Genomic DNA, 72,089 nt, shown 5'->3' on the forward strand with positions numbered 1-72,089 from the left:
TTTTAAACAGGATTGCTTCAATTACAAGTTGGAAAAACATACTATTTGAAAACATACATATGAAAACATCATCACGGCCAATCAGGTAAAATATACAACAATTCACAAAATACGACAGACTTAATTAACGATTAAGCAATTGTAACATGCAAACAACCGGAAGTGAGTTTTAAAGGATATTTCAGCGGGTTTATCTAGCCAAAAAACAGTTCGAACCCAATATTTTTTCTTTCTGAAAATGTCCTGTTCAACGTCAGTAATATGTTATCACATAATTAATTTCTGTGTATTGTGACGAATGTTTTTATTGCAATTTTGTGTCTCTGTTGTTCTTGAAAGTTATCTTACTCATAAATTTTGAAATCAATGTGACTTGAAGCATAAGTTGAAATCTTATCTTTATTATCAATATCAGTATATAAAATGTCTGAATTAATCAAGTTCAAATTCGATACATACAGACATCGGTATCCCAGACATCAATTCAATATTTAAATGACCATTATTATAAGTGCAAAATCATTTATTTGTTCAAGGTTTATATCATCAATATTTTATATGATATCGACGATTTTGATTCTTTATCGACAATTCAAAATTATTTATCTGTTTAAATGTACGATAAGTTTCAATCGTCCTTAAACATTCGTTTGTTTTAAATTATACAGTTGTGTAGTTGTTAACTCTATCAATTATATATGTAAACTGTGGATATATTATTATCCGTTGGATACCAATTTCTGTGGATTTTGTGGTACAGGTAAATCACGAAATTAACTTTTCAGCTATTTTCAATTTTTCTACAGACTTGTATGTAGACCACGGCAAAACCACTAAATAAAATATCCATGAACATACACATTTTCCTTTATCCACGAAAATTTGTACCCCCGAAAATCAATGAATCCAGAGTACATAGCATATGAATAAGAAGATGTCATATAGGTGCCAATGATACCGCTCTCTATCCAAGTCACAATGTATAGAAAGTTAACTTTAAAAGTATACTCTGAAATGATCATAAACAGTTAGGGACTAAATTCAGAGGAAATTTGATTTTGAAAATATGCTAATTTAAAACTCACTTGTTACCTAAATTTCAAATAATGAACTTGATTTAAAATTAAATTATCAAACGGGAAACCGAAATCGTTTTATAAAATTAATCACCTCTTGGTCATTTTAAGCAAGTGAAAACACAACCATTTTTTTTGACAGCTAAACATTGCATTATAAAGGTTTTAATTTGTATTTAAAAAATAAAATAGTTAAAAAAAAAAAAACAAAAAAACAACAGATATCCTAGGTATTTCAAAAACGGGAAGTCTCTAATCATATGACAAAAATAAAAATCTCAAATACATCAAACGAATGTGTTTCAACTGACATATTTGTGACTTGGTGAAGGTGTTTTGTAATTTAGAAAATGGAGTATTAAATCAAATTAAACTTGGCTTCAATGCAAGGCAAATCTCTCATTTGTTTGACAGTTGCATAACATTCAATTATTTTGACATTAATTTAGAACAAGACACACAGATATATTTCGTTGCCCATTTTGCTTACAGAAATGTATTTTAATGATGACGATAAACAATTAAATCGATATCATTTTGTACATTGGTTATGTAAGCTTGAGTTTACAAAATGTATGTAATAATCTTTATGAAATGATATATGTACCGTTTAAAAAGAATTGTTTTTAAAATGTACATTCGTCGATATGTAAATTTTCATACTAGGGAATTTTTTCAAAGCATTTGTAATGCGTCCTTGTTGATTATTTTTTTTTTATTATCTGTAATCCAATTCAGTGATACAGCTTAAATCAATGTATTCAATAAAGAAGAAAAAAAAACAAAGAATAGGATTTATTATTCGTTGGAATAAATTTTAAGTATGAACCAATAATTAAAAATGTAGTGTACCTAAAATCTGAATATATATTTTCCCTTACATTTGTTGGATAATAGGCCTATGTACACATTTTTGACACTGTTTCCCTTCTTTTCAAAGTTGCATGTTGCGATACCTTGTTTTTGTGTTTATTTAGTTGAACGATTACATAAGTGTGTGTTTGAGTAAATGAACATTAGTGATATCACCTTTTGAAATAACTTAAAATGAAATGCATAGATTTTTTAATGTTTTCTTATGTTTTTATCTCTGGATATTTTGTAACCAAATGTAGATTTGATATAACAATAACTTTTGCAATGTTAACCAAATTGATATATTAGAAAAGTTAATTGCATTGGTGAAATACAGTTGATAGAAAAAACATGAACTTACTTCTTGTTTACATATAAATATACAACGATTACACTCTTGTTAATTTAATTGGCCATGCATTTAATTGATGAAATGGTATCGTATAAGTGTTTAATGCATATATGATTGTTTTTGACACAAACACACACACACACACACATACACACATCAACACCAACACACACACACACACACACGCACAACAGGAGAGAGAGAGAGAGAGAGAGAATACAATCACCGTATGAAATGAATACCACCTGAATGAATTATACATACCTAATATATATATAAAATATATGAATTCGTAAGATTTGACGAATTAGCAAATCTTTTCTGCATCTAATAATGTTAGGAACGAAAAGTGGACATTTCATCCAAGTTATGAAATATTGACAGAACATGAAATCATGTTCCTGACCGCCCAAAACAAAAAAAAACTGATTATTATCCCATTGATAATCATGTTTTCTGACTTTTTTTTAATTAATTTTTTTTGTGAGTTAAACTTTTTAAATAAAAATTTTTTTTTCTGATAACTCTTATATGCAATGTGCACTCATTCAACGTGTTCAACATAAGATAAATACAAATTTCAATTGTATGTCTGTCATACAGTGCATATTTCTTGTATTTGAACTAAGTTGTTTAAAGTGTTTTCAATTCGAACACATATAAATCTAAATGTGTTTGTATCGTGGTAACACAGGATTTTATCTAACTTGTTAAAAAATGTGTACTTCAAATTTATGCTGATACATGCGATACTGGATGTAATCGACTTATTTGAAAATATCCCTTATCTTAAAGGATAAACTTCAGTATTATCATGCGACATCGCTAGGTATACAAGCAAAATACATAGTACACATCATCATAGTTTAGACGATGAAGTTTCGTGGTAGTAGTATCGCTATTTTTTCTCTTATCCTACCAAACATTTTGCATGCAAAATATTGTGTCAATATACCACCATTTTTGAGTCGCTTGAGAGATGGAGTTGATATTACAAAACTCGACCTTTTACCGCTAGATTGGGGTACTGATGATGGATTTAAGAACCCTGTCATTGATTTTACTTGTGATGGTGGACAAATGAGAAATATTAATAATGTAAGAATATAATAGTACGATTAGAAAAACAATATTTAAAAAACACAACTCATTATCTCCATTCTTCAGTTTCTGGATTTTTTATATACATTATATTTGTGTTTTTATCAAACATTTTCTCGTGGATAGATTATGTGGTCGATTATTATTTTAGTGTTTGTAACATGTGTAAGGTTTGATGATATTGAACAATATTTTGTGTCTTTATTTCACTTTTTATTATTTCCTATATTCAATCATCGCATACACAACGTAGGGAATAAGTAACAAGCTTACTTGAGAATTTATGTCACACTCTTACCATAAATTTCAAAAAATAATAATAACAGGCATTCTATTAAACCATATACTTTTGAAGATTTTCGATCATGTGTAATTTCATTTTTTGTGTTTCTTTAGTTCTTATACCATTGTATAACGTGACTCATTACTTTAAAATATTCCATCAATATGATATTGTTTTATTATATGTCATAATGTTATATTTCTATTATGAATAAGAAAACACGCTGAACCACAAACTTTAAAATTATTCACTCGCATAGTGGAATGAACTATTTGTGGATTCTTATAAATTCTATATACATTTTGGACTATTTTAAATCTCGGTCTACTTCTGAAATTAATTCAAACATAACCCTTTATGCTAAAATTGCACATGTTAATCTTTAAATTAGATTTTCCTCTGAGTTCAGTGTTTTGTTAATTTACTTTTTCCTAGAACATAGAGACGTCAGTCATAAATTGATTTAGAATTATAGTAAAACATGCCGATGTTATAAATTTATCTGTAATTTACTTTTTTAAATACATTTATAAATCCCCTTTTTATCTGGTCAAAAATCCTATTATAGTTATATGCTGGCTTTTAAGAATTTTTTCAAAACCTGTATTGTGTCGTAATACTTCAAGTAAGAGGGAGTAATAAATACTACCGATTTCAGCAAAGTTATATGTTGTGCCATATTTTACGTGTTTTGTAAACTGGTTACAAAACACACACAACTCGATAAATTCCATACGTCTATATCACTTTTCTTGGGTAATTGTCACAGAGAACACTCATGGCCGAAAATTTAAAATCTAAAGAAGTATAAGAACCGAAACAATTGCACAGCTATATAAGCCAATAGGTAAAAGCCGAGATAGATCAATTTTGCCGGAGGCATGCTTAAGATTTCTTAATTGATAAATGCAATATTGAACACAGTCTTTCTTAAATCCTTACAGCAGTGTTGGCTATTGCTAATGATAACATATCGGTCCGATAGTTCACATAAATCAATATTCACTAAATAACAACATTTTATAAATTTCACACATTCGCAGGACTATTCTGGATGTATGTTTATCAGAAACAATGAGGAAATATTTAAAAGCGAAGAGGCTCAGAACTGAAATTGACGAATAGCTGTATGGTTAAAAGGTCTTCAACATAATAGCCAAATTTATCAATGATAAACTCTTCAGTTTAATTCTTAGTTTCTTTATAATTTCTTATTACGGTTTTTAAAAAAAAAAACGTTTCTCAATTACCTATTTTCTAACTTAAGGTAAAAATTTGTTATAAAACCAGATTTAATCCACAACTTTCTACATACGGAAATGTTGTACCAACCAATTATTATTCGTTGAAATAATTCGAACTTAAGCATTAATCGTAGGTGCGATTTTTTTATTCGTTCAATACTGCCGGGTCTTCTTGATCTATACCCATGACATTATGATATTATGAATAGATATTGTTACGATACTGTTGTCAGACTATTAAGGATTGCATAGTCATATTGATTCACTCATAGGGTGCATCAGTAATAGGCATACTTATTCTAAAACCAGGTGTTGACAAAATACGGGTTATGTTTTTCTGATATATTTTTCTAATGATATAATACTTAACTTCTTACAGGAGTTGTTGAACTTAATTTTTTTTTATCTTTATTAAGTATTGAACTTAATTTTCATATGATGAAAACATAATCTTTCAATCAGTCGCGGTGGTATGGGTGTGTTTAGCCATCTTGGATTGGAAATAAACAAATGTGCAGATTTTCAATCAAGTAAGCAACATGTTATACAGGAATGCAAACAACAAATGAAAATTTTCATTTATTAGAACAAATAAATACTATAATAACTTTTAAATATTGATGTTCTTTACAAATATAGATTTTATTTGCTTGATTTTTTAAGTTTTACAATTGGAATTTTCAGGGGAAGTTACTCTAAAATAGTGTATTTTTTAAAGGAATCTAAATTGAATTTTGCTATTTGCATTTCAGCCGGTAACAACGCTACAAACCACCTTCAGTTGCGGGATTTTCTCGCTGTGTTGAAGACTCATTAGGTTCCTTTGATTCTTGTCTACTTTTTAGTCAGATTGTTGTCTCTTTTAAATATTCCCCTTTCCAATTCTCAATTTTACCATAATTTACTACTGTATAGTTTAAAGATAATATGCAGTTATTTTACATTTTATTTTCAAACAATCTCTGAGTTTGTATTAATCAAACAAATTGATATGTCACACATTGCAACTGTTTCAAAGTGACTAGCAGTCAGACTAAATCGTCGATCGTATGACATAATTTGATATAAACCCATTTCAGTTCATATTTTAGCCATTTCTTGCAAAGAAAATACAAGAAGCTTCAATGTAGATATATTTTTAATCGCTTAGAAAAAATAATTTTAATAACTGTAAATATGAATTATTATATCTTTTTAGAAGCAGTATGATATACCAGATCAGGTTTGGAGCGTCATTAATATTCCAAATGGATTACTGTCGTCAAAAACCGAAATCCAGAAAACAAGCCGTGGTGTGAAACAATCTATGGGGATAAAAGTGGATGTTGGTTACGGGGAGGGAATATTTTCTTCGAGTGGGTCATACAAGACAATACAAAATTATATTACAAACTCATCAAGGTATATAGAGGACGTGACATCATATACATCTGGATATAAGATAATATTGAAGCCATATTGGGCATTGGAATTTGGTCAAATTGCACAAATGTACATTAACAAACGCCTCCCTAAAACTTTTAATGACAGCACGTGTTTGCAATATATGGAATTCATTAAAACATTTGGAACCCATGTCTTCAACCATGGAAAATTCGGAGGTCTTCTGAGGTTGGTTCTAGCTACAGATGAAAGCTACTATCTGGACAAAAAGGACAGTCAAGTTGAGGCACAGGCAAAAGCTACATTTTTTAATACTATAAAACTAGGCGGCGGTGGTTCGTCAGGTACACAGACAGTTGACGAGGCGTTCACAAGAGCGACTAGAAAAGATGTCAGGTAATCATGTAGGTCATCACTACATATAGATAACCAAACAATTTTAGAATGCTCTTGGCAAATGCTAATTTCTTTTTGGAAGATTATCTGCAGGAAAATGTCTTTAAACTTATTTGTTATTTCTGATTAGGCATTTCGCTTCTGTATTTCCTGCATCTTTTTTTATCCAACATCAAATATATTTCGTAGGTGCTATAGAACCAAAAGGACATAAATATAGATAACAAAATAAAAGTTCAACTTTGCCTGAGAAGGTAAAACCCTTAGATACTTTCAATTTAATCAACACACAATTTTAGAAAAGTTTGTTATAAATCATGTCTATTTAGTCATACTGTAGCATATTAATCTATTGCAATAAAAATTCATAATTTCAAATAAAATTTGTAGATTTAGCTAACTAATTCCTTATATTAGTATAAAATAACATTCGTTTATAGTGGAACATTGTTTTAACAATGTATTAGCTAAAATTAAAATTTGCTTGCTAGTCCCTCTCTGCGATCACTAAAAATAGCTCTGGCTCATTTCTCAATCAATCTATCATGAAGGGAAGTAACTTCATGCAATTCTCATTCATAGTCTATTTCAAAAATGATTAAAAGTTCTTTATATTGGTATGTAAAAATTTTAAACGTTTCAAATTTATGAAATTATATTCGTACATCAATTGTTTTGATACATCAATAACAAAAACTGAAATATATTGCATTGATTCATTTTGTTATTATTCAAAATTATATCAGAAACCTAAACATATTTATAAAAAAATAAACCATTTAAGGGGAGACAATTCTCGTATAATTTTTTTTTGCAATTGGCACATACTACCATGGAATGTCACTCATCATACAAATGGCACATCCATATAATTAATTAACTGCGCAATCGTGCTCCACCTTCAATGATGATTCTGAATTATAAATATAACCAAAAGTTGTTAATCTATAGATTACTTACTTACAACTCCCGTTAGCGCCATGTGTCGCATAGGGCGCGAATGGAAGCCTTCCATCTGAGTCTGTCTGCTGCTGCTTGTTGTGCTTCTCCCCATGTTCTCCATCCAAACTCTGTTCTTTCCTTATCTACCATTCGTCTCCAAGTTTCTTTTGGTCTTCCTACATTTCTCTTTCCTGGTGGTGTCCATGTCAAGGCGATTCTACAATCATTCCATGGGTCCATCCTCAGGATGTGACCTATCCAACTCCATCTCCTGATCTTAATGGTGTTGGTTATGCTGCACATGTTGGCTTTTTGTAGCAGTTCTGTGTTGGATATCGTAGTTGGCCAAAATATCTTAAAGATTCTACGCAAGTTCCTGGTGTTGTAGGTGTTAAGTCTATCTCCATCTCTCTTGCTTATCTTCCAACATTCTGCCCCATATAGCAACACTGATATAACATTGCTTTTATAAATTTTCATTTTGGTGTTTCTACTGTATTGGTTTGATGTCCATATTTTTCTTAGCTTATAGTATGCTGCTCTTGCTTTTTTAATTCTATTCCTTATGTCGGCTGTTGCATTGTCGTTGGTATCTATGACCGATCCAAGGTATGTGAAGCTGTCTACTATCTCTATTTCTTCGTTGTTCAATGTAATAGGCTGGATGTTGTTTGCCTTTACACACATTATTTTACTCTTTTTCTTGTTTATTTCTAAGCCAGTTGTTTTAGCTATCTTTTGTATATCATCTGTTTTAGCTTGCAGCTGTGTTCTTGTTGCTGATAGGAGAGCAATATCATCTGCAAAATCAAGATCTTCTAATACCTGTAGTCTTCCCCAGTTGATACCACGCTTTTTCTGTGTTGTTTGCTTCATTGTCCAATCTATAACCAGTAAGAAAAGGAATCCAGACATTACACAACCTTGTCTGACTCCTGATTTAATGTGGAACCATTCCGAATGTTTACCCTCATGTTCTACTACACAACTGAAGTTATCATAAAATGCTTGTACCATCCTGATTATTTTACCTGGGATTCCATAGTTTGCCATGATCTTTTTTAAGGTTTCTCGATGGATAGTGTCAAATGCTCTTCTGAAGTCGATGAAGTTGATAAATAGGGGGCTGTTCCATTCAATGCATTGTTCTATAATATTTCTAAGGATGAATATTTGGTTGATACAGCCTCGACCTCTTCGGAACCCAGCTTGTTCTTTACGTAGTATGTTGTCAATAGCATCTTTAATTCTGTTGATGATGATTCTGCAGAGGACCTTCCCAGGTACAGATAGTAAGGTTATTCCTCTCCAGTTTTCACACTCTTCTAAATTTCCTTTTTTTGAGAGTTTGATTATAATTCCTTTTTGCCAGTCTGTTGGTATTTCTTCCCTGTTCCAAATTTTGGTAAATAAATGGCAAAAGACTTTTGCTATTGTGCCTACATCAGTTTTCAATAGTTCAGCTTGTATGTTGTCAATACCTGGAGCCTTACCATTACTGAGTGCCTTTATGCTCTTTATTATCTCTTCTATGGTTGGTGGTTCAATATTCATATCGACAACATCTGAAGGATGAATATCGGCTAGTACTGGTGGATCTTTCGCATTTAAAATCTCTTCAAAGTGTTCTTTCCATCTCTCTAACTGTTCCTTCTCGCTGGTTATAACATGTCCCTCTTTTGACTTTACAGGTCTGTTCCCTCTCATGCTGCTGTTGGAAATTTTCTTACTCAGCATATATAGCTTGTTCTGCTCTCCTCTATTTGCTGCCTCTTCTGCACTTTTTGCAATATTATCAATATATTTTCTCTTATCATCTCTGGTACTAAACTTTACCTCCTTGTTCTTATCCTTATAATCTTTCTCAAGCTTTTCTTTCTGTCTTTGTGATCTTGTAGCATTAATTTTTTGTTTTATCTGTTTACGTTCTTGTATTTTGTGGATACTGTTGGTAGTAATCCATTCTGGTTGTTTTCTGTCTTTAAATCCCAATGTTTGCTCACCAACCTCACATATTGCTTGTTTAATATCTATCCACTGTTCTTCTATGCCTTCTGTTTCTCCCAATACCTGGAATCTGTTCCTTAACTCAAGAACGGAGAACTATTTCGGGATTATTGTCAGACTAACAACATTGTAATTTGCTCCAGCATATTCCAACATAAAGATATTCATAAATATACATGGACGTCACCAGACGGAAACATCAAGAATCAGATTGATCACATCACTATTGACAAAAGGTTTAGAGGATCTATGGAAGATGTACGGTCATATAGAGGTGCTGATGTTGGTAGTGACCATGAACTACTTATATCCAGAGTTAAGCTTAAACTTTGTAGACAGAGAGTAAATCAGGGACAGAAGAAAAGATATGACACAGATAAGCTAAAGATACCAAAAGTTGCACAAGAGTTCAAACTTGAGTTAATCTATAGATAGTGAAGAATAATGAAATCTAACTCACTGTAAAAATATTTGTTTGCACTTTTTCAGAAAAATTCTCGAGCAACTTTACTTTCATAGCTCAAAATTAACGTTTTTACAGAATATTTGAATAGAGTAGTTACAGATTATTCGCTTCTCAAAGTGTAAGACGCAATAAAAATCGTATGCTTGCACAATCTTACCGAAATACGGATTTAATTAAGTCCTAAACGTTTTGACATTTGTTCGTATATTGTTATCGAAAACCGGTTTAAACAAATCACAAATAGGTGTTAAGATCCGACTAAATACCTATTTCCCGATATGGTCTGTAAAATTGCTACATACTGACCGACTTAGGTGATGATACTCAACTGCTTATGCATTATCCGAAGATTAGATATTTCATAGAAATGAATAGAATAGTTTTACCTGTAAGAGTAATGATATGCATTATGCCATGATTCTATGGTTATACATGTACAAATGTATGTTCTTTTTCGTATTCATATTATGCCTTACCATGGAATAAAACAAAAAATATTTCTATAATTTGAATCATATGTCTATACTTACTTATGCTTTGTTACTATTGTAGATACTATGGAGGTACTACCAATTTGATTGACACTAAAGGAATAACAGCATGGCAACCAACAGTAGAAAGGAACCCTTGGTTATTTGGCGGGAGTTTGACGGAAATATCTGAAATGATTGCTGACATTAGTAAACAGCAGTCAATGAAAAGAGCAGTACAGGTACTAGTTTTCAATCTATTAATTATATTTTGTTAGTACTTATTGCTAAGGAATTGATTCCTATTCATTAATTTGTATGACAGTTTTATAAGTTTCCATGATCTAAAGAAACATTATGTTTGTTACAGGTTTATATGGATAAAGCATATTTGAAAGAACTACTCAGAATTGTTGCACGGTATTACACAAGTCGGGAATGGGACCAGCATAGAAGCCTTTTAAGAAACTACAGTGAACAAGTGAATGCAATGTTACAACAGAATTTACCAACCCACAATGCAATAGTGACTCTTTCAAAAACCATAGAGAATGCAACAGTAATTCCTAGCTGGTTTCGTGGTTCACGTTTATGCTATGATTGGAAAGCTGATGGTGACAACAGACAATGTAGTAAAAATGGTGAATCGACAGGCTCACTATGTGCAAATGTCAACCAGTGGACAGGTTACTACAGGGATGATACCGATGCACGTAGTGGAGGATGTCTCATGAAATGGGGTATTAAGTCTAGTGGGTACGACGATTGGTTTAGAAATGTTAGTATATGTTATAAATGGAGGCCTGAATCTGACGGCGGTCAGTGTGGAAGTGGTACATCGGGAGTCACCTGCGCAAATGTGAACTCTTACACCGATTATTATAAAGATGATACAGACAGAAGAGGTGGTGGATGTTTCATGCAGTGGAAGTTATCGGTTCCGACAAGTGCTCCAATGTGGATACAGAATGCTGAAATTTGTTATAAGTGGGATTCAGACGGTGACGGAGAACAATGTGGAAGGGGTGTATCAAAGATTTTGTGCGCAAGAGCAAACTCATACACTGAGGCTTATCGTGATGATTCTGATAGACGTAATGGAGGATGCTCCATGAGCTGGCGCATAAAAGTTATCCCTTGAATTTAAGAACTTTTTATTTTATAAAATCAGTTATGATTATGAAATAATTTAAACACGGATGAGGTTTTTTTCTAATTCATCACCGGTTAATACATGTAATACGTCTTTCTTAGTTATTTCGTTATAAGTGTTCTAAAATATATTTTTCCTTAGTCCTCCAAATACATTGAAAGGGATCCGGGACAGTATTTTATTGCTTTAATAAAACATTACATTCAGTATAATTAAAGTGATCCCAGATCCTTCCTTTCAGAGTTGAGGTAGTATAAGAGCATTTGAACACCACCAAAGGCCTTTTTTTATTACTATCAACAATGCGACAATAAAAAGAAAGGAAGGCAGTTCATTCGTAAAAGATTATACTAAAAAAATCAAGACAATAAAAAGTAAAATAACAAAAATACTGAACTTCGAGGACAATTCAAAACGGAATGTCCCTTAAAAAAAGCCAAAATTAAAAGTTAAAACACACCAAACGATTGGATAAGAACTGTCTATTCCTGACTTGGTTGCACGAATTTTAGTTTGCCGAAAAGGGTGAATTAAAACCTGGTATGACAGACGCATCAAAATCCATCATATAGACAACGATGTGTAAACAAAACAAACAGACATAAAAAGTAAAAATGCCAAAAAAAAGAAGTACAGCAATCAACAATTATGTAACAAAGAAACACAAAATGAAGGACAAGGATACAAAAATTCACCAAAGTACAATAAAGAAACAAACACAAAATCAAGAGTTAAAAGATAAAATGACGGTGTGTATAAGCACATAGTAACGTCAAATGTAACAAAGAAACAAAACAAGGCATATAGATAAAGCACATAAGCAAAAATGAACAGAATGTTTAACCAAATAACAATAACAGAATGACAACGAAGCGTTAACAAAACAAGCAGACATAATAAGTAAAAATGCCAAAAAATACAGTACAGCAATTATGTAACAAAGACACACAAAAGGCATAGATGCAAAGCACAAATTCAAAGACAAGGATACAAACATTCACCATAGTACAATAACGCAAAAGAGGTATGTATAAGTACAGAGCCACGTCAAATAGCTAGATATAATACAAACAGACTAACCAGTAACAGCAATAGTCATAAAGACAAAGAAAAGAGTACTACACATGACAAATTCGACAACTTCGTTGTTAACAGGAAAATACATCTTTTTTTTAAATGGAATGAATTCGATAACATAAAATATTTTAGTTTGTCTAAGAAACACAACAACGCATATAAAAAAAACTTGCAAAAATAAAAGGAAAAAACACAAAAACTCAAAAACAAACGGACACTTCTCATCATGGGCTACGAGAGCAGAAATTATAGCAGTATTGCATAAAATTTAGAAAGGAAATGGTGAATATGTCAAAGCGACAACCACCCGATCATAGAGCAGACAACAGCCGAAGGCAACCAATGGGTCTTCAATGTAGCGAGAATTCCCGCACCCGTAGGTGTCCTTCAGCTGGCCCCTAAAAATATGCATAATAGTACAGTGATAATGGACGTCATACTAAACTCCGAATTATACACAAGAAACTAAAATTTAAAATCATACAAGACTAAAAAAGGCCAGAGGCTCCTGACTTGGGACAGGCGCAAAATTGCGGCGGGGTTAAACATGTTTATGAGATCTGAACCCTCCCCCTATACATCTAGCCAATGTAGAAAAGTAAAAGAATAACAATACGCACATTAAAATTCAGTTCAAGAGAAGTCAGAGTCTGATGTCAAAAGATGAAACATACAATGTTGATCTTTTTTATTAAAATAAAATTCCGTCTCAAATTTAAATGGAATCAATTTTCAAGAAATAAACATTGCAACCAGTGCATGCCGTATATTACAATACTACATGAAATCAATAATTTTTCGGTTGTTCAAATTATCCCTGTACCGTGCACATGCAATCCTAGTGGCAAACATAATTTGGCAAAAGAAACAAATACAAAATCAAGAGACGAAGCAAAAGAACCAAAAGATAAAATAGATATACCAAATCGCGACCAAAATGTGAAGTCATAAAAAAATCATCAACAGAACTAACGACCGCTCAAAGAACATTATTGTTTCAAGTTTGTGCCGACTTAAAGAAAGACTTGGAAAACTTATAGCCGATCTGAAAACATGGGAAGGAAGAATGTGTCTTTGCGAATATGATTTTGAAGAAAACGAAGAAAAAGAAAATGGCCAAAAAAAGTATTTTTCAATTTTTTTAATTTAACAAAACAATTACGTTCACGCCATAAGCAGAGAACAATGGTTAGACGAGAATATTCAGAACGTTAGAAAAACGTGAGATGGAAGCAAAGGTTAAACCTAGAACGTTAAATTTACCTATGACCTTTACCTTAATTCCAAGGTCATAAAACAAGGGCTTCAAATCGAAAGACCATAGGTCTTAATTACATATGGTTAATGAGTTATATCACTTAATGCCAAAATTTAAATTTAAGAGGGGAGAAAACTCCAATTTAATATAAGCGTACCCTTTCAGCCAAAATTTATGTGTAACGATATGTCGCAACTTATTACAGTTTAGTAATGATATGGTGTCGATATTTTATACGGTTTTTAATGAATTGAAAATAAGCCGAAATCAAAATTTAAAAAACAGCCTCAACCTTTGACCTTGACCTTATTTTCTTATTTTTTTTTTACCAAGGACCTCAAATAAAAAGATCAGCACTTGTGGTTTACAAGATTGAAATGCAAATCACTTAAATTAAATGCAAGTAAAGAAATAACTCAGTATTCAGCACTTCTGTGTTGACTGCAGTTATCATTGATATGTTCATATTTAATAAAATTAGAAGACCATATTATTTACCTCAGTTTAGGATAGATCTTGAATATATATTATATCCCATCATCCCGATGTCGATATACATGTATATCGTGTCAAGATAACACGATATACGATTCGGGATTTAAACATAAATAAAGAGTTAAAGTGCATATATATTGTTGTAAACATGGCTTACAGTTATGCTATATATATATACAATGATGTTATGCAAAAGAGAAGCGGGAGCCAAGTATGCCTTGTATACCACAGGGACAAATACACCCATTGGTTCGAAAAAATAATGGAAAAAAACAAATAAAAAGACAAATATTAAACAGTGTACAAACACACCATTAAAAGCTTAAAATTGAGCAAACATAACTTGCAAAACAATTAAGATGATGTCACGAGAAGAATAAAAAGGACGTGCTCATCATAAGGTCCCTGTTTCGATGCTTATGACAAGTTAGAATTTGTATATTGTTTTATTTGTGTCAAGGAAAGGGGACGGAGTTATTGCTACCATAAATATAGCATACATTTAATTAAATGTAACACAGATATTAATTAATAACGGTCTCCCTAATGATGATGTCGTCAGTAAACTATAAAAAGCATGACTTTCAACTGCCTAAGGTAAATAAGTTGACCCTATATCATTTTGATATTTTTAGATATTTTTTTTGTCATATAGCTCTTCAATATTTTTGGTATTCAAACATGTTTGGATTATAAAACATTCTTGCTAAAGGTAAATCCACAAAATATGCTTAGGATGAATGGAACATATAAAGAGTTAAAACAGAGGCTGTTAAGAACTCTTTGAATTCAAATTGTGCTTCTACAATGTAATTATCAGTAACTCATTATATAAGTCAATATAACCTAATGAATGAAGATAGCCGTAAAATTAATATTTGAGACGACCCCTTTCATTTTACCTGTCAACGCCGGTGCCAACAGCTAGTACAAAGAATTTCTGTAAATCTCTATAACTAGTTGCTAAACATAGCTCATTAACACAGGTAGGCTGCGGGGAATGGATTCAAACCAAAATATTGAATCTCATCACAGATAAAACTGAATACTTTATGATAATGACTGCGTATCTTTACATCATAGTTTATTTTTTAAACACACTATTAAGACATAACAGTGAAGAAGCGACAATACAAAAGTGTTAACCGGTGACCATAGGGAGTGTTTCGTCACTTAAATATTACACTGACGGTTACTTACTTCTGGCTTGGTATTTATGTTTGAAACAGTGTCATATTATTATAATTTATCTTGCAGCAGTTCGTACATCAATCCTCTCATTCCTGTCGATCCTGTGTTTCATTAAATTGTAAGCGACTATATAAATATACACGTAAAAAACACAATATACACTCCCAGTGCAGGATGATGCCTAACATTAAAAATACATGAAATATAACAACCAAATACAGATATCCGACTTTTAATTCACAAATGTCTCCAAACATTTGCCAGTGAATGAACTCTTCATAAGAGACCTAATGAAATATAAATTAACAATTATAGGCCATCGTACGACCTTCAACATTGTACAAAACTTCAGAAAGAGACAAACAATAAATCAATTATGAAATTTAAAAGCAATTATTCAGAGGACAATTGAAGGTGCCTTCACCCTTGAATTTGAAAATTATTATTGCGAGCTCACTTTTGGAATATAAAATAACCGTTTCACAAATGATATCGGATATATATTCCTTACGTCGTAACTACAATCCCCTTCCCTTTCATGAATGTGAACTACCGAATTTGACTATTTACCGGATTTGTTATAACATGAACAACACAATGGGTGTCACATGTGGAGCAGGATCTGCTTACCATTCCGGAGCACCTGAGATCACCCCTAGTTTTTGGGTGGGTTCGTGTTGCATATTCTTTCGTTTACTCTGTTGTGTTCTATTGATTTTCTGTTTGTGTTCCTTCATTTTTAGCCATGGTGTTGTCAGTTTATTTTCGATTTATGAGTTTGACTGTCCTTCTCGTATCTTTCGTCCCTCTTTTCGATTAACTTAAAGTTATTACTTTTAAAAACAATTAGGACTTCATATAAACTTCTAAAATATGTCATTATTATGTTCTTTAGCATAATATAAGTGATATAGTTTGGTACTTCTGGTAACGCGTTATTTTCGATATCTGTTTTATACATTATATTGTTCTGATATAGTTTTGATTAAAATAAGAGAGATAATCTGCTGCAAGTACTACTGATTTATAGAAGGTCATACTGGTCTCACATTTTAGAAGGTTTTAGTATGCAGATCAGAAATATATGGTTCTATGAAGTTTTCCATAAAAGAAGTGCAAAAATTACTATTTCCGATTGACATATTTCAAGGTTAGAAGTCTCCAAACTTAAAGCATAGAATCGTATGCATTTAACATTAACATGTATGAATTTAAAGCATTGATCGAAATCTAGAACGAAAATTTTCATTTTAACCTTAATTGAAATCCTATTACACTGTACTTTTTATTACTAAATCTTAAAGTTGCGACTTGTCAATACGAACAATTGTGTTTAACACAAAGTAATTATTTAAAGTGATCTGTGTGAAAAGGCACAATCAAGGTTCAAAATTGAGATCATGATGCCTACTTCAAATTTCTAATGGTGAACTAAGAACATGAAAGCAAAATGCCGTTGATCTGTACAACTTACAGATAGTTCACGAATGAACATATTACATTCAAATCACTGCAGGTTGGACTTGAAAAATTTACTGCTCATATAATGTTATCATTGTAACCGTATGACATTTTAGAACCTATATAAAAACAAAAAGGGTGATGTAGTATAATTTCCAACTCGACAACTATTCACGAGTTAAAATTAAAGGATATAAACATTTATAGGCAACTTTAATGACATCAACAAAGAAATAAGCGTATACCGTTTAGTTCCCTATTTCCCTTATACAGTGCTTCTCCATCAGTTCGGAAAGGTACACTAAATATAGGGCTATTAGTATATGGTAATGTAATACCACATGATGCTTACTTAAATAAACAGGAAAAGGTTTCAGTTGTTATAATAATAGAAGATTTTTATTCTATGACTGATATCGATTGATCTTTACATAGAATGTTTATCAAGTTTCGACAACAATGAAAATTCACCCCTATGAAATTCAAAACGGACAGTCACTAATCAAGATGCATAATTCAAGACTCAAACACATCAAACGAATGTATAACACCTGTCATATTCCTGACTTAGTACAAGCATTTCTTGGTGTAGACCATAGTGGATTGAATCTCCTTTGATAATATAGCCCTAACTTGTATGACAATCGCATAAAATTCCATGATTATGCGTGAAAAAAACTTATTGGTAAACATGTAAAATATTGGGTACAGCAGGTCTGAGTACACAGTTGTCGTCCCTTGATTTTCGTTGTCCACGAATATAGTCTCTAGTGTGGATAGTGGGTTACTTGTCAATCTTTTTTATACCCCTTTCAAATTTATTTCTTTATGTTTTATGCCTCAAGTAGCAAGAAGGGGGATAAAATTACATTGTAACAAAAACTGATTCATGAATTATAATGTAAAGAAGGGATTTGGTCAAGTTGAAAAAAGGTCAAAAATTAACATTTCGCAAGCTGTCAAAAGATTTCAAGACCCCCTTTACATACAATTGTCCATATTTTGAGGAAGAGCTAATGAATTTTTCTATAATTTTGATATAATTTGTCCCAAAAGTAGTACTACACACTGTAAACATATAATGGAGAAAGCGCAGGTGGGATTTTTCTATTTCCATTTATTGTCGGAAAGAAATGCACTACGAAATAACTGTGTACTCGGACCAGCAGTCAACATTTTGTTTTATTATATGACTACAAATGTTCTGTGTTCACGTAGGAAATCCTCATTGATAAAACGGTTTATTCACCGCGCCAAATATCCAAGAGGTTTATCAAAGAGTAGGAACAGCGTCTGCGTACCTAAATATAGATATTTCAACATGTTCAAGGCAAAATCAATGCCGAATGATCAGGACGTCAAGTAAATTCCCTTTTTTTTTTTTTATTGCGGTGTATTTTTCTCTACTCTTTTTTTTTGTTAGTTTTTTTTTTAAGTTTACTTAGTTTTAGCTTAGCAACTGCAATATGATACATTTACTAAAAAAAAAACAGGAATCAGTTTCAAGAGTATCTTGAACAAATACTAGAAAATTGGAGAAGGATAAAAAGTGATATCATAAATCAATTGTTAACTTTAATTTCAATTGATACAATAATTTACTAATGCCAGATATATTAAAGCCACACTCAGCCGTTGGCCTCGATGAATATCATATATCTGCGTTCGATACATCATTGAATCAACCTGATCAAAAGTAAACAAATGTTTTATTATATGACTATGTATCCTTTTTCAAATTTCTAACAATTGTATAATATAATAAGCGTGAAAATTACATCCACTAGTTTAAAGGCAAATCTTGGCTGAAGCAAGCTACACAATTCATGCTGCTATTTTAATACATCTTTGAGTCTTTTTTAATCAAAAGCTTTCTCAGTCGCGAGTACGCGAGAGAATAATCTCTTCATCTTTTAAGTCATAACTTTCAATAGAAACTCGTTTGTCATCCTTTTAAAATTTCAACTCTTCCCCGACGTGTCTGGTTAAAGTCTGTTGTTGATCGTGGAACCATTGAAATGCCTATATATAGATATGTTATCACATTCTTATATTTCAAGCTTCTGACTCAGAATTACAAGAAATTACTGATTTGCAATGTATAATATTTCCAGGTAATTGTCAGAAAACTATGAAAATCTATATCCGTGTGTTATTGATTAAAAGATATCTCTTGGAATTTTCACAATTTTCGGGTAAAAAGAAACCAGGCTGACATTGACCGTTTGAGAAATATGGTAAGTATTAGTATATTTATGAAGGTTCAACCAATGTAAAATATTGAATATACTTTCAAAAATAAACAATAAATATTTGTCAACTGATAAAAGAAGGTTTTTTCAATGTTTTGAATGCATTTTGCATTTATATTCTGCGCAAGTAAACATAGATTATTTATTTATTTGTAACGCAAAATTAAATTAAAAAAGAAGGCTACACCAATGTTATTCATTGTTCGACTGACCCGCCCAAGTTTTTGTTTTTCTAAACGTAAAAAAAGAGTTTAATTTTCATACTGCCCGCATTCGGAAAGATTATAACGTCTATTTCCTGCGCCATTTTTTTGAAAACATTTAAAAGATGAATAGGGATAGTCCAAGTGTTTATTCAACGTCAAATCGCGACCCTTTTTTGTTTCCAGCATTTACGCAGACGATTTCATATCAAAGAGTCGTGGGTGATTTCAACAAAATAATGCCCATTTCTGTTGTTAGAAAAACGTTATCAGAAGGATAATTGTTGCCCTCCACTACACTATGTTTTGCCGGCGAAACAGCTATATCCACACTTGCTGCATTTGTATTGGCCTGTCCTGAGTAAGGAGCCTGTTATTCAGTAGTTGTTGTTTGTTGGTATTTGGTGTGATTCATACATAGGTTTTTCTCCGTTTGTATATAGATTTTATCGTTGGTATTCCTGTTTAAGTTGTTTTACACAAGTCATTTTGTGTTTTTGCTAGCCTGCCACATCTTTATTGATGTAAACAATATTTTTATTATGAATAATTAGTCCGGCCGATCGGTGAAAAAATTGCTCAAAGAATGAGGAAAGCACCATTTTTTGCATGATGATACATTTTTGTGTACTGAGCATATTTAGCTATGGATCCACCCTCAAAATTCAAAATGGCGGCTTATTTCAAGATGGCTGCCGTAAAATATTTTCCAATATTGCACAAATCACAGTGGACTTGTTCCTTGAAGCACAAACATCAACATATTTGAATGACTTGGTGTACTTAGCAAGATATTGTTTTGATCTATCTTTGAAATACAAAATGTCGGCTATTTTCAAAATGGCCGCTTTGAAAAATAAGCAAATATTCATTATTGAGAATTGACCTGAATATAAGCATTTTATTGATGTAAAGTGTCATTTAAAGTATCGGTCCCAGTTCTGTCCTTTTTGATTTTGCCTTCCTTGTCATTGCATACACAAAGTAGTTGCTTTCATAAAAAACTGCAGTAGTAGTTTTCATTAAAAGCTGCACTGTTTGTTGTCTTGGGTCACACATAAAAGCTGTGGTTTGGGATTTATCTACCTTAAGATATTATTCAGTGCGTATCTTATTTCTTGGGTCGCAATAATTTACTATTTGAGATATTAAACTGTGAATTGAGAATCATATCAGTGAAATGGCAGAAATTGAGGACAACACGGACAAAAACATTAAAATGGCAGAAACTGCATCACTCAGGGATATGGAGAAACCCACAGCTGCAGACGTTTTAACAGAGGACAGATCAGAAATGACTATTAAACTATTTTACCAGAAATTTTAGCAGATAGAAAATCTAATGCTCAAAGAACAGTTGAAATTTACCGCAATATAAAACAGAGCAAAGCGCGAATTGATAAAATATGTGTTGATCTCATCGAACAGGTGAGAACAATATCTCGGCAACTTCAGCAGTCTGAAGACATGATGAACCACAAGGCTAGTAATAATTGCTTGACGGAATTGATGGTAAGACCAATACGAATTTAATGTTGTGGTGAGATGAATGGACAAGCTGACAACAACTGAGGAAGGAGACACAGTTCAATTTAAAAGTGCATTTGAACAGCAGGGTACCTTCCAACAACTGGCATCTGTTGTAAATGAATTATTGGACAATCGAAATAAAGAAGTTAAAATTTCTGCAATGGACACATCATCTAAGCCAAAATGTGACCTTAGCCAGTACAACGCAAGTTTACCAAAAGTACACAACAAGATCCATGCCTTGGGTTTTTCCCCAATTGTAATTGCACCAACTATGTTGAAGGTATCTTCACCATAAGTCAAAAGTCCTATGTCAGGGCCCTTGGCCCTGCATGAGACAGTTCAAATTATTCAACAACAATCTCTATTTAAGAAAATACTCTAAACCTCTAGTACTAATCAAGGATACCAGCAAAAAGGCTTATGTGTCTTCTTACGCACACTTACCATCTACTATGAGTCAATAATATTTAGTTAAGAGCAGTACACCATTACAAAAACAATTGGCTGCAAGTGGATTCTATCAAGCTTCTCAAATGCTGAATGCAGTGCCTATACTTACGGTATCATCCCCGTCGAGTCAATGGTAAATCCCACATTTATCACTCGAATTATGACAACATCGTCAGCTCCTGGAGCTCTAATAGGATTCTCATAACAGCAAGCTGACTCCACTGACAGATCCAGGAAAGGGCAGAGGAAACCAAAAGAGTGTGACAACACCTCTTCTTCCGGCTCCTCATTGGAGAGAGAATATACCCGATGGCAAGAAAATCTTGGTGCAAGGGACCGGAGCCGAAGCCCACCTCCCTAAATTGCAAAAACTCAATTGAAGAGGATCCATCACTTGGGCGGCGTTCATTTACCAATGTGAACGAACTGTCGGTAGATGATAATGGTTAAACAGGAAAAAATGTGTGTAGGCCCCGGATTGCTAGGCTGATGTTGGCTTTGAGTACGCTCGCAAAGTTAACACAGATGATGATTCCAAGGCCTTAAAAAAAGCATTCATTTGGAGCAGCGCTTCAGCAAGAAAGATCAAACCAGATTGGAACTGAAGCAATCCGTCGAAGATGTAAAGACAAAAATTCTATAAGACATGTTATATAGAAGAATCTAAAAACATTCAACAAGGCGTTAAAACAATTACCATTATGGGTCTTCAGTGTAGCGAGAAACTCCTGCACCCGTAGGCGTGCTCAACTGGCCCCTTAAAAATATGTATACTAGTACAGTGATAATGGACGTCATATATATTTTATAAACACATTCACAATTATTATTCATCTTATTTATATACAAAATGAATAGGAAAAAAACAAATATGAGAACTTCAAAACGACGAGTAACCGAAATATCACACACAAAAACCAAATATACACACATCAACGAACAGTTCGAACCCCATAAAACTATAGGTTAACAAATATGTGTCTGAAGGATGAGCAGTTCCTGCCTCTTGTAAAACACCACTTAATTTAAAATGACAAGTTATATCCGGTAAGGAGGGAAAGACATATATGTCCGATATCATTTAAAGCAATTGAAATAATGTTCGGGTTCATTTCTGAAGTCCACAGAAACTAACAGTAATACAACAAGTTATACATATGCTGCATCAAAAAGTGGCCAGTACATGTCTTGGTGAACAGGACAAATTAGATCACTTCATCAGTTGATAAATTAAAAAAGTATAAAAGTACAAGTGGTTACATTTTGGAATGATCAATGTTATCAGAATCTATGATTTCAGGTTTACAAAATAAAAAAAAAACTACAATCGCTCGCCTGTACTTTTCATGCTTCGACCCACACATTTGCAAATTATTTTTTTTGCATTTAAATTTTCAAATAACTCCCTCGCCCCGAATTTTGTGGAGTGAAATAATCCATAGAAGAAGAAATTACGTTGTATGTCCTCATTCTGTTTTTCCATTATATGACCGTTTGAAACAAGTTTTTTTAATCGGATAATTACCACTGTCTATCGAAAAAAAACACTTTTTAAGACTACATATTAACAGAAAGTTTTTTAAATTATAAGCATAAACACATCTACTTGTTTGTCCTTGAATTCAATTAATATGCAAAGGTTAATTGCTATTTAAGACACTAATGACCATGTTAAGTTTACACCATTTCTTAGTTTAAAACAAAACTGCGGATTTATCACACGGCTGGCACTCAGCTAACCGAGAGATTAATCTATATTGAGAATGCGGCTATATGGGCGGTTGGTCTGTTAATCGGGTTGGTTATATACGTCTGTTAAAAGTAAAACGCACAATTTAATGTTAAACTCTATTAAATATACATATTTTTGGCATATAATATGAACTAAATCAAAAAAAAAAAGAAAAGTGTCTGACAAAATTATATATATCATACAACATTTTTCACCTTAAAAATATTTCATAATCTGCGCAGAAAAACTAAATGGCGTCGCGCAAGTACAAAAAAAAATGTATGTAGTATTTATGCTTAAACGCTTAGCAATTCTTTTTAATAAAAGGCGAAACAAACAATTGTAGATATCATTTAAAGGACTCAAAATAGTTCTTTGGTTCTAAATAATAAATTGACATTAGTAAATATTTCATAATTGTAATATAACGTGAATAATACCACGTTTTAGTGAAAAATATGGGAATAAAGTCTGTTAATGGGTTGGACAATTAAGATTGTGTCAGTAAAAAGTTATTTAGCCACGAAAATAGTTTTGCTCCCTTTGTGTTTTCCCATTGAAAAAAGTTAAGTATGAGATGTTGTTGGGTAAAAAAAAAAACAATACGGTGCAACAGTATCCATCTAGTTAGAACATTTTCATCTTAAATTTATTTGCATTTTATTGAAGGATGTGTCACTTCAATACAGCGTGATATTGGCCTCTGGAATATGCATGAATTTATTATTAACGTTTTTAATTAGCCTTAAATTTTGTGTCTGTTCAAATTAGCACGTTCTAAAATCAAAACAGGGTACATATTATGTGTGGTCGTTCTCATATGCGCATGATATTTGTCACTGGACGTTAAACCCTAATTCGTCAGCATCATCCAATTCGTTCTTTTTTTTTAATACTTAATCATATGGTGTTTACAAATCATTCTAAAGAAGTAAATGGAAAGGAGCGAATGCAGCTACATTTGGTTATCTTAAGTTTTAATTCAATATATTCCGTTTAATTCCTTTCTACGTAAGTGCAGAGGAGAACTGCAGTTGTCCTCATGTTAACTTCAAGCATTTGTCACCAATTCGAGTACAGCACAATCCGTTACTGTTGTAACACCTAGGGGTGTTTCACGTCTGTATTCTTAAACAATTATTATGTTTTCTCTTTTTTATTAGCAATACATCACTCTCCATTGTCCTTATCTTTTATTCAATATTCTGCTTCTCAATCCAGATTCTCGTGTATACCATGAGGGTCTGGATTGGGGATGTTGTTTATTTCTGTAATCTTTAAATTGTTATGTCACTTTTCTCTACATTTTATTTATCTTAATCATTATTCGTTCTCTATTTTTTATATTTTAGCATCCCAGTTTATTTTACTTACTCGTGTTTAGTTACAAAACGACGTTTATCTCAGATTTGTATACTGGTTACCGATTTAGATGACAAATTGATGTCTTTCCTGACAATTAAACAGAATCCACATGATATATGTGTATATTTCTTTGATGAAATTAATATTGTTTAATATTACATTTTTTGAAACCATTTTTATTCATTTTCAATTTCCGTTGTCCAAATTGTTCGTTGTTCTTATGTTGTTTCCGTATATTTTATTTTTCATTGTTCATGTGTTGTTTCTGTATATTTTAGCCGCTCGTCTTGAGCCTATCCATTTGATCCGTTATACCAGATACCCCATATAGCAATAGAAATATACTTTTAATATTGCCATTCATAACTTTTAACAGAACAATTAACATACCGGGTTTTATACATCCAACCCATTAACCATTTGTTAACAGACCTGGTTTGAATACAAATTCATTTATGTCAGATTTTCGTGTACATTTTTTAAACAAAGATATTAATATGGTTTACACACATAATAATGCCGGTCTTTTTTCGATGTTCAAAATAGTTCATGCAAGTAAATTCAACCAACGTGTTATTTTTGTGTACATTTTGTGTGTGTAAAATGTGTATAAATTTATTGATGAGTAACCCACCTTTTCATTTTAAAGATCTTTTATAGAAGATAGAAAAATAAACAATTACACCACTGGATTCAGTACATTGGATTGTTTTGTCAGACACGAATAATTTTTAATATGAAAATATATTTAAAAAGTTAATCAATGAAACATACTGAACTTGCAATGATTTCTCGATAACACCTGATTAACAGACTACAGCCAATCCGATTAACGGACTAACGGCCGGTATAAACGCATACTCAATATAGATTAACCGACAAATCTCTCGGTTAGCCGATTGCCGGCCGTGTATCAATTATTGTTAAACATGTACCTTTTGATGCATTTTTTTTTTATCGAAAAATTTTGAGATGTTTCTGTGTTTAAAAAAATAGTACACATTTTATATCATTGTATTGTGTAGTATAGCTTGATATAGCTATATCAAAATAGAGAAACGTGATAAAAGATATGGTGATTGAAAAACTGTTCTTAACTGAGGGGACATTATAAACAAATTAAACAATATAATAGCAATTAAAATGCAGTTTTCCGTTTATTAAGTTTCCTCTTTTGGTATGCGTGGAACTTTCTCAGAAATACGTTTTTTTGAGTCGATTTAAATATAGACAATAAAATCACGTTGTAGCGGAATCCTCGTTTAAGCAGAAACGACATGAAACACACCAAAGGGAAATTGAAACTTTTAAATCCAAAACAAACTTGCAATGCCATGGCAAAACATGATCAAAATGAACATAAAGACAATAACAGGTAAAAAAACAAAACTAAAAAAATAAAGACTACAAAACACAATTCCCATGAAAAATCCGAGATCATCTTATGTGTTATAGAAGGATAAGCAGATCAAACATCTGTCTTTAGTTATGAAAGAGAGAAAATACAATATTCATTTTTATAAGAAGTTTTTTTCTGACAGATTTTATATGGTTAAGTACGATTATCGTTCATTATTCGTTGATAGGACGAAGTGGTTATTAAAATCAAATATATTCCGTAAATGTCACATAGTACATAAACATCAAAGTTATATCATGTCTCTTTGGTTATAGCGAATGTGTTATTTATCACTTGATATGAGTCAACAAAGGCTATCACATGGAGAATCAAAGAGCATCACTAGACACAAAATGTTAGATTGTAACGTTCATTCTTGTTTGAATAAGAAAGAAAAAAACGTTAATATAAACAAGAAAATGTGGTGTAAGTGCTAATCAGACAACTCTCCATTCTCGTCATAATGTGTACAAAGTAAACAATTATAGGTCGATGTACCGACTTAAATTCATTTTCAAACTTTTAGCCGCTGTATCGATCTATAGTTGTCATTCTGTTCGTTGTTAAGACAAATACGTTAAATTGTTTACTTTCTTAATGATTAGTTCTTGTTATGACTTAATTGACCAAAGGTAAAAACGCTGTTTAGATTTTTCTAAATGTGTTCAGACGTTTTCAGATTTTTATTATTTAGGTGCAAAACTTGCATTTCTGTATGTATTAGGGGTTGCTGACCTTTTATGATGCTGTTATTCTGTTCGAAATCATAAACAAGGCAAAACATTTCTAAATTTTATCATCGGTACAAGGACATCATTCAAAAATATAACTCAATATGCACACATCTTATACCTTCAGGTATTTCACATCCGATCTTTTATTGTAATATTCTTTACAAAGCACAAACATGTCAGTATTCACCTCAGAAGCTAAAAAAAACTTTAAACATACTTATTTAGAAGGGATATAGTTACGATACTGTTTTAGCTTTAATATTAATTCACGTATAGGGTCTTTGTATCAGAATTAAACACATTTATTTAAAAACCAGTTGTTGGCATGACACGGGTTATGTTCTTCTCATATATTTTATGATGGTATAACCTATAATGGTTTACTTTTTTAAATTGTTATTTGGATGGAGAGTTGTCTCATTGGCACTCACACCACATCTGCCTTTATCTATATAATACTAAATCCCTAACGATAGGGATTGTGCCTGATATTCATATGATGAAGACACTCTTTCAACATCGTTCAAAAATATAACATAATAACAGTAGACAGTACATAACAGTTACACAATAAAACACGATATTATCTTCATATAGATGAAACATCTTACAATATAAATTGCATTCTTCATGCAAAATGCACATTTCATTAAAGGTCTACACCGATTATTGTCTAGTTTTTTACAATCCAATTTGGTAGGAAAAACAAAATTTATATTTTCAAAGTATCACCATCAAAACTGTCCAAGCACAGATATTAGTATACTTAAAACACAGAATGTTTGGCAAATGCAATGGTACATGTATATTGAATATTAAGACAGACTGTACGTTAAGAATAATTATGAACAACATGATAAATGTATAATACCATGTACCATTAATGACTTAAGTGAATTCCTTGTCTATAATGTAGTAATTGAACTTATGTCATATATAGATAATGGCTCAAAAAACTTGGCAGACACATAATAGGTTCGTGTTAGACAGTTTAGAAGAAGGTGATTTGGTACAGTTTGATAGAGGAATGTATTCTCATATGGCAGTGTATGCTGGTAGGTGACCACATTTCCACACATTGCATTTATCTTACTTTTTTCTTTGTTCTGTGAATTGTTTTGTTTTCTTCTTGCTTTTAATTTATGTTCTTGTTTTCTTAGTAAGTTTGAACATATCCCTCGTCATCTAGGAATTAATAACGGTCAACCCTTTTCAAACAATCTTGTTCTTTATAAAGGTTCTCATAAAATACCCTCGTCTGATTTAAGATTTCTCTTTATTTTCACTATAACATCATTTTCTAAAGTAAGTTTTGAATAATCTTATTGATAGAACTTTTACTCCCTAGATTTAAAAATAGTAGGTAGGGTTTTCGTCTTCTTCAATCCACTGACTTCTTGACCTAACAAATTGTCCCTGAACCTTTTTTAGTCAATACATTTGAAGTTATGCTTTTTTCTAATCAATCTCTTCCAAATTGTCTTCTGTCAGTGCATTTTTTTCTAATTGTCTTAATAAAAATATTATCGTATTTTCAATTGTTATAGGAGGCATATGCAATAGTTTTACCGTGTATTTATGTGAGTGAAATTTCGAAAAAAAATGGTCATCATTTGTAAATTTAATTTCAGAGATGTTATTATTTTGTAAAGGAGTAAGTTTTGTAAGGGTCATATTTGTCCCTGATTATAAAATTGAATCGTACAAGATAAAATATGTTTTAAGTTGTTTCGAAGACATGTGAGAAAGTAAAATAGAACTATTTGTGTCTAAGTTTTATTCTACAGCGTTGATTTCTACATCTTAAGTAGGTCAAAAACTCTCGACATTTGACAAAATTAGCCGGATTTCAACCAATTTTAGAACCAGAAAACATAGAGCGTAGGCGTCAACACACTTAATATTCAAGTTAAACATTCAAACTGTCACTACACACATTGAGTTCAAAAATCTTTTTTGTCGATGTATGCGCTCTATGTTTTCTGTCCAAAAATCAATGCAAAATTTCCAATTCTCTTATGGTTTGGGCCTGTTATCTATTTCTCGCATGAATAGATAATTCTCGTATCACACTGTCCGGCCAATGTTCTGTTTTGTAAGGGTCATATTTGTCCCTGATTATAAAATTGAATCGTACAAGATAAAATATGTTTTAAGTTGTTTCGAAGACATGTGAGAAAGTAAAATAGAACTATTTGTGTCAAAGTTTTATTCTACAGCATTGATTTTTTGTGGAAAATAAAACTGAGTTCTGTTTGTGACGCCATCAGTAGAACGCAAGAACGTAAATTTTCAACAAAAAAGGCTCATTACCTGTTTAGGCATTGTGTAATGTATGATTCATTGAGATATTGGTCAATAAATAATAATTTAAAATTTAAGATAAAAAAGAGGGCCATTTAAGGGCCTTATCAAACATTCTCCTTTTCATCTCTATATATATTGACGTCATATTGTTTATTTTACTCTTCTATTATAATATTCTTATTGATGATGATACAGAAGTTCTACTACTTAGACAACTCTGACACCCAAGCCGCACGTAAGCAACAGAACATTTATCTTGAAATAAAAATAAATGCAAGTTCAAGGACAACTCTACATAGCCGCGCACCAGTAATAATATGATATATGTATTATAACGAGCAAAAGTTGAAAATGATTTATATAAATTACTTTTTCTATTCTTTATTCATAACAAAAAATGTCTGCTGTTTCTCAAACTTAAAACCAAGCTCTTCAAAGCATGAAAGTTCAAATAACATTTTCATATCAAAATTAAAAAAAAAGGTTTATCATTATTCGAAGGGTACATTATTAAAGGCTAACTTTTGCTTGTGCTCATAACTTGGCAAAACAAAGAAATTGTACGTTATAAATCATCTGTTCCTTAGTGCGAAAAAATGGAATCTACGATAATTAAATAAACTACAAATGTATAGCATGATCGAAATTTTTATTTTAGTGGCATACCCTACAACCATATGCATATCCTTTGTATTATTTTAACAGAGTTCTTTTTTAAACATATGTCTGACCTCATTGCAGACAAGTATTGCAAGGAGGTAAAATATTTTCAATGACACTATGTTCGATCTCGTTTGTACATTTGACTTATAGAAAATGATACAAGTTACTAAACTTTATATCATTTGTTTTCTTTAGTTATCCTGCTCCGTTTGAAAACATCAAAATTATAAAAACTGGACGGTAGCTGGTAGCAGTAAAGCTACGAAAAATAACAGTTATGACAGTGAATCAAGGTTATCGTTATTTTATTTAGCTAGCATTGTTCAGTCATCAATAATGGAAAGGTGCATATTATACCGGATTATTGTTAATAATCAATGATCATGTGACTGAATTTTATCTGAATTCTTTGCAAAATGAGAATATTTTTTGTGTTCGTCTCGCTTGCACTAGTACATACTTGTTTTTTTTTCACAGCAAGTTTCCTTGTGTTCATGAATCCTGCAAATATTGTATAGTGTTGAACGCTATATGTGAGATGCTGACAATAAAACAAGGTGACGCTTTTGATGCAAAGAAAAATAAACAAGATAAAAAAGGTGTGAAAGGTACCGATGAATAATTATTTTCATCATCCACTTTAGATTTTGAGACATGTATGTTCATAGATTCTGAGTTATTATGATCAAGTTTTTTTTTGTGAATCGGTATTGTATTGATTGTATATGATACTCAGAGATTAAATACTTTCACCAATCTCCATCCAAGTAGTAATCACTTTTGCATTGACGTGAATTTTCATTGATATGGTCTTTGTTATCAATTAATTGTTGACAAAACTTTTATTAAAAAAAAAATACGTTTCTTCTACACAAGAAGCAGATTACCTTAGCTGTTTCTGGCAAAATATCTATGAATTTTTCGTCCTAAATATCCATTCATCTCGTAATTTTCTTTTCTATATTTGTTCGTCACTGATGGGTCCTTTGTAGACCAAAATACGAAATTGCAATTCGTGTATCTATATTCATATTCATCATAGTTCATATACACTAGTTCAAGATCATTAAAGGTACATGTTAACATTAATCTATTCATTTTAATAACTTAAAAATGAATCTCTTGATTTTTGTTTCAACCAATTGGGAATCTATGTGTACGTCTTGTGTACATGTAAATTGTTTTGTTTTAGGAGCTTTGGAGCCATGGAAATCGTGCAAAGAGCACAGAGTATGCTAGGTCCTCTCACGTACAGTATATTGTGGAGTAATTGTGAACATTTCGCATCCTGGTGCCGATATGGTACTAAATTATCAAAGCAGGTATATACATATTTGTATTTATAATGGTTGTGATATAGGAGACAAAGACCCAATAATATTAATTTAGAAATATTTCCATATATTAGATTAAATATATTTTATGTCTGTTTCAAAACATGTGTTTTTATCAGTTGGCAAGTCTAGTTAAGAAATTGATTACCAATTAAAAAGAATACATATCAAGGGAACAAGTCTTTTTGTCCTTTCTTACCATTATATTTCTATACTACCTTTTCTTATTGTTTTATTACTTCTTTCAGTATGTCTTTCCACTTTTCCGTTGTAAAACCTTTTTTTTTCTGATTATATATATATTTTGTTTCATCCGCCTCTTTAGTCTTTGCAAAATAATTTTATTTCGTAGGATTTCGCTTATATATTTCATTTAGTTTAAACATATTTTATTTGCTGAATTAAAGCAAAATGGATTAGACACAAGTAAATCATACTTATGAAGACTTCTCCATTGATTCATGATATCAAACAGTTTATACGTTTTTGAAACTGACACCGTATCACCGAACGCTTTTCAATTTCATTGTTATCTTCACAAACTCTGTCCTTGTTATTGTTGATATATTGCAACCGTAAAAGAAACTGCAAAATGTTTCTTCCAAATGCTCAATACATCATCAGGATATCAATTTAATTTGACAAAATCTGTCCGGAGAACCATTTGTGAGTTATGTTCTCTTATGTTTAAGAATAAACGATACAGTGAACCATAATAAGTAGAGACATTAGGTCATTTGGTTTAAGGTCCAAGTCAAAGTCGAAGGTCAATGTCATGTCTTGAATTTTGAATTTTCATCTTTTCATTAGAACCCGTACAAGATAGCGACAAAGTATTATACTTAATAATAAGTTCTGACATATCGAAACACTTATATTTTGTTTGTACGAGTACGTCAACATTTAAGGAGGTTTGAGGTTATAATTCCTTTTTTCTCAAATGTAGGATTTCGCTATGTTTTCTATTAATTAACATAATCATACATACTTAATAGAAAAAATAAAACGAAAAAAGGGGTCACAGTTCATTTACGCTCACAATCTTCTTTAAAAAGAAGATAGCATTTCTGTTAAGGCACGTTTTGTCGGTTAAACTAATACGAGAACTAGAGGTAATATCGAAATAACAAAAATCGTTTAAATTTTACGATAATTTTGTTTAATTACCGCTTATTTGAAAAAATAATAGACAATATATTTCACCAATGACTTAATCAAAGTACTTCAATATTAATGCAAACCATGGCATGTTTGCACCAAAGGGAGATGGTTTGGAGTTTTTTTTCAGTAAAAGAGGGACAAAAGATACCAGAGGGACAGTCAAACTCATAAATCGAAAATAAACTGAAAACGCCTGGCTAAAAATGAAAGCAGACAAACAGACAAACAATAGAACACATGACACAACATAGAAAACTAAAGAATAAGCAACACGAATCTCACCAAAAACTAGGGATGATCTCAGGTGCTCCGGAAGGGTAAGCAGAACCTGCTCCAGATGTGGAATCCGCCGTGTTGCTTGTGTTATAACAAATCCGGTATAATTCGGTAGGTCACATTCATGAAAAGAGAAGGAGATTGAAGTTACGACGAAAGGAACATATCCGATATCATTTGTGAGATGGTTATTGCATAACGGTCAACCAACTCATGATGGTGTCCGTATAATTTTGTTTAAGTACAGCTTATTTGAAAAAAAAAAATAGAAAATATATTTCACCAATGAGTTAAACAAAGCATTTAGATGTTAATGCAAACCATTGCATATTTGCACTAAAGGGAGTTCATTTGGATTTTTTTTTCAATAATATACACATTTTATAGTTATCTGGGGCTAAAGCTAATCGATATTTTTGGTAAATTTTTAATAAAAATATAATAAAAAAAAAGTGTAATAAATCAATTTTGAAATGGAAAATTTGTGTACCCTTTAAAGGAGTTTTCTCCCTACTTATATATAAAAAAAAACTTGAATGGTTGTCTTACTCACTAACCATTTATAAGAGACCTAGGGTCTTCTGATTTTAGGTTCTTGCCTTATTATCTTGAAATTTAGGTCAAAATCCAAGATAAATTTGACTTTCAAGATTTTAAGCTCTGTTATAAACTCATATTTACATATGTCTAGTCTATTGTGGTTTTTGCACAAGGCTGGTATATAAATGAACTTGAAAAAGAGGCCTTGTAAGCACCTTTTATAAACCGGAAGTAGACATCATCTGCACTGATTTCATTTCAAAATATAAATAAGATGATATTGGACGTGAATTTTTAAATCGGGAGTGGCAATTGATCTCTTTTCTTTCAAGCAAAATAAACAATATATGTTTAGAATCTACGTACATACAACTAATAGCATATGAGAATGGAAGAGACCGTTTATAAACCGGAAGAAAAAAATTATCTTTCTCTTGTTATACGTCAAAGTCATATAGAATCCGTTTATTTTTTATTCAGCATGAATAATTCTGTTTCAAGATACAAATAGTTACTTCTCAGTAAACCACAACATGCACAAGTAGCTACCTATTGCTTATTTCAGGTGGAAAGACCATCGATTGGTGTTTAATTCATCTCTTTCTTTTCTATTTGACCAATTCTACTGGTTGAGTTAATTTCGTTTCAATCATCATTATAAAAGCTTTATTGAATATTTGATTGATTTAGATATGTAAACAAGATTATACTTGAGTCGATCAGATTCATTATGGACAGTAAACGGTTGTTTTAAAAAAGAAATGTTTTCTTTTGATACAGGTAACAGAATTATACCGTAGTTTAAATGTTATATATCAATTAAGGGAAAAAAGATCGGGTTTACAAATATTCTGTTACACCGTTCCGTAATTTATATAGTTCGTTTGATTATATTCTTAATCTATTTATGTGTTCGAGTCTAAGAGGATTATTCATCTTTAACGTTAAAACATCGCATCGTCGCTACCTTTCCCTCTCTCATACGTATCCGTTACAGGAAAATTGCAAGGTCATAACGAACACGAGGAACATTTCGTCGAGACGTCATCTTGGACACGATTCGTGGCTAACCACAGAGTGAGTTAATTAACATTGTAATTAAAGCCTTCAAATCGCCTTTTGTACAATTAAACTTTTTCTCCGTGAAATACTGGAAATGTAACCGTTCTTGAACGTACAACATTTCCTCGGATTCAACGGACTGTGCTATCAACTATTTTGGACATTTCATACACTAGAAACATTAATTCAACACATTGTAAAATTGTAATTTATTTGTTTTTTTCAGCTTTTTACCATCTGTTAGATTGGTTTGAGAATAAATTATCAGCACCTGAAAGTCTTGTTGCTTGAGCCCAATCGTCGGTTAAACTTAATGGTCAGCCCATTACAGTAAACCTCTGTAAGTTCGATCTGCACAGAGATCTACAAAGATCATAATAGCGAGAAATCTTATGCCAAGATATTACCTGTGGACGTGTACCACAAGGACAAGACAGACAAAATTATCAGGATGTACGCCATTATTGACGACCAAAGCAACCGGTCTCTTGACTCGCCTGAATTCTTCAGTCTGGTCAACGTTCGGGAGAAACCTGAAAACTACTCTCTTACAACATGCTCCGGCAGAGTAGCTACTTCCGGGAAAAGAGGAAAAGATTTCGTCATAAAATCTGTACATAGTGACGTACAATTTGATCTGCCTATATTAATTGAATGTAATAATATTTCCAATAATCGAGACGAAATTCCTACTCCTGAAGTTGCAATGCATCATCCTCATCTGACAGAACTCAGAGGAAGCATTACACCACTAGAGGAACGTTGTCAAATTCTACTTCCAATTGGAAGGGACCTTATAGAGGCACACCACGTCCATGAACAACGCCTAGGACCATCCCGAACTCCATTTGCCCAAAAGTTGAGACTTGGTTGGGTCATAATTGGAAATACATACATTGACAAGCAAACTGTTTCTATTGAAGTCAACACAAAGATAACTAACGTTTCAATCACGGAATCAGAACAACGTCTTGCCTCCAAACCGGAAATAGCCGTCAAGGACAAGTATCCAATTGTTGTTCAGTCTAACGACAAAAACTTTCATTCGAATGCCAAGGTCGCAAAATCGCATTCAATACAATACCTTGAATGTACTGGACCTAGTACCAAGCCTGGTAAACGCACGAATTCCTCTAAAGGGAAATCACTCGCGCCACTCAAAGCAAAATTTTTGACTTCTATAGAAAGCTATAGATAAGGAAAAATTCATTCCGAAATCTACAGGACCTGAAGTTCATGGTGAGGAAATCAGTAGCATTCACAAACCTATTCCGATAAAAGGACCTATTGCCAATATCAATATGACTATGAGCAAACAACCTCTACTCCGAGGAGGAAGCAATAATGTCAAATCTGACTTTAATTTTAGTGAAAAGGAACCAGTAGTCTTATCTGGACATCATCAGAAAATAACACCTTTTCTTGGACGTTACTACAACACAATCAAACATAGAGGACCCCACTTCACAGATAGAACAACTGGATCATCAGGATGGAACGTTAGGACGAAACGCTTAATTTCGTCTGATATTCAAAGAGATGTGACATTTCGCCAAACCGGAAGAGGATCAAGTATTAGCTCTCGTCATACCCACCGGAGGACTATCTTCAACCGTCGTCGCCGTCTAACAACGTTGGAGAAAACAGTTCCTACTATCTCAACAGCAACTATGGAACATTTTGCAAATCACAGCAACCACACGGGAGAGATCCTTCCTCATAGGACAAGAAACTGTGCCGAACCCAGTTTTCTGTAAACTTTATAGTGAAGTGTCGTCAGTTGAGACGTGATATTTCTCACACGACCAAAAGTGGTTTTTTCATCTGTATATATTCAATTTATATTGGGATTTATTCATTTATCTAGATCTTATATTCAATTGCGAATAGTTTATAGAATAGTGATATCAGATAGACATCAGACGGGGAGTATTCTGTTACACCGTTCCGTAATTTATATAGTTCGTTTGATTATATTCTTAATCTATTTATGTGTTCCAGTCTAGGAGGATTATTCATCTTTAACGTTAAAACATCGCACCGTCGCTACCTTTCCCTCTCTCATACGTATCCGTTACAGGAAAATTGCAAAGTCATAACAACCACGAGGAACATTTCGTCGAGACGTCTTCTTGGACACAATTCGTGGCTAACCACAGAGTCAGTTAATTATATAACATTGTATTTAAAGCCTTCAAATCGACTTTTGTACAATTAAACCTTTTCTCCGTGAAATACTGGAAATGTAACCGTTCTTCAAAGTACAACATTTTCTCGGATTCAACGGACTGTGCTATCAACTATTTTGGACATTTCATACACTAGAAACATTAATTCAACACATTGTAAAATGGTATTTTATTTGTTTTTCAGCTTTTACCATTTGTTAGATTGGTTTGAGAATAAATTATCAGTACCTGATAGTCTTGTTGCTTGAGCCCAATCGTCGGTTAAACTTATTGATCAGGCCATTGCAACAAACAAGACCGAAAGGAAACAAATAAACTGTAAGAAGAAAACAACAAAACAACGAAAAACAATTTACAATTAAAAAACAAAACTTCAACGCAGCATACAAAAAACAAACTATGATATAACAACTGCATATTCCTGACTTGGTACATGCCATTTTAAGAAAGCAATTGCGGTTTGAATCCAGTTTAGTGGCTAACTAAACTTCGCGCTTATAAAAAGCTATAAAAGGTCCCAGGATTATAATTTTGTAAAAATGTTACATATAGAAAGGTTAAATGACTATAATATGAAATTAAAGTACAATTCGACATGTGAAGCATAAAGTAACAACGATTTCTTGAAATTATTAAGGACAGTACATACAAACAGCATAATAAAGCATACGAACTAGGCATCACACGAATGTACATGTAGCAACGTCACAAAAAGTGACGTCATATATATATTTGTAAAAATTAGATATAAATCGATTCTTTCCAGTTTAGTTTTTTTCATTGAATAAAACGGCATTATGACTTTTATAAAACATTGTTCGCCTTTTTGAAATTTGTTTTTATCTTTTATAGTAATAATTATGTAGTTGCTGTCAGTATATTAGGAACTTTAAAAATACTAAACTAGTTCATGCACTATTAGAAGGTGAACACCAATGGCGAACAAATTACCATAACTAAATTATTGTTCCCGGCGAAAGGTCGAAACGTTGTGCTCTTTTCCATTATATTGCATTATTGTTTTTACTGTCCATAAATACGTATGACTTCAAAAAGGTAAAATTGACAATGTCACTTTTCTTCTTTATATTTGTGCATATGAAAGTGATAAAGGATACGAATAATCTAGACAAAATCAACAAATAAAACATAAGACATATATGCAAAAACGAATAACAGAAGTATGCAAAGAGTTGGTCTTCTATTTCATTTAATTTTATCATTTGTTAGTTGAAAGACCTTTATCTCAGACTAAATAACCATAAAGTTTATTTTTTCCGTACCTCGACTCATTTTGTTTTCATTTTAATTGATTAGCCTATTTCCTAGAGAAAACATAATGAAATGGTTTAAAACAAGTGTGCAATTAAGAAATAAGGCATCTCTTCTGTAAAAATTAATTTGGATTGTGAAAATATTTTACCGAACTAAAAATGCATCATTACTTTTAATAAAATATACTATCCTTGACTGAAGCTCTAAGGAACAATCAATACACGATCGAAATGAATAAATAACAAGGACGAAATTGCGGGTTATCATTGTTACACCGAGGATGTTAACAGGGGTCGAAATTGGCGCTGGTCCGGTGGTCTGAGACCAGTAGAATTTGTGTCGGACCAGTAGATTTTGTCAGCTGGTGGTCCGGCGGACCAGTAGAAATTTTTCGTTAAAATCAATGATTGCATCTATATCTCGGTTTGTTTGCAAAAAAATAAACCTGAGAAATTATTTTTAGGGTATTGCGGGTGCTATTTTTGAATGTCATTTTTGCAGGACCAGTACATTTTGAGCCGGACCAGTAGATCTAAAGTCCACTGATCCGGCTGGCCAGTACACTAAAAAGCTTAAATTCGACCCCTGGGTGTTAATCACCCTAACACCTTCATCGAAGGACAGAATGTTCATATTGAAAGAATCGATGCATTTTTAAAAATAAATTTAATAAATGCCTATGATTTAAGTATGCACTATGTTATTAAAAGGACAAACTAACAAAAATGAAGTCATAAATAAACATAGTTTTTATAATAGCTGTAATGACTTTAATTGCGCAAAACGTAATGTTATAATTCAGTTTTCCGTATGTACTCATCATAACTTTCTTATCATGCTTTTAATATAGATTCTTGTTAACGTCAAACTGTCATTTGCTGTTGTCTGGGTAATGTACATATCAACAATAAAACGACAGAAATTTTGTAGAAATAAAAATCGGCAAACATCCGTTGCTATTATTATCCCATGTTGCTATAAGTTTCCGGGGCTTATAAAAAGGAATTAAACATTAAGTAATGTCGCGTTTCCAATTAAATGAATGGATTACATTTGACATAACCGTATAAAAAAAACACACTTTAATACTATATGTGTCTTCAATTTTAAATCAAATAGCATGCTAACTGTATGGCTACGATTTTTTTCTTCAAACTGTAGTTTATAAAAAGATAAACGTCATCGTTATCAGTTAACAAGAGAACACGAGATCCTTAAAGTTGCCATTTAGGTGTTACTACAAATTTGTATAGACCAAAGAGTACTATATAAAAATTATAGCTTAATGACGAGACTCTTAAAGATTCTAAGCTTGATACACTTTTCATGCTTTTGTCGTGTAAGGAGAGGATTTTTGTTTCTTGGAAATGTTGACTAAGAATCATTCAAACTCGAATTAACATGTACATGTATAGAAACATTGTTATCAGTAAATTAAAAGCAAAGTAAATATTATTGTCATATGAATATACATATTCACGGATATACCAATTGTCTTTCGATACCTGTAAGTTAGCTTTGAACAACTTCATGTTTTCTCCGATTGTTTATGACGTCTTTACGCCTAATCCTTTGGATGTTGGATGAGTACTGATTGATTATTTAGTCTTAGTTGCATGATATTTGTATTAGTTGTTAGTGGCTTTGAACTAGCTGTCAGTAACTGCAAGTACTCTCACATATGTAATGAGTATCGGTTTGCTGTTGAGATATACAAGTACCCTGCAATGTACACTCTGTGTAGAATTTCTATTTGTATCCATCTGATGAGTTTTGCCTTTTTTAAATGACTTTAGCTCGTTCTTATGTTGGACTGTCCTAGGTTAGGTAGAGAGTTGGGATCCGCTACCATGTTTGACCCTGCCACATTTTGTATGTATGTGCCTATCCCGAATCAAGATCCTGTAAATCAGTAATTGTCGTTTGTTAATGTGTTACATATTTGTTTTTTCGTTCGTTTTTCGTACATACATTAAGCCGTTCGTTTTCATTTTCTCATTTGAATTGTTTTACATTTATCATTTCGGGGTCTGTAATAGTTGTGGTAAGGGCTTTTCTCACTATTGATTGCCGTACGATGACCTATGGTTGTTAATTTCTGTGTTAATTGGTGTCTAGTAGACAGTTGTCTCAATGACAATTATGATTATGCCACGACAAGAAACCAAAAATGAAAATAACAAAAAAATAACGCAGTACACAACACAAACAATTAAGAACGTAGCAACAATATACATGATATAGTAGCGTTTAACTAGCATGATCACAGATGATGGCATTTCTTACAGGCTGATAAAGTGGTGACTGTAGGTGTAATGGGTGGAGCTGTTGCAGTAGTTGTATTATGGATATATAGTTCTTTTGGAGCTGAAAATCATTATGATGATGATGATAAAAATGACGATGAGTGATATTTGCAGGTATGAAACGAATATAACAAAGTACCATTTGAACAAATTTAGATAACTATAATAATCTTTCTTGCGATTTTTTTGCATTATCATGACAACAGTCCTGGTAAAACATGCCTCAAAAGTCAATATTCAAATAAACCTTATCCGAAATCTCATCATCAATTTGTTTGCATAAAGGTAAATTTTACATGTTTATTGCATTCTGAATGTGGACCAATAACCCTTGTCAATGTTAAGCCTTTTCAGTTTGGAAATCGGAAGCGTAGTGCAACATGTGTATTTGCTTTATCATGTTTATGAAATACTGTAAATTCGTAAGAATGTAAGATTTAAATAAAATTGAAGATACAAAAAGACATATATCATGTATTGTCCGCAAAGAGGCAACAACGTTTCAAATTGAATTGTATGTGCATATTTTTTATACAACCGCATTTTTTTAGTTTTCTGCCAAAAAAGAATGATGAAGTACTTTTTTTTATGTTAAAAGCATACTGAAGTCCCCCTTTGCCTGTCGTAGAACTGTTATTGGTCTTTCTTTTTAATCGCACAACATATTTGTAAATATCCGCAAAGAATTTTTATTCAAAGCACGTTAAAATTAGATCCAAGTCAGGAGAAGACTCGATGATCCACATTATTGATATTACGCATGATTTAGAATAGAATACAACTGTTAAGAAAGATAAATTCACTAGACTAAATAAACCTTTGTTATCTGTACTGTGACTATTTCATCAATGTTATTGTATCAAGATTTAGCCTAAGGCCACACCAATTTAATTTCTTGTTCTACGGATTTTTGGACTCCAAAAATTGGGGCGAGCGATCAATTTGAAAATTTGAATAAAAAAATATTCAATTTGCAAATTTTTGAGGCGAAGCTTGAAAAGTGAAGGCGAGCGATTATAATTTTCTTTTGTAAATATAAAATAGAAGGTTTTAACAATATTAAAACTTGATTTATCACTTGTACTTTGACAATTGTTTGATTTATGAAGTATTTTTTCCCTGTTCACCAAGACATTATTGTATAATTAAATCTGGTATATGTATGTGTGACTGACAATGAGACAATTCTCCATCTAAGTCATAATCAGGTTGGGAACATATATATTTCTTTGTAAAAACACTTAGAAATAAAAACACTTTTTAGTACAAAAGGGCTCATATATTCCCAAAGAACTATATATCTATCTTGTATTAAATGGTCAAAATATGTCCAAGAATTTTGTAATATTCCTGCACTTAAACCATGTTAATATAACACATTTACTTTAACAGTTGAATATTATTCAAAATAATTGGACCCCTCTTTTAGCAAAATGTTTAGAAAAGTTGTTTAAAATATAATGTATTTCTCCTCTTTTTGAGTAAAAAATTCTAAGTTTTCAAAGTTTTTGTAAAGTAGCACTATACAAATCCTTGGTATTTCTATTCCCTTTTCTACAACAATAAAATGACCCCTTGTCTGAGGGAGAGTTGTTCCCAACCTGATTATAACAAACACAGGTCAAATTACGGCCTTTTACACAGGGCTTTGATCCAGATCAAACAGCAAGCTATAAAGGACCCCAAAATTATTAGTGTACACAATTCGAGCAGGAAATCCAACTATCTAATTTATATATCCAACGGGAAAATACCAATGACCCACATCAACAAACGATAACTGCTGAACGACAGGCCCCTGAATCAATCAGGACAGGTGCAAAAACATGCAACGGCTATGGATAATTTTGTTTCGCCAGCATTCATATAATTGCAGTTGAAGGCAACTTCTTCAGAAGTTCTTTGTACTTTATTCTAACAACGAACATTTTTTGATAGGGAATATAAGTAAGGGGGAAAGTAACCAATGTTTTGTTCTGTACAGGTATTTCCGCTGTTATATATTTATATCGGAGCATTCCCACGTGGGATAAATTGCTTTTATGCTGAAACAAATATCCTCACAGATATTTACAGTGTGATGGGGTGCTTATAGGTTTAAAATCGTTATATACAGGTTAAACTGTGATTTTAAAATACAAATGTTGATATCTTTTTATAATATTTACAAAAAAACGGTGCGGGAAATAGACATGAATACATTTCCGGATGCGGAGCGGGAATATAAAAAAAATAAAAAAAATCTGTTTTGAAAAAAAAAAGGTGCGGGCGGGTCCGTCGAACAAGGAATTAAATTGGTGTGGCCTAAATGGCTTGTTGTTCGGTGTGAGCCAAGGCTCCGTGTTGAAGGCCGTACATTGACCCATACTGGTTTAGTTTTTTGTTATTTGGATGGAGAGTTGTCTTATTGGCACTCACACCACATCTTCCTATATCCAGTTAAAACTCTTAGCATTTACTTTGGGCACTGTAGAGAGGAATGTGAAAAACTAAATTGGGAAAATAAGAAAAGATGAATACAGTATTTTGTTCTTGGCAAAAAAGAAATCTTACTATTTTTGGAAAAAATTTGATAATTAAAACATTAATTATGCCCATTTTTATTTTTGTGGGATCTGCTTGCAGAGTTTCAGAGAAATTTTTAAAAGAAATTGAAAAAAAAGTTGTTTTAAATCTGTTTGGGATAATAAACCTTTTAAAGTAAAAAGAAATTCAATTATTGGTCCATATGAAAAGGGAGGATTAGATATGATAGATATAAGAAGTTATTTCAGTGCTTTAAAAGCTATGTGGGTAAAAAGACTAGTATATGATTGTGAAGGAGGTTGGACAACTATACCTCAACACTATTTTTTAATGTTGGGTCAAACTGGTTAGTGTTTCAAACAAACAGTGGGGATAAGACAGACGAAAGCATTGAACTTATCCCAGATGTTTATAAAAATATTATTAAATGTTGGAAATTAACTGGTGGAGGTCTAACAAAAAAAACAGAAACATTTACAGATATTAGAAAACAAATATTATGGCACAATAAATTTATTAAATTTGAAAATAAAGATATTTTTTTTAAATTGGATTAAAAGCGATCTTATTTATGTAAATGATATCATAGATGAAAAAACTGTATTTCTCAAGACATCATTTTAAACAAACTAAAAAATAAATCAAACTGGATAGCTGAAATTAATTTAGTAAAGAAATCTCTATCAAAAGACTGGGCAGCAATTTTAAAATCGGAAAATTCTATAAAAAGTACTGTTAATATGAAAAGAAATATTGGATGGTTTACCTATAAAATTGGTGCATTAACAAAAAAAACTTTTATATAAGTCACTGATAAATAAAAAGATTGAACCAGTTATTGGACCAAAAAATGGCTGCGTATATTTGATATAGATGATGTGTTATATCAGAACTATTTATATACATTTTTATTCAGATATTTAAAAGAAAATAAATTTATAATTTTTAGATGGAAATTGCTACAACATATTCTACCTACAAAGAAACTGTTATGCAGGTGGAAAATTGTGAACAATAGTTCTTGTAATTTTTGTACACAAGAAGAAGATTATGATCACTTCTTTATACTGTGTCCGTATTTGAAACTTTTTTGGAATAAAATAAATAAAGTTTTATAGAACAGTAAAAGAACATTTAAGATAAAACTAAGAAACTTATAATTTGGATATAAAACCTCTGAAGAAAAATATTTTGACTTTACCTATTTTTCAACAATCGTAGGTTTTTCAATTTACAAAGCCTACTATATATCTGATCAAAAGACAAAAAATGTCAATGTTTTCTCAATTTTTCTCAATGAGTTCAATAGATGAGTATGTTTGAAAATTAAAAGTAATGTTTTAGCAACTATTAGAAAACATATGAATAGTCATATTAAGTGATTAAGTGATATTATTTAATATATATTTGATGTAATATGTATTTTACAGCAAATCACTACCCTGAGTGATTAGTGGATTGTAACAGGTAACATCAGTAGGAGCTTGGACTCCTGACGGATATTGTAACAATCCAATATTTGAAATAAATATTTATTTATGTTAAAAAATTAATGGAAGTATCCAATAGCTTTACGTTTTACGTCTAAAATTTCGTTCCAAAAAAAACTGTTGCTATGAACAGAGATTCAAAATAAAATATAAAAACACAAGGAGAGAAAAATTGGTCCTCATACAAATAGATTATTGAAATGCATAATTTTGGCTAATGAGTTAACTTCCGTGCATATTTCCAAATGTATATAACTCATTACACTTAAAAGACATTACATGAAACATATGAATAGTCAGGTAAATTGTTAAACACCATTGTTAATGATATGTCTTGCTTTCAGATGAAACAGATGTTTACTGATTTATCACAAGATCTAATTGGCCAATGTTTGAAGAAACTATACTTGAAATACATGTTCATACTAACTTTAAATGTATAATATTCCACTTGATCTTTTTTGTATAAATTAGACTTTTAGAGTAAAGACAAAGTAAGCTTGATTTCATGTTTCATATTTTAATGATCAACGTTATGCATGACTATGTGTGTATTTAATTTGGTTGAGCCGTTATATTTTTATTGCTATTAAACATTATAATTGATTTTACTTTTATGTTGTTGTTGTTTTTTTCCTGGCTGATGGACCTTTAGATGACGAAACACTTTCTTTACATACCTTATTTTTTAGTCTGGTATATATATTATATATGATGGTAGCCAGGTTCAACCTAATGGTTCAATGTTATTATGGACGGAACTGATACATACATACAACTACAAATATAGGTGATCTATTAAGTTTATGCTCAGTGGATATATATCTAGATTTTCATTTCCCATCCATAGTTACTACCTTTCAGATCGTAGAATGACACGCTTTAAAAATTATTTGTTATAAATAGTCAAACGGTCAAGTTATTTAATTTGTTTTACTTCCTGAATGCAGATTTATTTATTTGTGATAAAATATTTTTTGATGACACTCTCCCAATTCACATTTGTTTTAAATATCCAACGCAAGCCGGTTTGCAAACTAATCTATTTTACTTTCAAGTGGAAATAGAACTAACAATATCACTAGGTTTGCACTAGTTTGGTTGTCAATGAGCCAACTAATCTACAGTGAAGAAATGACATTGATAATAGCCAATATATGTCACTTAACGACCTTCAAAAATGAAGAAAACCTATAGCGTATAATAATTTATAAAAATCACCGAATATATAACATGTATAAATGTAAGAAAAAAGGGAAAAAATATAAAACTTAATCCTTAATAATGAAGAAACAAAGCATGACAGACAACAACCACCACCAATCACTAAATAGCAGGACCCCGTTTTCGGAATGTCTCATACAATATCAGGTAAAACATGTGTGCGAGCGCGCAACGTTCCCCTCCAACTTACCTTGAATATCGCTTCATACTGGTAAACTGTAATATCCCTTAGAGAAAAATTGACGCACCTGATGACCACGAATCATTGATAAACTAAAATGGCTAAAGGTACAAAGTATCCACTTCATGTGTACTCGCAGTTTTTTTCAATTAATGTGAAAGCCAGACTATGATATTTATAAACTCTAATTTCTAAAGAAATTGTTGCATCAACATTCATACAGAAAAATGACATTTTGCAACGCATACATATTTGTTTCAGAAGGATGTGGATCCGTAAGTGTCACATAACTATAAAACAATTGGTATGTAATGACTCCTGTTTTACGTGACGGGCTCGATCAACAAGGAGCATAGCTATAAAGGACCCCAACAATTATAAGTGTAAAACCCTTCAAACGGGTCGAATCTATATAAAAACGAGAAACGAGAAAGAACTTATGTACCACATCAACAAACGACAACTACTAAACATCAGATTCCTATCTAACGACAAACAATTGCAGCGGCTTAAACTGTGATAATGGTACCAAACTTTCACCCTTATCTGGAATAATAGTGTATTATCAAAACATCGAAAGACACTCTATAAAAAAGAATTGATATATAGTAGAGGTAAGGACTGTTATTAAAATTATTAAGATATAAAGTAACAAATTTAGTATAATTGTTATTATTCACTATTAATTTCTCCGGTATTAAGGATATAATTGATGATATTAGTTTAATGTATCGTTGTTTTAAATGTTAGAGTATTTTTTTTTTATTTTTATTTATTTCATTTAAAACATTGAACTTATAATTCGTTCAGTCCCCACCTACTTCGGATATCTGTATAAAGGCAAATATTTCATACAACATCTTAGGGATACACACCAGTAAGTGTCTCCTCAGTGTGAACGTCCAATATCAAATTTTTCTGCCGTCGTTTATGTAGTGAAAGTCTGTACAGGGTTATAACATATAACACACCCCCAGACCAATCATTTTACATGATATGAGACTGACATCATCGGTTAAATTAGAATGCAATAATTTAAATTAAAAGTTAGAATTTCTCTTTTTGGTATGTTTCGCATCTCTTGTCAATAAAAAGTAAAATCACAAAAATACTGAACTCAGAGGAAAATCAATTCGGAAAGTCCATAATCACATGGCAAAATCAAATAACAAAACGCATCAAAAACGAATAGACAAGAACTGTCATATTCCTGACTTGGTACAGGCATTTTCAAATGTAGAAAATGGTGGATTGAACCTGGTTTTATAGCTAGCTAAACCTCTCACTTGTATGACAGTCGCATCAAATTCCATTATATAGTCACCGATGCGTGAACAAAACAAACAGACATAATAGGTAAAAATGTCAAAAATAGGGGTACAGCAGTCAACATTGTGTTATCATCTTAATCACTATAAAAACAACAAATGTAACGAAGAAGCACAAAAAGGCATACATCAAATTAACATCCTCATTTTGATTATATTATACGATTATATTTGTCTATGTAAAATGCACCCATCAAGGAAGGAGGGTATGGGTACTGGTGTAAAATTGCGCGTTTGAAATTCGCACAGGTAGACATGAAATAATTTTGTCGTTCAAAGTATGACGGGATGCATAAATACAGTCACGCAAAATAGATATAACAAACACTGACTTAGCAGTTAAAGTAATAATAATAAATAAAATAATAGTGTGGTTCAAAGTATGACGTGACACATAAGTACAGAGTCACGTAAAATGTATATCACAAAAAAAGTTGGTTAACAGTAAAAGTAATATTAATGAATAAAATAATTTTGTCATTCAAAGTATGACAAGACACACAGGCATAGTCACATCATAAAATAATTTTGTCATTCAAAGTATGACAAGATACATAGGTACAGAGTCACATCATCAAATAATTTTGTCGCTCAAAGTATGATGGGATACACAAGCACAGAGCCACGTCAAAAAGACATCTCCAAAAACAGACAACAGCAAAAGAAATATTAATAAAGACAAACAAAAGAATAATATAACACGTAATTAAGATGATAAATGCAAAATCTATACTTCAAGACCATCGTGTATTATTTGTGAAGTTGATACGGAATATTTATCAACAAGTTCTGGGTACCTTCCGATGAACTTTTTTAGAAAAAGGACGAGACGTTCTTTGACATACCCCTGGTTCATCAACTTTCTGCTCAGACACTGGTGACGTTTTACAAAGTCTGAGTAGGAGCTGCAAGCTCTTGAATACCGAATAAGTTGGGAAATGTATATTCCACATGCAGGTGAAGTTGGTATGTTGCTACTAAGGTGGGGGAAATTGATAATTTCAAAATCAAAATCGTCTCGTTTGTCATAGATTCTGGTACTAAGATGACTGTGTATGTCAAATTCGAGGTATAAGTCTAAAAATGAGGCGGGTGAAGCCGTGTCTGTTGTCTCTTTAATTTCTAGTTCTGGTGGATATATTAATGGAACCCAATCAGAAAAGTTTGGATTGTTAATGGAAAGAACATCATCAATATATCTGAAAGTGAAATTAAATAACCTGGCTTCTTTGATCTTCTTGTTTTTGACAAGTGTCTGAAGGAACTCCGATTCATATGAAAACAAGAAGAGGTCAGCAAGGAGAGGCGTGCAGTTCGTTCCCATAGGAATGCCGACAGTTTGTTGAAAAAGTCTACCTCCAAACTCAACAAATATGTTGTCGATAAGAAACTCCAGCATACTGACCACTTGTTCTTTTGTGTAGCAGGTTTTAACTTTTTGTTTGTCACTATTAACGAAATATGCCTTATGAAATCCCAAAGTAATAAATTTATAGCGTATGCTACCATTTTTATGTTGAAAGGCATTGTGGATTATTTCTTTTAGGCGATTTTTCAATTTCACATTTAAACGATTATGTAGACAAGATCATGATAAATAGTCTATTATCGGCGCACAAATAAAAATAGCTAGGAGTCTTAGCAGTCTGATTCGTAGAACCAATCTAAGGTCAGCTACTGAAAGTGTGTGTATAGTAACATACATGTAATTATGAATAAATCAGGTTAATCGAATGATGTAGAGGCCTTTATGGCATAGTGTTCTAAGTAGTTCATTTATTGTATCAATAGAGTGCAGTCAATGCTGGTGGTGCATGTTAAAACCCTGCACGTTTTACATGCGATCGACTCTTATATATAGCGAATAAACAGTTTTCATCCCAAATGTCGGTTGTTCTCTCCAGACTCTCTAGGTTCCACCGTTTAGATAAACTGACAATTATAAAATAGCTAAATAAACTCATCATAGATACCAGGATTGAAATTTTATATTTACGGCAGACGTGCGTTTCGTCTACAAAAGACTCACCAGTGACGCTCGAATCAAACAATCTTAAAATGGCCAAATAAAGTACGAAGTTGTAGAGCATTGATGACCATAACTTCCTAAAAGTTTTGCAAACTACAGGTAAGGTAATCTATTCCGTAGGTAGAAAAGCTGAATATTTTAAAAATTCAAAGTTTTGTTAACAGTTAATCCATAGTCATGAACGCATCAATGATGACTTAAGTTATAACAGGGATGAAACAAACGTTAAACATTAACAAACATTCTATAAATCACATCTGAATATGATGAAACAGTATACATCCTTTGAATTTGGGGCGAATTTGTCACGTACATTTCAAAAAGAGCTTGGATTTAATGAGCATATTGTAATGACAAGATTCGAATTTGTTGTCATCGAGAGTATCCAAAACCTTTTAGTACCACTCCTGTTTTGACATACACAAAATTTAAATGGTCATTTTTTTGGTAAACTTCTTTTATAAAATGATGCAATTTTGCTGCCCAGTAGTTTTTGTACATCCCAATTCCAAGATCTCAGCTCTCAGGTTCATTTCTGAAAAAAAAATTAATAATTTCCCTGGAAAATGTGCATTAAACATTCATTTTGATTACCTTCAAGTTGTTTTAATCCGCTTACTCTGGCTAATCTTGTGAAGACGAAGAAGTAAAATGAGAAAAATACCGAACTCCAATGGATATTTCTGAATGAAAAGTCCTTTATAAAACGATGAAATCAAAAGCTCAAACAGCTTGAAAGTGGTGTTTGGCTTAGCGAATCATAAGAATGGTCCCTGTTGAAACCTTTGCTGTTGGCTAATGGCTTTCATATCTTGAGACCTGTGTCGACGATTCGAAATATCATTCACGTTCATTGTACTTTAATTTACACTTCCGCTAATGTAAACACTTTCAAAACAAGGAACTGATTCGTACACGACGTACTTCTTTGTAATTTTAATGGATAATTTTTGTAAAATGAATGCTACGTCGTTATCCATGTATGTTATTTAATGTACTAAACAATTTATTTCGATTATAGGAAAAATTACATTTTATAAACGATAAACGGTAAGTGAAAAACAAAAATTACTGCAACAAAAAATATCCAGATATCTTTAAACAACCAATGATACAGAGCAGTATTTGAAAAATAATATCTTGATGCATTTATTGTAACTTTCTCAATAAAAACAAGTAACGCAAATGACATCTTCATAATAATCGTTTGTACAGAATACTTTTGAATAGGCATTGTGTTCAGTTTATTTATTTAACAGATTTCAGAGATTTTATTTTCTATTGGTATCTATGATAAGTTTATTTACAGCCACGGGGTCGATGCTAATGCTGGTGGACGTTTTATTCTTTTCCCCAATGGTATTATCGAATTATTATAGAGATGGTCATAATTATAAATGAACTGTTTGCCAAACTTTTAATTTTTGGAATACAAAGGCTTTTTGTCCTCAGGAATAAATTACCTTAGCTGTATTTGTCCAGACTTTTCGGAATTTTTGGTATTCGGTGACCGTTTTGCTTGATTTGGCCTTAGTAGCTTTTTTCGAGCGTCATTGATGAGTCTGTTGTAGACAAAACGTGCGTTTGGCGCAAATACCATGTTAATCCTGGTATATATGATTAGTTTTAATTTAACTTTGTTAGCCCTTAAGTCAGTTATAGATATTCTTTGGCAGCAGTAAATGATGACCCAATGCATGAACAACCATATTTAATACAAACAAAGCGAGACCTTTACATTTTACGTCCAATATATCCTACATGTACAATACATTTATATCCGCTATTTGAATGAAGGATTATAAAAATTGTCAAACCACGTAAAAGGACATTATGAACAAGCTTTTAAATAATTAATTTTTAGTCTTTCTTTTCAAATATATCACACCCCGATGAAATGCATTTTACGATCAAAAAAAGGGAAATAACACTTGATAACTTGCTTGCGTTATTTCATTAAATGGTACAAGGAAAAGTCAAAGCCGAATATCTGATATACATGGATGTGTAAGAACCGAAACAATGAAAATGCTATAAGATAAAAATAATTTAAAAAAATAGGCCAAATAATCTAAGGTCAGCTTATAAATTAATTAACAGCCCATTTCAGAAAGGTTTCTTATCAATTATGCCAATACCGAATTAAATACTATGGACCTGGACGGAAATCCAGCCAGGAAAGGTATCGACTCAGCGTTTTTCAAAGGTAATCCAATATTTCTTGAGGGTGTTGAAACCTGAGATTTTAATTGAAATTTCCCAACCTATCAACAGATGTTAATAAATCAGTAGAGATAACTGATGATAGACAGAGGCATAGACGTGTAGCCACGGTATCGACTAAACACAATAGCCAATTCACACATCATATCCTTGCCTAACTACATAATCAAATATTATGACTATTTTCGCAGTACTGTTACACATATTTAAAACCCATTATCCTTAGTAACTTCCTTACCAAATGCTATTATAGATTAAGTTGTAGTGTTATCATTACTTATAAACGTCTTTTTACGTTAAATATTTAAACATTATCAAAAGGAAGTGTTAAATGATTTAAGGGCTACCTTGTCGTGCATTGAATCCTACCAGAAGTAAAATATTTAACATACCAGAGAGGTGTAGGCCGTTATATATCTTACAAGTGTTTTATCTGTTATAAAATACAGCACTGTAGATCAATATATAACTATATATGCACCAATGAGTAAGTCGTGTTGATGCACTCCCCTTCGCTTACCTCTTATCTTTATCTTTTGTCTGTCGAAAGCAAATAATATAACTGCGCTGTTTTCTTCGATAAATCTATATATCTATATTTATACACCGAAATAGTCATTGAAGGTCTTTAAATCATTTCAAATGGTATATGCAAAAGAACATGTAAGTATGATTTTGATAGACAATATGTTATGAGAGAAAACTAGCTTTTGTGATCCATAATGGTTCAGTACATATGTCAATTTGCAACATATTTCAACATAAAAAATAAAGAATCTGACTTTATTTTTAATAAAGGTTTCTTATTTACAAAGCATATCTCGGAAGAATATGTACTATGCAATTGTTTTTTTTTTTATCAAATCAATAACTATGCGTTTCAAAATATCAATAATTATCTTTTTTCCGTCTTTCAAAATATTTCTTAATATGTATATTCTCTCTAGGCATGTCAATTTAAAATTTGGCTTCACATGAGTCATTGACTCTAATTAATTTTTACTTATTGTTATGGTAAATAATAAATGTTATGCTAATACTGGGATTAAAAAACTATTTTATTTCGTTTTGGTTTTTTTAAGTGAATATATTTGCTTATCTTATTCTTTCAAGAATTATCCTTTTCCTCATCTGTTACTTATCTTATTTCAATTATTGTGTGATTCGGTTGATCTTAATATCTTATTGGTCAAATTTAGAATATAACACAAATTGTCTTGCTTTTCTTTGAATTTCCTATTGTGACGTCATGAAATAAAAGGCCACTATGACTGATGACATTACATAGAAAGACATCTTGATTCAGATAATTTAAAAGTAGTGAGTCTGAATATCTTTTAAAAAGCATCAGAGAACCAGATACCACAACCACATCTTGTGCAATTCGAGGTTTATCCACTCTCTAAAATTAACGTTTAAATATCTAAAACGCTTGGCCAGCCACTCGTTTAACGTTTCAAAATTTAACTGTTTCGAGTGGATACAAATCGTATCACACTAAATACAGTTATAGAATCTATATGTGAACTAATATATATTTAATAAATGTCATGCATGACGATACTTAATTGATATTTAACTCACCAAAACAAAACACTTTCTCTTAACAAAGTTAATAAATCTATGTTAAAATATATGTTGTAGCAAAAGTGTTGGCACATTAACACAAGAACTTAAATGGGCTCGTTTTTCAATGATAAGTTTTTTTGAAATTCTTTTGTCAAAATGCATAATGTCCATGTATTATTAGGTTGTCTGATTATTCCATTTTATTAGTATTTAAGGATTATTATCGACGGAACATATTGTCTATGAAACATTATTGACTTATCTTGTTTGCCTTGTTGAATTAAGAAAACATCAATGCATATAAAACTACAATCATATTTTAGAAAGAAAACATAAATTCCAAGGGAACAGTAGCTTTATCGCTTATCATTTTATCTAAATGAAACTGTACAATATCAGCTGGATGTCATCAAATGTTAATTTGTTTACGAAACGGAGCAAGCCGAATATTGAATAGACACCCGTATGCCAATTTAACATGTGTACACAGTCAAGTAATCGCAGAATTGTGTTGTTGTGAAATGGAAACTTGGATTCTCAATGTCATGGCATTTTATCGTAGTAGTATAAACGCTATGAGGGTTCTAAAAACTTCTTTATATAATTTATTATCGATCTTTCGCTGAATCAAAATATATGAAAACTTTCGATTTTTACCACCAATGAAAAAAAATCGTGTAAAATTTGCGTATAAGGACAACATAATTAGTTCATTTTTGTAATAAGAAGACGCAGAAAAATTAACGTATTATTTTGTTTTGTACTTACAATTGTTTAAGATGTTTTAAAAGATTTTTTCATCGTGTGAAATTTACGACCACTTCAGATCACCATACAAACACTTCAGAGAATGTTTGATGACATAGTTTAATTCATATTTAAATCAATATGTCTATTCTATACACATTACTGCAAATAATACAGTTACGTAAGAGTTCTAAAGTCTACATTGTGTTATCAGAACATTATGAATATATGACAATTATTACTGTCAACGGATCAGCTGTGCATCATTTATAGTTAAGTGGGCTGTTTGCTACTTTCCATTTGTATTAAATATGTTGCTGAATTATATGTATACTACATGTAGATAAATACCATCTAAAAATGTTCAAATATAAATATTAGAAAATGCATTTCTATTTTTAAACATTGTTTTCGTTCCTCACTGCGCCTTCGCGTAACTGAATTGTCGAACATTTGTTTTGAATTGATTAAAGTCTTTAAACGTATTGTATATTATACTTCATGTACATGTGTATAGACAATTTATAAGTATTGAATGCGGCAAAATAAAAATGTCCCGATTAAAAATCTCTTGTAGTTGAGAAAGAAATATTTTGTCACTAAGGAGATTGTTAAAATACAATTGACACTTCAACAAATACTGTCTACTGAATGTATAGACACACCCGTAAAATACATTAAATTCTTTCGAACGTTTCTTTACGATTGAAGTAACACATAATGTCTTTTATATTTTTTCTCAGAATACAACATTCATGATTAAGAATATAATTTTGATTATCAAATTGCACCGATGTAAAATGCATTGTATTAGGCAAGAAACCTTAAAAACCAAACATACAGATTCAAATTGTGCATATATATCTCCCTACTTGAATCAACTAAAATGATTCCTATCTTAAAGTTACAAAAATTACAAATTTACTTAAGCAAAAGTATATATCGATCAGAGATTAATCACATGTGTTAGCTTGAAATTGTTATAAATTGTGTTAGATAATCAGTATATCTTTTGTATTTGTGATATTATGATAAAAACTGTTCAATTTCAATTCAGGTTAACAGATGATGTCACAAAGTTTGTTATGAAAATCATGGAATACATCAAGAGCTAAAATGAGCTTGTCACAGTTGTATGATCAGTCCAGCAGCAGACCACGCAAAGTTCGTGCACCTTATCAAAGCATTGGTATGAAATAATAAAAAAGGCACAATTCCAGGGTGTTTTAATTATATAAAAAAAAATTATCTAAATGAATAAAGGAGAATAAGCGGACAGCAAACAATTTGAACCAAAAGATAAACAAATAAAAAATTAAAATTAAATACTCAATATTTTTTTTTATAAAAATCAAAAATGACAACATCAAAAACTACAAAACCATATGTTATAAATGTATATATCAGTCAAATTAAAACTATGCTGATTCCTATCCTCAATGTTTCATGAAACATAATAATATATGATATTCATTTATAAAATAATGTATCAGCTATATTGATATGCATGTGTGAAGAAAGTGGTAACGCACAATTGGTATAGACATATCAAACTTCATCAGTTTTATATCAATTACTGGTATACGAATGACAATTAATGTTATTTGGTGGAAATAACTTGAATTGCATATAATTATCTAATTAATAGTCATTCAGTGATCTGGTATTGAATTCAGAATTTATGATATACCTATAGAAATCAGATGAGACGGTATGAATGTCAATGAAACAAATGTACACCCAAGTCACAAAAACGGAAAAAAGTAAACAAGTAAAGGTCAAAGTACGACCTTCAACACGGAGTCATGGATCACACCGAACAGACAGCTATAAAAGGCCCTAAATCACTAGTGTAGAATGATTCACACATAAAAACCAACTATGATTTTTTTTAATAACACTAAACATGTTAACATTTCCCTTATGTAACATTGATTAGTTTTTTTACTTGTGTATACATCTACGACTTTGTTGTGATTTACAGACTGTCAAAGTCTTGTAGCGCTTTCCGGTGCAGTATCAGGATGGTTAAGAAGACGAGAATCTTCGGTATTGAAAAAATGTAAGCTACGAAACATAATCGGTCAATACAAAGTCAATTGTTTCAAATACAAACGACTATTATAGTATATTAGATACCAGTGCAAAATGACATCCAATATAAAGCGTACCGTGTTTCTTTCCGTAATCATATTAATCATATCATATATATTTTATCTTTATTTAAGTATCTTATGAATAGAAAATATGTAAATTACACTTTGTCTCAAAATCTCGAAATAGTTATAAATCTTCTAGGTATAATTTACATGATTACGTAAATGTGCTTCCAAATGTATGTTATTTATAAATTTATCTGGTTAATTTGAACGTTTTTTTAGCGGAATCAAACTATTGTTGGGTTCTCAATCTCTCCCATTTATGTTACGATCAGTTGATCAAATGCAGGAATGTAAACAGTTACTTAAAGCAAGTGAAAAGTAATCATTGATATTGCAGATCTTGTCATAATTTACTTATTTTCAGTGTCTGCACTTCCTTGAATATCCTATTGGTACTTCTTATCCTATAGAGGGAAACATACTTGGCGCAAGGACAATACCAAACTATACTTAAGGAATGACTGTAATATTTGTTCTGTCTATGAAGAAATTACACACAAAATGTGGTGCACACTGAATAACCCGCCTAGCGTGTTATGTTACAGTGTGAACCACATTTGTTTATGTTATTTCGAATCGACAGACAATATATTAGAGTTATTTCTTCTAATTTAATTCTAAATTCCATTTTAAACCGGAGTAAACCATGAAAAAATGTGATGACATCACGGTCACATGACTAAATTATGTCTATGAACTGATAAACAAACGACGTCACTTAGTTAGAACCCTCGTTACATCCAAAATTAAATTGTATACAAATATCAGTAAACATTTTTTACACAGCTTCAAATTGTAAGTAATCGATACATGTATGAAGGTTAATTGAAAAGTAAGCAGCCGAATTATAAGAAATATAGACAAACTGCCAATACGAAATAATATAACTTAAGCCTAGACAAAATCATGAAAATACCAAAAATAAAATCATTTAGTATAGAAAATTCCTGAATAGTATTGTGCAAACAATGACTGTTGGTTGCTTTTGTGTTTGTTTATGTTTTGTGTTTTTTTGTTTTTTTTTGTTTTTTTTTGCTATCTAATCAATATACAAATGATAAAAAAGGAACTGAAAATATATATGTTGTTGTAGGGACCAAGAAATTTACAGTTTTGTACAGTGGACATGTTTACACTTACAAAAATGAAACGTGCGTCAAACAAATAGATCACTTCTCCTTATATGGATACATAAGGTGATTTACTATTATATTTGGTAATGTTAGAACTATTTTCACCATGAGCTATAGTTTAACCTATTACGTCTGTGTTTGTTGTTCACACAAAGTTGTCAATGTAGTGGAATTTTATGCGACCGTCATACAAGTTAAGGACTTAGGTAGCTCTAAAGCCAGGTTCAATCCAACATTTCCAACATACGAAAAAAAGGTCCGTGTCAGGTCAGGAATATTAAACTGGTTTCATTTTATTAGGGACTTTCTGGTTTCTCCAATTATTCAGATTTATTTCCTAGAACAGTTGTAGTAGAAATAAAATATCCGCTCTATGTACGCCAAATAATAAGTATAGGATTACACACAGATTTTTGATTGCCCAACCTTTGCATGTATAGAATACTAAAATTTCGACAAAGAACTACCTATCGGATTATCAAAATACCAGCTAAAGGAATGATGTATGATTGTCCAGACGACAAGTAGGTTACGCTCTGTATTCAACAAGAAGCAAAACCAATGTAGTAGCGAAGGCTTAAAAAATGCCTCAACATGATTATTTGAAAAAAATCAAATGCATTAAATGCACAGAACGATAATCGAATCATAAATCTGATATAAAGCAACAAAACAAAACTAATCAATTTATGGTTTTGCATTGATTGTCTTTAGTGTAGAAAGAGATTTAGATATTGAAGACAAAGAACAACTCTGGGTTATTAAGATTATACCAGCTGTAGGAAGTCCTAACAAACCAATATATTTCGCACTGCCATCTGAGAAAGACCTACATGTGAGTAGTGATATACTATTAACCATGTAACTTCATTCTTTTTATAGTTACTAGAACACTAGTTAACTTGAATTTCCTCCTGCTTTACACAGTCATCAACTATAAGTTTATGAACATGTATCATTACATTCTGTCTTACATACTTTCGTGAGTGCTCCTTGTATGTTGCTCACAACTTTAAAAAAAAATAGCCTTTTACTAGTTTTACTTTGTGTGCAATATCAGAGGTAAATAAAAATACTCAAATCATACATTTTCCTCTTTTCGGGATGAAATATGTTGCAATAATATATATATATATATATATATATTAATGTTTTCTAAAATACAACGAAATAATGTCCAAAGGTTAAACGTTTACATTCCTCGAATAAACGTATTGCTGAAACCGTTTAAAATATCTGAATATGATTGTAGATGTGGGCCGACCGATTTTTTAAAGAACTACTTTCAGCAAACGACGAGGAATATGCCAGAAGGTAGAATGTATTAAAACGTTATTCAAGCCGTTTATGAATATACAAAAGTATTCTTACAGTTAATACTACATTGCCGGAGTACACTTTATAAAATATAATAAACTTCTTGTGGATACATAAATGCTAGGCGATAAGTATGTTCAATATTTTTTTTCTTCAAAAAAGTAAGAAAAAAATGTCACCGTTATGCTCCATCTCAAATTAGCTCTGGAAATTCATAGCATTTAATAGTATACTTTGAATAATGTATGAATTAGTTCGTTTATTAATTAACAATATTAAGCTGATTCCACACATTTGGATAAGTTACTGAAATTTATAGTTATTATTTTATTCTCTGAGCTGATCATGTTTATGGATGTATAAAGTAATGATATCATTGGTGATGAATTGTTTATGGTATGTATTTTCATCATTTTTTACCGTTTAAGTCAAGATGTGAAAATGTCAAACATACTCATCTTTAGATAAAAATAAGGAACAAATAAATTGAGAAGGGTTTGTAGATTATTGCACAGTTGATACTATAAGTTGAATAGATATGGGTGGTTAATATGCCATAAAATCTATCTAAAACTATTGACCAAGATTAAACTTGTAAATTAGATATTTGAAATGATTTATTTCAATAAAATGACAAAAGGTATACACTTTTTCTTATTTTTATACCGCTGATTTAAAGATTTAAAGGTGTTAATATTTGTTTACCGATGATAAGATATTATTATATAAATTTCGTAGAGACAGAATAAAGTTTAATCAAAAGACAAAATAGCTGAGAATATATAAACATTTACATACAACAAATATTTGTGTTATTCATTTTGCTATGGACCATTGATGTATGACTATCAATTACAGCATGAATAGTGAAATGGTACAGTTGTCGCTTCATAGAAGTGAAAGTGAATTGAGTGTGTACGATGAGGTTGAGCAGTATACAGAACGAGGTATCAAAACTGTAAATTAATTGCAAATATGAGTTGAATATTATTTTTCAGTTAATCAAAAGAAAGAATACTATCGAAAAGATTCAGTGTTTTGGGGAATTTATGGGGTATATAAGATGTTAAGCATATGAATGCTTATGTTACATTTAATCATAATTACGATATGTTGTTCATGAGTTTCAATGGGAGATAATTTAAAATCATTGGTATTTTGAAATAGCGATCGTTCACTTATCTCCCTTTAAAACGTCAAGAGTATTGTAGAGAATTCATAGAATCGTAAATTATATTTTCCCAAGTTTCATTTTAAACAAGCGTTTTAGACTGCATAGAAAACACAACTATAGAAGAAAACATACAAAAATTTCAATTAGAATAAACGTACTGCAAAATAATGTTTATCGGCAGGTCTGCGCATGCGAAACAAAAAAAATAATTTCTAAAACGTTTACAATACGTGTGTCTTTATTCAATTTCAGAAGAGAGACGGTTAGTATCTCCCACATCTTTTTTTAGTACACAATCATTGCCTGCATTGTGTGCACAAGCAAGATCAACGGGCCCTTCCAGTAAGTGTTCTTCCAGTAGTTCAAATATTTATGAAGGTGAGTTAAATATGTAATGCTGATATTTAATAACTCCTATCAAAAAATTAACTGCGCAATTGTTTTAAAGGGATGTAACACAAAACATTTAACTGCAAAGGTGTTCGATGTAAGTTCAATTTATTGTTTCATGTAAAAAATATGCACATATAAGTCATGCATAGTTTTTAATGCAACACGTTTTTTTTTCTTCAAGAAATCAAATCACCAAATGCATAGGCGTTTACTAGAATTAAATTAACATAAATATGTTAACCCTAAAAAGGCAGCTCAACTCATGAATAAACAAATCAATATATGCAATTGCGCTTTGTTCTGTTTTACATAGTTCATATAGCTTTGTTCTTGTGATACATTTTTTGCCTTGATTTGTTTGTGTCTAAAAACTTCTCTTTTACTGTAAAATAAGCATATGATTTGGATGGTTTTTTTTTGTTTGTTTTTTTTGTTTTTTTTGCTATGATTTTGATTGTTATAATCATGAAAAAAATTAAAACTTCCTTGTCTTAATCAGAGAACAAAAAAGATGCGTACATTTGTTATTTCCAATGGTGTGAATAAATTACAGTCGAAGAATTTAACATGTACACAACAGCACTGTATAATTTTATCTGCGCAATTAGTTTTCGTATACGTTTTACAGTCATTTTCCTGATTTTTCAGGCAGAAGGGTGTTACCAGGGCCACCTCTTCCTCCAAGACGACCAAAGACAAGCGAAAGCCAACAAGGTAATATAAGTCACCTTTGATAACTATTTACACCACTGGGTCGATGCCACTGCTGGTGGACGTTTCGTCTCCGAGAGTATCACCAGCCCAGTATTCGCACTTCGGTGTTGACATGAATATCAATAATGTGGTCATTTTTTATAAATTTCCTGATTACAAAACTTTCAGTTTTTCGAAAAACTAAGGATTTTCTTATCCCTTGCATAGATTACCTTAGCCGCATTTGGCACAACTTTTTGGAATTTTGGATCCTCAATGCCCTTCAACTTTGTATTTGTTTGGCTTTATAAAAATTTTTGATATGAGCGTCACTGATGAGTCTTATGTAGACTAAACGCGCGTCTGGCGTACTAAATTCAAATCCTGGTAACTACTTACCTTTCCATAGAATATTGAAAATTAAGCATCCCTGTTTGTCAGCTGTGTTAAGATTTGTATTTCTATAAATAAAGGCAACAATAGTTTACCGCTATTCGAAAGTTAAATATAGATTAACCCAAAGCAAGTCCGGGTTACAAACTAATAGTAAGGGAAACACATATTATCCTTATTAATACCAGTTCCCGGTTAGCATCAAAATTGTGTAACCACGCATATTCTTCAATTTTCTTTATTTTGCACATATATGATGGTATTTATGTCTAATTGAAAAATACATAACTTATGAATCGACAAAAAATACGGTTGCCATGGTAACTTTGGTGTGAATTGACATTACTATAAGACGTGTCACGGTACTTTTCTATCCCAAATTCATGTATTTGGTTTTGATGTTATATTGGTTATTCTCATCGGATTTTGTCTAATGCTTAATCCGTTGCTGTGTGTGTTACATTTAAATGTTGTGTCGTTGTTCTCCTCTTATATTTAATGCGTTTCCCTCAGTTTTAGTTTCTTACCCCGATTTTGTTTTTTGTTCATAGATTTATGAGTTTTGAACAGCGGTATACTACTGTTGCCTTAATTTAACCAAAACAATTTCCTTATATTTTTGCCATGCAAAAAGGCAGAAAATGGCATTTTTGTGTGCTTATTTTTTATATGTTGTGGTTCTTTGAATATTTTCATCTAATGTTCTTTTAATAGTCTTTGTCTGATTTTTTAATAAATTCAAAATGAAAGATTGTTACATCTTCATAGTTCTTGAATAAAACTACACCAAAAATGTAATTTGAAATCAAGAACAAGTCAAGGAGATACAAATCAAATCAAAGAGCTGAAAACAGACAAAGGCCACAATGGGTCGTCAACACAAACAGACTATCCCGCTCCCTGAGGCGGGTTACAATTGACCCCTAAACAAAAATGTGTACTAGTTCAGTTAAAATAAAAGTCATACACAATTCCAAAAAAATAATTTATTTCATATTTGTTTCATTCGGCTGAGCTTACAAAAACATTGTAAGTCTGTTTAATGAATGCTATGCAAAAGATCATGAGCATATCATATTCTGTCTTTAAAAAAAACTACTAAAGATGATTAATACGTTTCAAACATTACCATAAGTTGTGACTGTTTATGCTGAACCAAATATTGATATCAGTTAGTTTTCTAAAATAGGCTACCATTTTCAAATCTGTTTAAAAACGTGTTCGTAAATTTCATAATTCAATTATGCAGTATGTGATCTCCATGCGCAATTCTATTTTCATTAATCTGGGTAAAAAAAAAAGGCAGCAGTTGTATACCGCTGTTCGAACGTCATACATCAATTTCGATAAAAATAAGTCCAGGTAACAAACTAAAACCGAGGGAAACACATCAACTATCAGAGGAAAACAACGAGCAACATAAACACAGAAGTGAACAAAAACAAACGGCAATGCAAATAAACTCATTATAGATACCAGGATTAAATTTCATATTTAAACCAGAGGCACGTTTTGTCTGCAAAAGACTCATTAGTGACGCTCTAATACACACAGAAACGAACTCCTAGATAATACTTGACATTTTCCGGACTTGGTACAGGACATTAAAAGAAGAAAATGGTGGGCTGAACCGGGTTTCGTGGCTAGGCAAACTGGTCGCACTTAGACATAGAACAACACACAATCAACAACAGAACCACGAACTGTCTTTCACACAACTTGGTCAAAGTTTAAAAATGACGTTGGTACAAACTAAAATCGTAGAAATGAACTGGGTGATTAATTATCTTTTTTCTTTCGCACACGAATAAAATAAATCATACTGTCTTATTGAAACAAATCTAATTTATTTATTTCCAAAGAACTTGGGACTAAAAACAATGGACAAGCTATTGTAAAATTTGACCTTAATTGTGATGGCAATTCAAATGATGGTGAAACCCAAAATAATTCAGGTAAATACATGTCCCTGGTTAAAATGGTACGTTATGTACGCTTTTAAAATATGTTTCATTGTTACGATTCCAGTATGGACAATAGGACGGACGTCATTTGTGAACTTATTGTAATTAAAGTACAAAATGAATATAATATTGATATATTTTTAAGTTGGATTGGCATATAAGTGAGTAGTTTAGTTTCCTATAAAACCAATTTTAATCTACAATTATCTAAAAACGAAAATGCCAGTACGTGTTCAGGAAAATGGCAGTTGATTGATGCGTTTGTTGTGTTCAAACTTTTGATTTTGCCATTAAATCACATTAATATTTGACTTTCCGTTTTGTTTTCTTATCGACGTTTGTGATTTTTGTTATTTTAATCTTTACTGGTCAACAGACTTATTAAGTATTGAACAGTTTTAAAGTTTTAGTTTATATTGAAATTTGAAAAACAACAATAAAGAAAAAACTGATTTATTAAATATTATCTAAATTTATTAGACTGTAGGTCAAATATATTTTTAAACACGTAAGAGGAGTCTCTTTTGTTAAGTCAAGAAAAAAATCCAAAATAACGCCATCAATACCTGCCAAACTAAGCACAGTCATTGTTTGCTTTACAAAGTCAATGATTTATATAAATGCATTTTTAAGATGTATAAAATATATGATCAACCAAAAATACGAAAATGAACCCCTTTTCGAAACGTAATCGTCCATACTTGAAACGACCACGTTCAAAAACTTAATTCAGTGGTTGGTGTATTTTACTGTATGATTTTTGTCTTTTTCGTTTATTGTTTGTACATTAATAATGGCGTAACATTTCTTGAATGGTTTTACATTTGTCATTTTGGATATTTAGTAGTTGTGTAAACTTATGACCCATAGTTGTTATCTTTATTTGGACTATGGATGAGAGTTGTCGATTTTGCAATTATACCACATACCAATTTCAAGTTGTAATCTAAAACTTTCATTGCAGCTATTTTTCTATATTCTAATTTTTATATAATAGAATCGTTATCATGGGGATATGAGAAAATGGAAAATATTCAAGGTAAGCAAAATAAAAACAGATTGAAACACAAATTTACCCCTAGCTAATACCTTGTATCCAAATCATTTCAATGATGGGTGAAAATGGCATTTCTAGTATCCGAGATACATTTATAACCAGTATATAGTGAAAAATCTGTGTTTTCAAATTCGAAAATTAAACTAAAAGGCTACCAATTCAAAACGTTACTATATCTTTGAATAATGTATTTATTGGTGTTAATCTTGATTTTGTTATCAGTAAATTAATATTAAATTATGCTTGTTAATTACGTACTATGCATATTCATGTATCTACAATCTGTCGATACCTTTTTGGCATTGCACAACGTAATATTTTCGCGGTCTGTTAATGACGTCTTTACACTTAATCATTTGAATGTTGGATGTGTAATGAATGCTAATTTAGTCTTACATGCATAATTGTTTTATTTGTTGTTTTTGGCTTTAAGCTAGCTGTCAGTAAACGCGAGTACTTACAGACCTGTACCTTTCTTTTTGTTGTTGAGATATTGGTTGGCCACGTATAATCTATGGTTTTATTATATCTATTTCCATGTGCATTCATTTGCTGAGTTGAACCTTATTCAACTTTTGATTTATATAGATCATTCTGTTAGTGAACTGTTACACAACTGTTCTAGAATAGGGGAAGGGTTGGGATTACGTTACCATGTTTAGCCCCGCCACATTCTGTATGTATGTTTAACACTATTTTACAGTAGTTCGAGTCTTTTTATTATCTTTTAAAGTGCATTTGATAATATTCGTTGGCATATCATATTCGGTTTCTAGAAAAACACTCGAACTACTGTAAAATAGTGTTCCATCCATTTCATCTTCAGCTTTTGCAAACTAAAAGCAATTTGCCAACATCTAATTGGTATATTGCACAGTTTGTATAAGAAAAATATCAAGTTAAAAAAATATTCATTGAACCTGTAATCATGGTAATTATTTCTACCTCAGGCATTGAATACCTTAGCTGGATTTGGCACAACTTTTAGGAATTATGGTCCTCAATGCCCTTCAACTACTTACTTTATTTGGCCTTTTTAACTTTTTGGATTCGAGCATCACTGATGAGTCTTTTGTAGACGAAACGCGCGTCTGGCGTATGTACAAAATTTAGTCCTGGTATCTATGGTGAGTTTATTTAGATTAATCAACCACAAGTAGACCCTTTGTGCAAAAGACATCGACATAAATGGGAACCGCGCGAAAAACGATATTAATTAAAGCCCAATCAAATATATTGTTATCGCCTTCTTGAACAGTTTATATCCAGGAAAAAAAACCGCTTTTCTTGATGGAATATTTTTCATATTTACTTTTAATGAAGGCCATAGCTGTATTAATATACTTTACTCAAAACAAAGATAATAGTTTGAGAAATGTTTGCAAAGTTTATTTTGGCTGTAACTAGATTTATAAATAAATGTTTTGTTGCCTACTCATTAAAAGCATATAAACGCAACGTGTATAGCTTGTTTGGTGTTTTTTGAGTCATTTTGTCTCAAAAGGTTTTCAATTTCCAGATCAGAGAATGAACAGAATAAGCATTGAGGTAAACAAACATTGTGACGTCTCTAGGTTGTTATCATTTTGACATGAAATGTGAGCCAAAATTGTTATTTTTACTATGCGGAAATTCCCAAAAGGTCATTTCACCTAAGCGTATATTCCAAAACAGTTACTTCGCTTTCGCATAGATTCCTCAACAATTATTTTTGCCTATGCGATATCAGACATGGAAATATGTGGTTATTTTTCATTTAGGAATACAAATCTTACAGCTATACGTTAATTGTTTTATTAGTGGTTTCTAGTAAAGTATAATAATACATATATCTGTTCACGTAAATGTCGTGACAAAATTAGTAAAATGTTATAAATAGTTGATCGTTTTCATAATATAAGATTATGAGCTGCGTACGTAATGTTGTATATAGGTCACAATTTCAAAACTCCCTCCTTTCCTTCTTTTTACAAGTATTCCATTTGAAGCTGACTCTCTGCAGTAAAGAATTGTGTAAATAATTCTATAGTTATTACATTTACTGAGCTTTGTAAGTTTTATGTGAGAAAATAGGCCTGTCAAAAAAAGTAAATATCATTATTTGTTATTAGGTCTTTCCACTTTTCCGTATTGGTTTTCTTCTGATTATTAGGTCTTTCCACTTTTCCGTGGAAAGACCTATTGGATTTCTTCTGATTATTATTATTATTAGGTCTTTCCACTTTTCTGTGGAAAGCCTATTGTATTTGTTCTGATTATTATTAGGTCTTTCCACTTTTCTGTGGAAAGCCTATTGTATTTGTTCTGATTATTAGGTCTTTCCACTTTTCTGTGGAAAGACCTATTGTTTTTCTTCTGATTATTTTTTTTTTTCTTCCGCCTAATTTTGTTCTTGCGATAAACATTTGTTTCGCAATATGTCGCTTAGATATTTTGTATATGATATCGAACAGTTTATGCGCTTTTGAAATTTACCCTGCGTAAACGAATACTTTTCTTTGTAGGAGTTATCTCCCCAAACACTGTTTTCCTTGTTATCGCATCTCCTTCGCAACCGTTAAAGATTATGACAAATTTATTTTACCAAATTGCTCGTTATATCCTTCGCATGATTTGTCCTATTTTGACCGAAGCGATATGACCGCTCCATATGAGAGTTATTTCCCCTTATGCATCTGATATAAGTGATATGAATTTCTATCTTATAAACCATAAGTGATAGAGACCTAGGATCTTTTGATTTGAGGTCCTTGGTCCCAAAAAATGAAAATTAGGTCAAGGTCAAAGGTCAAGGTCATATTCTAATATTTGAATTTGGCTTATTTTCACTTATATCCAAAGACTGTATAAGATATCAACAAATTATTTTTACTAAATTGTTAGTTGCGACATGTCGTAAGATGTAAATTTTGATTGCAAGCGTACGTTGAATGTAAAAGGGAGTTTTCTCCCCTCTTGTATTTAAAAATACGCGTTTGGTGATATAACTCATTAACTAAATATAATTAAGGCCTATGGTCTTTTGATTTGAGGTCCTTGGTTTATGACCTTGAAATTGATCTCAAGGTCATAGCTTAATTTGACGTTCTAGATTTTGACCTTTGCTTTTATTCTATATGTATACATGATAAAGATATACAACTTTTAGAAAAAGGTATCAAACCATTTAACCTTGAAAAAAACAACCGGAAGTGACTTTTTGTAAACCGGAAGTAGCTATTTTTTGTACTTTATTAATATAAAAGTATATAGAACCAGATATTTTTGGAATCAGTGTCAAGTAAATATTCAAATATAATCGGAAGTAACATTTTTCAAACCGGAAGTAACAAATTATCTCCTTTATTTAAAAAAAATGTATGGAAACAATATATTTTTGGAATCAGCTTACTAGAAGCTATCATTTGACGATTGAAATGACATTTTAAACTTAGTTTCACAACTTTTCATATCAAATTACATTGTTTTGATGGAAAGACCTTCAATTGTTCTCTGAACAATTGGTTTTTAATTATTATTTTTTTTTTTTTCCGCCAAATTTTGTTCTTGCGATAAATGTTTGTTTCGCAATATGTCGCTTAGATTTTTTTCATTTTGTATCGTATAGTTTATGCGCTTTTAAATTTCACCCTGCTAAGCCGAACCATTTTCTTTGTAAGAGTTATCTCCCTATTCACTGTTTGTCATGTGTGTGCATCTCCTTCGTAACAAAATAAGAAAGCGACAAAATTCTTTTTACAAATTGTTCGTTACATCCTCAGGAATTTTTGGCTAATTTGGATCGAAGCGATTCGATGAAATTTTATAGGAGTTATGTACCTTTACGGAATAATTTTGTCGGTATGTTTTTTTAACTCATAAACCGTTAACCGTATAACCCTGGAATGTTTTTATTTGAGTCCCCTGGGTCCTAACTTAGAAAATTAGGTCAAGGTCAAAGGTCAAGGTCATATTTTAGATTTTCATATGTCTTTGATTTCCCTATAATTCTTGAATGGTTATAGATACAGAAAATTTAAGCAGTGAAAAATGTTCAGTACTTCAAGGGGCAACTTTGTTACATTATGACTGTATTGGTTTTACCATTATGTAAGGGACATAACCCCCATTGATGGTTTATAAAAAGCCATTATTAGGCAAAACTCTTAAACAAAAGGTCCTTGACCCATAGGGTCTTTTGCAATGACATTGTGAAGCAATGACCTTGACAAAGGTCACAAGGTCAAAGGTCAAGGTCATGTACATATGTGATTTGGGGCACGACTTGAAGAATTTTATGTGTGTTTGCCAACCAACCAATCAACCAACCAATCATGATCAATCAATAATGATCAATCAACAAATCATGATCATGATCAATCAACCAATCATGATCATGATTAATCAATCAATCAATCATGTTTCCGTCTCATGTGTTTAATATAGGGTTCAAGATCTCCTTTGTTTCTTTTTCGCTGTTTCAATTGACCCTTTCCAACGTGTTTAACCAACCAACCAACCAATCAATCAATCAATCAATCAATCAATCAATCAATCAATCAATCATGATCAATCAATCATGTTTCCGTCTCATGTGTTTAATATAGGGTCCAAGATCTTTGTTTCTTTTTCGCTGTTTCAATTGACCCTATCCAACGTGTTTAACCAACCAACCAACCAACCAGCTAATCAAGTAATCAATCAATCATGATCATGATCAATCAATCATGTATCCGTCTCATGTGTTTAATATACGGTCCAAGATCTTCTTTGTTTCTTTTTCGCTGTTTCAATTGACCCTATCCAATGTGTTTAACCAACCAACCAACCAACCAACCAACCAACTAATCAATCAATCAATCAAGTAATCAATCAATCATTATCATGATCAATCAATCAGTCAAGTAATCAATCAATCATGATCATGATCAATCAATAATGTTTCATGAAAAATTGAAATTTAATATTGTTCTTGCGTCACTTCTGAAAAAAAAAATCCACATGTACTCTGAAACTACAAGTACAATCGACCTCAAAATTTGCAGTCAGCAGTGCATACATGTACTAAAAGTTCATAAAAAAACTTGGTGCGGATATCTCTCAAGACTTTTCCTAGAGAAAAAAAATGGCAATGCCCTAAAAATCGCTTGCTAGGTCCGTAAATCTCAGTGACATCCTACAATAAAATGTCCGCTCCTAGATTAAAATACTAATCTGTGTTACAAACTGGTGCTGAAAAATGTACATTTTAAGAAAATAATCATTAAATGCGTATTAAAGTTACACCGGAACAATTAAATCCAAAACATGCACTGCTGGTGAACTGTGATCAAAATGTCAATTTCCAACAATGACAAAAGAAATTACATTGTGTACATTCCGTCTCTATACATGTTGTCTGTTCAACATCCCGACATAAAGAGAAATAAAAATACTAAGTTTTCGTTATTATAAACCCAAGTCACGTGATGTCTTCCCCATCTGGCGCGCGCGCTGGACCTAAAATAAAATAAAAACTTTCCAAACTAAACATGAAACTTCTCCGGTAACAATAATATAGACCCCATACAGAAACAAACAAACAAACAAACAAACAAACAAATAAACAAACAAACACCCCCCTCCCAATTCAATTAATTTTAAAGGGGGAAAGACCCCCTACAATTGCTTTTTTAAAGCAATTGATTTATATTGTAAAAAAACCTTTTTAACCATTCTGTTCCATTAATAAAAAAAAAAAAAATCTCCCCGAGACCCCCTTTTGCCCCCCCCCCTTTTTTTAACCCTCCACTGACAACTGAATGTAGGTTGTGTACTATCTATCCTATCAACGTAAAACGAACGACAACTCCAGTTTTTTCCATATTATTAGGTCTTTCCACTTTTCTGTGGAAAGCCTATTGTATTTGTTCTGATTATTAGGTCTTTCCACTTTTCTGTGGAAAGACCTATTGTATTTCTTCTGATTATTATTAAGTCTTTCCACTTTTCTGTGGAAAGACTTATTGTTTTTGTTCTGATTATTAGGTCTTTCCACTTTTCTGTGGAAAGCCTATTGTATTTGTTCTGATTATTATTATTAGGTCTTTCCACTTTTCTGTGGAAAGCCTATTGTATTTGTTCTGATTATTATTATTATTTTTTTTTTTTCCGCCAAATTTTGTTCTTGCGATAAATGTTTGTTTCGCAATATGTCGCTTAGATTTTTTTCATTTTGTATCGTATAGTTTATGCGCTTTTAAATTTCACCCTGCTAAGCCGAACCATTTTCTTTGTAAGAGTTATCTCCCTATTCACTGTTTGTCATGTGTGTGCATCTCCTTCGTAACAAAATAAGAAAGCGACAAAATTCTTTTTACAAATTGTTCGTTACATCCTCAGGAATTTTTGGCTAATTTGGATCGAAGCGATTCGATGAAATTTTATAGGAGTTATGTACCTTTACGGAATAAATTTGTCGGTATGTTTTTTTAACTCATAAACCGTTAACCGTATAACCCTGGAATGTTTTTATTTGAGTCCCCTGGGTCCTAACTTAGAAAATTAGGTCAAGGTCAAAGGTCAAGGTCATATTTTAGATTTTCATATGTCTTTGATTTCCCTATAATTCTTGAATGGTTATAGATACAGAAAATTTAAGCAGTGAAAAATGTTCAGTACTTCAAGGGGCAACTTTGTTACATTATGACTGTATTGATTTTACCATTATGTAAGGGACATAACCCCCATTGATGGTTTATAAAAAGCCATTATTAGGCAAAACTCTTAAACAAAAGGTCCTTGACCCATAGGGTCTTTTGCAATGACATTGTGAAGCAATGACCTTGACAAAGGTCACAAGGTCAAAGGTCAAGGTCATGTACATATGTGATTTGGGGCACGACTTGAAGAATTTTATGTGTGTTTGCCAACCAACCAATCAACCAACCAATCATGATCAATCAATAATGATCAATCAACAAATCATGATCATGATCAATCAACCAATCATGATCATGATTAATCAATCAATCAATCATGTTTCCGTCTCATGTGTTTAATATAGGGTTCAAGATCTCCTTTGTTTCTTTTTCGCTGTTTCAATTGACCCTTTCCAACGTGTTTAACCAACCAACCAACCAATCAATCAATCAATCAATCAATCAATCAATCAATCAATCAATCATGATCAATCAATCATGTTTCCGTCTCATGTGTTTAATATAGGGTCCAAGATCTTTGTTTCTTTTTCGCTGTTTCAATTGACCCTATCCAACGTGTTTAACCAACCAACCAACCAACCAGCTAATCAAGTAATCAATCAATCATGATCATGATCAATCAATCATGTATCCGTCTCATGTGTTTAATATACGGTCCAAGATCTTCTTTGTTTCTTTTTCGCTGTTTCAATTGACCCTATCCAATGTGTTTAACCAACCAACCAACCAACCAACCAACCAACTAATCAATCAATCAATCAAGTAATCAATCAATCATTATCATGATCAATCAATCAGTCAAGTAATCAATCAATCATGATCATGATCAATCAATCATGTTTCATGAAAAATTGAAATTTAATATTGTTCTTGCGTCACTTCTGAAAAAAAAAATCCACATGTACTCTGAAACTACAAGTACAATCGACCTCAAAATTTGCAGTCAGCAGTGCATACATGTACTAAAAGTTCATAAAAAAACTTGGTGCGGATATCTCTCAAGACTTTTCCTAGAGAAAAAAAATGGCAATGCCCTAAAAATCGCTTGCTAGGTCCGTAAATCTCAGTGACATCCTACAATAAAATGTCCGCTCCTAGATTAAAATACTAATCTGTGTTACAAACTGGTGCTGAAAAATGTACATTTTAAGAAAATAATCATTAAATGCGTATTAAAGTTACACCGGAACAATTAAATCCAAAACATGCACTGCTGGTGAACTGTGATCAAAATGTCAATTTCCAACAATGACAAAAGAAATTACATTGTGTACATTCCGTCTCTATACATGTTGTCTGTTCAACATCCCGACATAAAGAGAAATAAAAATACTAAGTTTTCGTTATTATAAACCCAAGTCACGTGATGTCTTCCCCATCTGGCGCGCGCGCTGGACCTAAAATAAAATAAAAACTTTCCAAACTAAACATGAAACTTCTCCGGTAACAATAATATAGACCCCATACAGAAACAAACAAACAAACAAACAAACAAACAAATAAACAAACAAACACCCCCCTCCCAATTCAATTAATTTTAAAGGGGGAAAGACCCCCTACAATTGCTTTTTTAAAGCAATTGATTTATATTGTAAAAAAACCTTTTTAACCATTCTGTTCCATTAATAAAAAAAAAAAAAATCTCCCCGAGACCCCCTTTTGCCCCCCCCCCCTTTTTTTTTAACCCTCCACTGACAACTGAATGTAGGTTGTGTACTATCTATCCTATCAACGTAAAACGAACGACAACTCCAGTTTTTTCCATATTATTAGGTCTTTCCACTTTTCTGTGGAAAGCCTATTGTATTTGTTCTG

General features: G+C 31.7%; 2 protein-coding genes and 1 long non-coding RNA gene across 3 annotated transcripts in view; all 3 read left to right on the forward strand.

Annotated features, from left to right (window-relative positions):
- The first annotated feature begins 3,112 nt into the window (after positions 1 to 3,112).
- Positions 3,113 to 11,962, forward strand: LOC143042304 (perivitellin-2 67 kDa subunit-like). Its single transcript, XM_076214577.1, has 4 exons — positions 3,113 to 3,381; positions 6,110 to 6,690; positions 10,658 to 10,817; positions 10,946 to 11,962. The coding sequence occupies exons 1-4, from the start codon at positions 3,157 to 3,159 to the stop codon at positions 11,714 to 11,716; spliced, it is 1,737 nt and encodes a 578-aa protein (XP_076070692.1). The 5' UTR covers positions 3,113 to 3,156; the 3' UTR covers positions 11,717 to 11,962.
- Positions 11,963 to 30,074: 18,112 nt separating this feature from the next.
- Positions 30,075 to 44,467, forward strand: LOC143043426 (uncharacterized). The gene is made up of 4 exons (XR_012968379.1): positions 30,075 to 30,141; positions 31,041 to 31,170; positions 39,974 to 40,105; positions 44,352 to 44,467. It is a non-coding gene; the product is annotated as an uncharacterized LOC143043426 (long non-coding RNA).
- Positions 44,468 to 51,579: 7,112 nt separating this feature from the next.
- The window catches only part of LOC143042306 (uncharacterized), a 216,546-nt gene continuing 196,036 nt past the window's right edge, over positions 51,580 to 72,089 (forward strand). The window contains exons 1-11 of the mRNA XM_076214578.1: positions 51,580 to 51,655; positions 54,366 to 54,497; positions 55,293 to 55,370; positions 56,564 to 56,666; positions 57,318 to 57,438; positions 57,856 to 57,917; positions 58,779 to 58,867; positions 59,347 to 59,472; positions 60,136 to 60,201; positions 62,436 to 62,528; positions 63,535 to 63,576. Coding sequence (XP_076070693.1) covers positions 54,425 to 54,497; positions 55,293 to 55,370; positions 56,564 to 56,666; positions 57,318 to 57,438; positions 57,856 to 57,917; positions 58,779 to 58,867; positions 59,347 to 59,472; positions 60,136 to 60,201; positions 62,436 to 62,528; positions 63,535 to 63,576 — 853 coding nt within the window. The 5' untranslated portion in view covers positions 51,580 to 51,655; positions 54,366 to 54,424. The remainder of the gene's footprint in view (positions 51,656 to 54,365; positions 54,498 to 55,292; positions 55,371 to 56,563; positions 56,667 to 57,317; positions 57,439 to 57,855; positions 57,918 to 58,778; positions 58,868 to 59,346; positions 59,473 to 60,135; positions 60,202 to 62,435; positions 62,529 to 63,534; positions 63,577 to 72,089) is intronic.

The sequence above is a fragment of the Mytilus galloprovincialis genome, chromosome 8 (genome assembly GCF_965363235.1).
Source record: "Mytilus galloprovincialis chromosome 8, xbMytGall1.hap1.1, whole genome shotgun sequence".
In the NCBI taxonomy this organism is placed as follows: Eukaryota; Metazoa; Mollusca; class Bivalvia; order Mytilida; family Mytilidae; genus Mytilus; species Mytilus galloprovincialis.

Bases quoted from the DNA above. Each gene is read 5' to 3' on its own strand.
- LOC143042304 (XM_076214577.1), top strand. From the start codon at position 3,157: ATGAAGTTTCGTGGTAGTAGTATCGCTATTTTTTCTCTTATCCTACCA. The intron at 3,382-6,109 runs GTAAGAATATAA...ATATCTTTTTAG, and splicing joins AAATGAGAAATATTAATAAT to AAGCAGTATGATATACCAGA. The intron at 6,691-10,657 runs GTAATCATGTAG...TTACTATTGTAG, and splicing joins GCGACTAGAAAAGATGTCAG to ATACTATGGAGGTACTACCA.